At 59.1% G+C, this 54,261-nt stretch overlaps 1 protein-coding gene across 1 annotated transcript; it reads left to right on the top strand.

Annotated features, from left to right (window-relative positions):
* The first annotated feature begins 29,496 nt into the window (after positions 1–29,496).
* SIAH2 (siah E3 ubiquitin protein ligase 2) lies at positions 29,497–45,051 on the top strand. The gene is made up of 2 exons (XM_055128955.1): positions 29,497–30,272; positions 43,901–45,051. Exons 1-2 carry the CDS (start codon positions 29,874–29,876, stop codon positions 44,456–44,458), a joined length of 957 nt encoding a protein of 318 aa, XP_054984930.1. The 5' UTR covers positions 29,497–29,873; the 3' UTR covers positions 44,459–45,051.
* The last annotated feature ends 9,210 nt before the right edge of the window (positions 45,052–54,261 follow it).

Genomic DNA, 54,261 nt, shown 5'->3' with positions numbered 1-54,261 from the left:
ACTCTATGTGTGTCTGAGTGTGTGTCACTGTGTTAGAGTGTGTATGTATGTGTGTGAGAAGGTGAGAATGTGAGTGTGCTGTGTGTATATGTGTGTTAGTGTGTTGTGAGTGTTTATGTGTGTGTTGTGTGACTGTGTATGTGTGAGTGTGTTGTGTGGGTGTGTGTATGTGAGTGTGTTGTGAGTGCATATGTGTGTGTTGTGTGAGTGTGTATATGTGTTGTGTGTATGTGTGTGAGTGTGTATGTGTTGTATGAATGTGTGTATGCATGTGCGTATGTTGTGTTGTATGTGTGAGTGTATATGTGTTGTGTGTTGTGTGCACGTGTGTGAGTGTGTGTACGTGTGTGGTGTGTGCATATGTGTGTGAGTGTGTTGTGTGTGTATGTGTGTGAGTGTGAGTGTGTGGATGTATTTGACTATGTTGTGCGTGTGAGTGTGTGTGTGTTGTGTGAGTGTGTTGTGTGTGTATGAGTGTATAGTGTGACTGTGTATGTGTGTGAGTGTGAGTATGTGGATGTATTTGACTGTGTTGTGTGAGTCTGTGAGTGTGTTGTGTGTGTGTGAGTGGCTGATGTCTCGGAGGGGCAGGCTAGGACTGCAGGGGCCGAAGAGCCTGCAAGTGAGCTGGGGGAAGCCCAGCCACCCACTGCGCCCCCAGGAAGGCAACCGGCCCTCCCGGCCGCCTGCTCCCCTGCAGCCCCCGGAGTGTGTCCCGGCTGCGCCCGGGTCTCCTCCGTGTCTGCGGGACTGTGCGGGCTGCAGGAAGGCAGGGGTGGGCGAGGCGAGGCGAGGTGGAGAGTGGGTGCGCGTCCTGAGGGGGGCAGGCTGTGTGGGAGGCTGCGCGGGAGGCTGCGCGGGAGGCGGCTCCCCGGTCTGGGCCGGGCGCCCTGACGAGCCAGGAGCAGCTCGAGCAGCGAGCGGGCGGGACGGGCGCGGGCGGGACGGGCGCGGGCGGGACGGGCGCAGGCGCGACTGTCTCCTGGGCCTGGCCCCGCGGACGCCCTGCGTGCCCACCGCGCAGCGCCCCTCGGCCGGCCCAGAGAGCCCCGCGGACGCCCTGCGTGCCCACCGCGCAGCGCCCCTCGGCCGTGGCAGCGCTGGGGCAGTTCTGGAAAGTGCCCGCCACAGAAGAAGGGGGGTGGCGGGGATACTGGGGGTGGGGAACGTGCACTGGTGGAGGGGCGGTGTTGAAACATCGTATGGCTGAAACTCAGTCCTGAAAGCTTTGTAACTGGATCTCCTGGTGGCTCAATTAAAAATAAATTAATAAAATTAAGAAAAACAACTCAGGTCAAAGGCCTGGTCAATGGCCTTGGGCGGCTGAAGATCTTGATTCGACCAAGCTTTCTTTTTCCCTCTCAAGAGGTATTAATAGGCATCTCTGTTTCGGTTTTGGTTTCGGTGTCTGGGCCGCACCTGGCTAGGCCAAGGGCTTCCTGCTGGCCCTGTGCTCTGAGGGCTCCCTGGGGCGCTGGGGCCTGAGCTAGGGAGGTGAGCACCAGAGCCCAGGGCCGTCTCTCTGGCCCCTACAGCCCATTCTCTAGTGCAGTAAGAAAAGGACCCGGGGCTGGAGCGAAAGCACAACGGGGAGGGCGTTTTCCTTGCACGCGGCTGACCAGGGTTCGATTCCCAGCATCCCATATGGTCCCCTGAGCACCGCCAGGAGTAATTCCCGAGTGCAGAGCCAGGAGTAACCTTTATGCATCTCCAGGTGTGGCCCAAAAAGCAAAAAATAAATAAATAAAAATAAGAAAAGGACCCACTTCCTGGAAGGGCCCAGCCATTTCCTCGGAAACCTACCTCTGTGTTAGGACACTGCAAATCATGCCTCACATTTAAAAATTTTCCTCTTTTCACTTGTGGTTGTGGGGGACACGCCAGGGGTGCTGAGAGCAGCACATGCAATGCCAGGGGTTCAACCCGGGGCCTCACGCGTGCTTGGCGTGTGCCAGCCACATCCCTGTACTTCCCAGACCCCCGGGACCAGGGCGACGAGACCAGAAGGGTTGCTCTGCAGAAAGAGGCCTGCATTCGACGCCCCCCGCAGCACTGCCAAGAGTGCTCCCTGAGCACTGAGCCAGCAATTACCCCCATGCACTGCTGGGGGTAGCCCCCAAATCACACCCCCTCCTTTAAAAAAAAAATCAAAAATAAAGAATCTCACAAACCTTCCAGAGTCAAGGACTCTGCAAATAGTGTCACGCACCACAGGGGCGGGGTGGTCTCTGGCACCAGAGAACCTGGAGCACTGGGTGAGGAGCACCCTGGGGGTGAGGCCGATCAGGGCTTCCCAGGCAAGAGAGAGTGTGGAGGGGTGCTTGGCCACAGAAGTCAGAGGCCACGTCCCAGGTGGAAAACTCAGACACTGGCCTCGAGTGGAGACGGATGAACTAGACCAAGGGAAGGATCCAGTGGCCACGGTGGGGGGGGGGGTGCAGGGCACCCAGCTCAGTGCCCTGATTCGCCTGTTTCCCCCAACCCCGTCCCCACTCTGCCCCCCGGTGGCAGGAATCAGCAGGACACCCTGGACACCCGTCTCTGACGCTTTTCCATGCTCTTGGGGAAAGCAAGACTGTACCAAATGCCCCCAAGTGGGCAGACTGGGCCCGCACCAGCGACATCCTATGGCCTTTGGAAACCTGCCGAGAAGCTGAAGCCGGGAGACAAGGTGACATCTAGGCTTGTCCTGCAAGAACCAACACTGAGCCGGGGAAAACAAGAACCAACTTCTCCCGGGCCTGTTCCCGGATCTCTTGCTAGGAAAGCTTGGGAGCCTGCTGCGGGACCCACCGGCCACCGGGCCGACGTGAAACGGCCCGAGCGCGAAGGCCATTGGGCGAGCATCTCCACCCCCCCCCCCCCCCCGCCCCAGAACAGCGGCTCCGTTACCCGGACATCGGCTGACCCCTAGTGGACACCGGACGAGTTTCCGCTCTTTCTCTCCTCCTTCGACGGAGGCCTGGCGATCTCCAAAGCTGCCTGAGAACAGCGCCTCAGGGATACCTGTCCCTGCTCCCATCCCAGGCCCTGTCAGCGTCCCGCCACCCGCGCCCCCACCCCGACCCCTCCCCTGCCTCCTGAACAGGCACATTTGTAAGGCGAATGATTGCTTCATGACCAGGGGTCCTCATGGAACTTTCCGGGTGAACATTTCTGTGTCTTGCGGTATCAAGAAGTAGAATCATGGGGTCCAGATTAAGGCGTCTGCACCATCCTCTCACCCCCCTGAGAACAGTCTCTGTCGGGGAGCCTGGGAACAGCCAGTGCGACAGGGGATACGGTGGAGAAGGAACCTTCACTCACTGCCGGGTCAGCCTCGTTGGAAACTCTTCCGTAGGGGACGAATGGAGCTTCTCTAGACCCCGGTGGGGCTGGAGCAATAGCACAGCGGGTAGGGCATTTGCCTTGCATGCGGCCATCCCAGGTTCAATTCCCCCGCCCCTCTCGGAGAGCCCGGCAAGCTACCGAGAGTATCCCACCCGCACGGCAGAGCCTGGCAAGCTACCCACGGTGTATTCCAGATGCCAAAAACAGTAACAACAAATCTCACAATGGAGACGTTACTGGTGCCCGCTCGAGCAAATCGACGAGCAACAGACCCCAGTGAAGACTTGTCAAGATTCTCCTTGCTGCTCGATTCGTTTTCCTTTCCTTGGGAAGACACATTTGTGAAAGACGGCAACAAGGGGCCACCGAGTGTCAGAAGGACCCTGGAAGCAAGTCAGCCCCAGAAAAAAATTGCCAAAGGGAAAGAAATGATGGAGCTGGAGCCAGAACACCTCGGCGAGGGTGTCCGCCTTGCACGTGGCTGGCCCGGGTTTGACTCCTGGCCCCCCACCTGGTCCCTCGAGCTGGGACTGACTTCTGAGTGCAAAGCCAGGGGCCAACCCTGAGCACCGCCACCGGGTGTGGTCCAAACTTTTAAAAATAAATTTTTTTTAAATCATAATTATTTTTTAAATCAGAGAGACGTGCCAGGGGTGAGAAACCACGGACTGGTCTCGGGAGAGAGGTGCCCTGGGCCTTCCTCCCTCAAAACCTCCACACTTTTGCCGAGCCTCAGTTTACCCACTTTCTGTGCACAGGACAGAGGTGAGTTTGGGGTTCCTTTCCTGTGAGTGGGCACCACGTGACGGGAGGGAGCAGCTTCTACTTTCATGATCACAAGACGTAACTAGGTCCGGTGAAAACCCACAGCAGAAGATGCTGGCCGAGCCCACTGCCCCTCTGCCCATGTCTAGCCCTCCAGGAGAGACGCAGCCGCCTCCAGGACCCACTCGGTCATTGGACTGTGGCCCCCGCACAGGGACCCGCAAGCACGGCCACTGGCCCCCAGCTGGGGACCGGCCCCCAGCCCTGGCCCCTGGCCCCGCGGGCTGGCACCGCCTGATCTGCCAGCGGGGCGGGCAAACAGAGTGGCCAGTGTCCAGCAGCTCTCCCCGCACAAAGGACACCCAGCACATGTGCAGAGCGGCCGTGTCCCTGCTCCCCAGACAAAGCCAGGCTGTGACACTCCGGGTCCCAGCACGGCCCCGCTGTGCCTGGCGGCCAGCAGCCCGACCCGTCTCAGCAGGAACCAGCAGGCCGGGCGGCGAGGGGGGCCCCGGGGGAAAGAGGACAGCAGGGCGGGCGCTCCAGAGGGTGTCCCAAGCAGGAGTGACCCCTGAGCATCACCAGGTGTGGCCCAAAAACTAAGCAAAAGAAAAAGAAAAGAGAGGAAAGGAAAAGGAACAGAAAAAGGGAAGGGAAGGGAGGGGAGGGGAGGGGAGAGAAAGGAAGGGAAGGGAAGGGAAGGGAAGGGAAGGGAAGGGAAGGGAAGGGAAGGGAAGGGAAGGGAGGGAAGGGGACAGGAGGGGAGGGGAGGGGAGGGGAGGGGAGGGAAAGGGAAGGGAAGGAAGAGGGGGGAAGGGAGGGGAGGGGAAGATGGAAAGCAAGGGAGGGGAAGGGAGGGGAGGAGAGGGGAGGGGAGGGGAAGATGGAAAGCAAGGGAGGGGAGGGGAGGAGGGGGAGGAGAGGGGAGGGGAGGAGAGGAGAGGAGAGGAGAGGAGAGGAGAGGAGAGGAGAGGAGAGGAGAGGAGAGGAGAGGAGAGGAGAGGGGAGGGGAGGGGAGGGGAGGGGAGGGGAGGGGAGGAGAGGAGAGGAGAGGAGAGGAGAGGAGAGGAGAGGAGAGGAGAGGAGAGGAGAGGAGAGGGAGGAGAGGGGAGGGGAGGGGAGGGGAGGGGAGGGGAGGGGAGGGGAGGGGAGGGGAGGGGAAGATGGAAAGAAAGGGAGGGGAGGGGAGGGGAGGAAAGGGATTCCACTAGATCAACTGTTTTCTCTTCTGAGGTCTCTTTTTACATACTTTAAACCAAGGCTGGGGAGGCGGCTCCAAGGGCTGGACCCTCAGAGTCCACAGGCTCCCCCGAATACTGCCAGGGGCAGTGCTGGAGGCCCCCAGCACGGCTAGGCCTGAGCACTGAACTGTCAGGACGAACTGACTGAAAATTGCAGAAACTGACCCCTTGGTCCCCTGAGCACTGCTTGGAGAGCCCCCAATAACACTTGTTAGGAATCTCAAGGCGGGGAAGGCAGGAGAGAGAGAGATAGTGGGTAAGGTGGTCGCCCGCATGCAACCACCCGGGGTTTGACGCTGTGTATGGTCCCCGGAGCACCACCAGGAGTGATCCCTGAGCACAGAGCCAGGAGTAAGCCCTGAGCACAGCTGGTTATGACCCCAAACCCAAAATTATAAAATAATAAATATTAATAATCACTGTCCTGTCCTCCCATTGCTCACCGATTTGCTCGAGCGGGCACCAGTAACGTCTCCACTGTGAGACTTGTTGCTACTGTTTCTGGCATATCCAATACACCACGGGGAGCTTGCCAGGCTCTGCCCGGATAATTAATAATAATAATTACCATTATCTTTGTTCCAGGGTCAGGACGGAGCGGGAGCTCCACATGCGTCACTCTCCCGGGCACGGAGGATGCCCACTGGGCACTGGGCTGCACGGAGCCCCTGAGCACCCAGGACAGCCCCATAACGAAGAGAAACGTCCCAAGAACAGTCTCATTCTCAGGGAACCGCAAGAGAAGGCAGCCAGGGGCTACCACCCGGGCCCTTGGGAACAGCCGTTATCCCAGAGACAGGACAGTGAAACTTGGGGGCTCTGGCCACCTCGGGGGGAGTGGACACTGCCGTCCACTGTGAAAAACATGCAAACAGCATGGAGAGGCCTTAAAGAATGAAAAACGGAAACACCACATGGCCCAGTGACCCCATCTTGGGGTATTTGACAAAAAAGTGTGAAAGCACCAATTGAAAGGAATATATTCACCTGTGCACCTGTAAGGGCAATTGGAGGCCGCCGTAAAAGCCTCCGTCCCTCTCGGAGAGCCCGGCAAGCTACCGAGAGTATCCCGCCCACACTGCAGAGCCTGGCAAGCTACCCCGGCGTATTCGATATGCCAAAAACAGTAACGACAACGGGCCTCATTTGCCTGGCACCGAAAGAGTCCCCAATACGGCAGCGTTAAGGATGAGCAAGGAACGATTTGAGGCTCTTCCTGCCCCTGGAGCAAGCAGAGATCATTGGGCTACACTAGCACGCGACAGGGATGAATGGAGACGTTACTGGTGCCCACTCAAGCAAATTTAAGATCAACGGGATGACAAGTGATACAAGTGATATTCACCTGGGCTGGAGCAATAGCACAGTGGGTAGGGCGTTTGCCTTGCACGAGGTCGACCCGGGTTCGATTCCTCCATCCCTCTCGGAGAATCTGGCAAGCTACTGAGAGTATCCCGCCCACACAGCAGAGCCTGGCAAGCTACCCGTGGTGTATTCGATATGCCAAAAACAGTAACAACAAGTCTCACAATGGAGACGTTACTGGTGCTCGCTCGAGCAAATCAATGAGCAACGCGAGAACAGGGCAGTGCTACAATATAAAATAGCCAAGAGATGGGGGGACGGAATCTAAAGTAGATATTGTATATGGAAGATGGAACATTAATTAGCTGAGAGAGAGAGAGAGAGAGAGAGAGAGAGAGAGAGAGAGAGAGGAGGGGCTGAAGCTATAGTACAGCAGGGAGGGCACATGCCTTGCACACAGCCAACCCGGGTTCGATCTTTAGCATCCTATATAGTCCCCTGAGCAACTCCAGGAGTGATTCTGGAGAGCAGAGCCAGAAGTAAACCCTGAGCATCACCGGTGTGGCCCCAAAACAAAACAATGGGGCTGGAGAGATAGTACCATGGGTAGGAACTTGTCTTGCCTCAATCCCGAGCACCCCAGATGGCCCCCCAAGCACCAACAGGAGTGATTCCTGAGCTCAGGGCCACGAGTCACCCCTGAGTGTCACCGTGTGTGGCCCCGAAACAAAAACAGGAAAACGATGAGGACTGGAGTATTGGTCCTAATTACTGACCCCCAGGCCTGCATGTGGGCTCCCGGGGTCCTGCCCCCCCACCCCATGCCACAGGGCCCCTGCTGGGAATGACCTGCCCAGGGACCACTGGGTGTGGCCTCAAAACTTCAAGATCAAGAATGAAAAAAACCTGCTATGTGCGACCACAAGGAGGGTGTAGAAGCGAGATAAGGAGAAAAGCATGTTCGCTTTTCACTCATGTGGAAGATGACAAGCAAAGCTAGCGAGAAGCCAAAACAGACAGATTATGGAAACCAAATCATCATTCCCAACGGGAAGCAGTCAGGGGACTGCCCGGAGACAGATGGAAACTGGATTTGGGGGGATGCCACAGATGCTGATTTACAATGTTGCATCCAGAGCCAGTGACCTATTGCAAACCACTGCTACTTCAATTTTAAAATAATCTTTTGGAATTCTTGAGGGTTTTTTTTGGTTTTTGTTTTTAACCATGAATTTTTTTTTAATTTATTGAATTCTTGAGGGTTTTGCGTTATATTGATGGCTATTTGCCACATTCAAGATGAAAAGTGATTGACTTTTAAATATTTATGCATGCATTTGTTTTCAAATAACAAAAACAAACCCATTACATATTGACAGCTTTATCAAAAAATTATTGTATTGGCCAAAAACTAAAATAGAGTGAAAGTCCAAAATAGGGTTTATATTCTTACCACCGTAACATCTGGCTTAGGAGAGGGCCGAATGCTCAGGACTGTCTACACTTGGATGTGGTTTTTTGATGATATTCTGATCCGGACAGATCGAGAAAATCCAGCCTCACACCAGAGCTGGCTGGAAGGGAGGAATATTCTAAGACTGTCAGATAATTGCCGAGCTTTTGCTCTGCAATAACCCCCAAACTCAACCAGTGGAAGTTCCTTAAAGGTTAATTGCAGTGCTGAATACAGGACCATCGTCTCAACGAACTCCTCAGTCTCTGCTTCATGAAAGCCCCCCGACCTTCTTGCAGTGGGGGTGGGTCTCTGGAACACCTTTCACACCGCGGTATTCAGAGTCTTACAGGCACGAGTCCGGCTCATCTTCCTTGCCTCTGACAAGAGGATCGGCAAACCACACTCTCCAGGCCAGGCCCACCGCAAGGCCCACCTCACGGCCAGCCGTGGAAGCCGAGAAGCCATCCAGCTTGAGAAGGCGGGTCCAGGTCTTCTGTTTTTTGTTTCTTTATGTTTTTGTTTTTGCAGCAAGCTTTATTGTTTGCTTTTTTTTTTAATTGAATCACCATGAGATGCAGTTACAAGCTTTCATGTTCAAGTTTCAGTCATACAATGATCAAACACCCATCCCTCCACCAGTGCACATTCCCCACCACCAATGTCCCCAGTATAACCCCCCCTTTCCCACCCTCCCCCTGCCTCCCTGGCAGGCAATTTCCCCCATGCTCTCTCTCCACTTTGGGGCATTATGGTTTGCAACACAAATACTGAGAGGCCGTCACGTTTGGTCCTTCCTCTACTTTCAGCACACATCTCCCATCCCGACCGATCCCTCCAACCATCATTTCCTTAGGAATCCCTTCTCCATGCCGGCTGCCTTCTCCCCCCCCTCCCCACTCATGAGGCAGGCTTCCACCCATGGGTCCAGTTCTTTTGACAGTCCGAGTTCTGCTTATCATCACAACTAGCATTGTTAGTGACAGCCCCTATAGCTGCTGACCTTGGCGTGACCGTCACTTCATGAGCCAACCTGCTCACCCAATGCCCGTGTCATAATAATCAGTTCGTCCACCAAGTGGTCTCTCCAGGCAAAGAAAGTTCTGGAAGGAAATCTGGTTCTGCTCACAACTCAGACGATGGCACAAACTCTGGCCCCCGGAAACGGGAGAAGGATGCCCGAGGTTGGTGTCATAGTCTACATGCTCCTCCTCGGGAATGTTCGTGGATGAGACTGGGGTGAGTTTGGTTCTGTCTCTCCCTGACCCGTCACACACAGGGCTGCGTTGGCCCTGAGGCAGGCAATATCAACCACATTGTCAACAAAACGCATTGTTTGTGTTGGCACCGCCCATGCAAACACCAAAGCAGTGGACACGGCCAGAGCGATAGTATAGTGGGGAGGGCATTTGCCTTGCACTCGGCCAACCTGAGTTCGATCCCTGGCATCCCATAGGGTCCCCCGAGCACTGCCAGGAGTGATTCCTGAGTTCAGAGCCAGGAGTAACCCCTAAGCATCATTGGGTGTGACCCCCCCCAAAAAAAAAACAGCAAAGCAGTGGACACAGCAAAGAGCTCCCAAGCATTGTTGGAAGAGGGCCTTAGGGTCCCCCATTATTCCTGGGGCTGCACTTGGGAACCCCTGATTAGCATTCACAGCCAGGTTCATGTTTACCGACTTCCGGAAGGGAAGGGGTGGGCAACAACATGCCCGGACCCTTGATCTCAAAACTCAGTTCTCCTTCCTCCCAAGGGGGAACATCAGAGTTTCTGTCAAGTTCTGGCCACGGCCACGGCCAGAGCTGGCAGTGCTCAGGGCTTCCTTCCGGCTCTGTGCTTCGCGGTCACTCCCGGTGGGGCCCCAGGGAGCACGTGTGGTGCCAAGATTGAACTGGGATGGGCCACGTGCAGGCAGGAGCCCTCCCCCTGCCCTACCTCTCTGTCCAGTTCTCCCATTTCTATACCTGCTCTCTGAGCCACGCTGTATGTTCCCTATTGCTTAAAAAAAAAAAAAATAGCTAAAGTCTGTTTCTAGTGCTTGTACCCAATGGCTAACCGCCCCGAAGACAAATTGGAAGCTTTACTCTCGGAGGCATAAACTCACAACTCCCCAGATAACGATTTCTCTGGCTTGGAAAACATTCAGCTGCGCCTGGTGTCCCCTGCTTCCCTTTGAGGCCCAGCGGCTGAGACTGGGCCTCCTGTCCTCAGGCTGAGGGTCACCGCATGTCCAGGCCTCCTGCCGTCAGCCACAGTGGGAAGTCATGGGGTCCCTGAGCCTCTGTGACTTGCCCCTGTACTTAGCCACTGGCCGAGGCAGCACTGAGTACTGGGTTATTTTATCTCACACAAATGACACAAGCTAGGCTGCGCAGAAACGAACAACTTACAGAATGAACAACTTACAGAAATGAACACTCAGAGGTGCCCGGGCTGAAGGATATCAGTTAGAGCAGGGAAGCAGCACCGAGGTTAGGACACGTGCCCAGCTGAGTGCAGCCTTGGAGCCTCCAAGCACCACTGGGCGTGGCCCTGGGTACTCCCAGGTGCCTTCCCGGTGCCTCATCTCCCAAACAGCACCAAATCCTCAGGCCCTTTCCACAGAACTGCCAGCCTGGTTGGCCAAGAATCACAGGTGGGACCCCAGATTCCTGGGTACCACTTGGGAGTACCCCCCTCCAAAGAATTTTTTTTAATTTTTTAAATTTTCTTAATGAACAATAGTTCATTACAGATAATACCCAAACACCAATCTCACCACCGTGCACCTTCCCACCAAGGGGAAAGTGTGTGAAGATTGTCGTGTTTCATCCTGGAGCCATTTAAGCCCTTGTATAAGAGATTCCAAGCATTTATGTCAAACCCAAACAAGTGTGTGCTACTTTGGGTACATCAGTGGGCTAGAGTATGAGAGGTCACAGCTGGCACTCCAGGACGTTGTTCTATGTCGCTCTCTTCCAGGAGCTTTATTTCATAGTCTCTGGATCTTGGCCATCGATGAGATTATATGGCACTGGGGGTTAGGTTGTGTGTGTGACTGCCAAGCTACTGGAAAACTGGGGAGTCGGGGGGGAGGAGGCCCAGTTGCGTTCAGAGCAGGCTTGAAGATCTCAGCCACAGGTCCCACATACCTGGGTTTTTCTGCAGGTTTCCTCATGGGTGAGGCTCGTCTGAGCCTATGGAGAGGGGCCTTGAGCGTGGCTGCATGGTTAGGTTCTGGAGGTTCTCGGCTGCCGGGGTTCTGCTGGGGCGGGGAGGGAAGCTCAACCCGTCCCCCTCTGAGTTGCCCTGGTGAAGACAGCCCGGTGCCGGGTCAGGACATCCTACCCCCCTCCAAAGAATTCTATAAATACATGTACAAGGGATACGGAAGCCCCCAGGGTGCCTGATTGAGCAGCCTCGGCCCCGCATGTGTGCTGGCCCACCTTCACAGAGGTAGGGACGCCCCTGCTGGTGACCCCACACGCCTATGAACCGTTACATGGAAACAGGCACTGTCGAACTGTGAGTGGACGGGGTGCCGGGCATGCTGGACAGCGGTCAGCAAGGCCTCTGTGACGAATCACAGAGCAGGGGGCACATGGAACCCTGCTCTTTAATTCAGTGGGGTGGAGGTGGGCTGAAGCCGAGTGCTCAGGGTTTACTGTCAGCTCTGCACTCAGGGATCACTCCTGGCAGTGCTCAGAGACCCTCTGCAGTGCCGGGACAGAACCAGCATCAGGAGCATGCAAGGCAAGTGCCTGACCCCCGGGCCATTGCTCCAGCCCTGGAGACCTGCTCCTTAAACAGAAGGGCCCTGTGACCTCGGTGTATGGCAGGGAATTAAGGGCGTCCCATGGCCCAGGGCCCAGTCTTCCGAGTGCTGACATCAAGGTTGAAATATCGGCCCGTGAGGCGCTGCCGTCTGCCCCGTCAGCAGTCACTCAAGCTTTCATAGCAGATGATGCTCCTTGTTCTTATTTTCTGCAAATGTCACGAGGCTAGTCCTACAACAAAGGGGCTTTCCTCAAACAGCCCAGGGTGAAGAAAGAAAGAACGTTTTCCTGAGCAAACCCCCCTGAGCACGCTCAGAATTTGGGGATCGGGGGGTAAGCAGAAAGGGAGAGGGCAGGCCACAGCTCAGGAGCAAAATCACCACCAAGATGAGAGGAAGGATTAGCAGTGGGGATGAAATGGATGCGGTCAGACTGGGAAATGCTGTGGCGCTTCCTTCGGAAGCCAGAGAGAGGTGGACCGCGGGATCCAGAAGCCCGTTTCGGGAAGCCTGTCCAGAAAACACAAGGCATGCTCACAGAATTGGGCCCAGCTCAGTGCCTACTGCACTGTCACTTACGACAGCTCAAACACGAGAGCTGGGGGCTTGGAGAGATATTGCAGCAGGGAGGGTGCTGACCTTGAATGCAGCAGAGCCGGGTTCGAGCCCCAACACCTCAGATGGTCCCCTGAGCTCACCAGCAGTGATCCCAGAGCACAGAGCCAGGGGTAAGCCCTGAGCACTGCCGAGTGTAGGCCAAACACAACAACAACAGAAAACTGAAAAATAACTGAAGTGCCCATTGGCCAGCGACTGGGGAAAGAGGCTGCATACATGTATACGCCGGAAAACTATTCGGCGCTGAGAAAGGTGACATGTGTGCAACAAAATGGGAGGAACTTGGGGGAACTCTGCCAAACAAAATCAGTTAAAGGAAAAGACAAGAGTTGGGTAATTTCACGTATGGACACCATCTGTCAATACGACAGTCACGAACAAAGCAAATTAACAAGATAAACCAGTGGCTACTGCTAACAGGTGACCCCCGGGAGAGACTTGCTGTGTCCTCTCCTCCGTGGCCGGCCTTTCCTGTGACCATCCTTGACCGTTGGGTGTTTGTCATGCAGTTGACCTGTTTGAAGCTTCCGAGCCGCAATGGACATTACCCCAGGCCCCAGGGACACGTGGGACGTTGAGTCTCCAGAACCTGGGGACAAGGTCCAGCCAAGCCCGGCGCCAGAGCGTGGGGTGTGGCTGACCCGAGACGCCTGCCCGCCTTTCCTTAGGAGGGAAGGGGGGGGTTCTCTCACCCTTCCCACGGGCCTGCCAGGAGCACGAAGGGGTGGTGGTCTGCGACAAAGGCAGGTGCCGAGGGCAGTGAGGCCACGGAGTGGACACCTGGGCTGGTTCTTTCCAGGGCTCTGACAGGCTCAGGCCACGCCTCTTTCCAGTGACCTTGATGTGCTCAGCCACCAACTCTGATACTGCGGGGGTGAAGGGCGGGGTGCCAGTTGGACTGTCACTGTCACTGTCATCCCGTTGCTCATCGATTTGCTCGAGCGGGCACCAGTAACGTCTCTCATTGAGAGACTTATTGTTACTGTTTTTGGCATATCCAATACGCCACGGGGCGCTTGCCAGGCTCTGCTGTGCGGGCTCGATACTCTCGGTAGCTTGCCGGGCTCTCCGAGAGGGGCAGAGGAATCAAACTCGGGTCGGCCGCATGAAAGGCGAACGCCCAACCGCTGTGCTATGGCTCCAGCCCCGCCAGGTGGACTATGGCATCTAATGCATCACTGTAAATCCCACCTGCGAAAAGGTATCGAGGCAAAGCGGGTACCGGGAAGGCCGGGGTGGAGAGAGCAGCAGAGGGAAGGAGCCGCAAGTGGGCACAGCTCCTGGACCTCCACACCTCTGCCCTGGCAGGAGCAGCTCCGCAGGAGCTCACCCACACCCCGTAACCACAGCCAAAGACGAGGGAAGGACAAGGAGACAGGGGCCGCTGGGAGGCCCAGCAAGGCCCAGCAAGGGGGACAGAGCTGCAGACTCCAGACCAGGAACATGTCCACTGGACAGAGAACATCATGGGATGAGACCAGGCCATTGTACAACGACGGCGACGAACAGGGTTTAGGGTGTTGGACACGAACCCAGGCACTGAGGGACAAGCGACATCGTTCATGGATAAAAGAAGCAGCCTGGGGGGCTGGAGCGATAGCACAGCAGGGAGAGCGTTTGCCTTGCACGCGGCCGACCCAGGTTCGATTCCCAGCATCCCATAGGGTCCCCCGAGCACCACCAGGAGTAATTCCTGAGTGCAGAGCCAGGAGTAACCCCTGAGCATCGCCGGATGTGACCCAACAAGAAAAAGAAAGAAAGAAGAAGCCTGGACACTGGGAGGGACCCGGACCCAACTACTTGAACTGTACAAAAAATAATCTTTAACTTCTTAAACTTCTGGGTTTGGGATGCAAATATTTCAGACAATTCTCAAGAAGCCACGAGCTCAGGAAAAATCCACTTTTGCACTAACAACTTGACCTGGGGATGGCAGCTGGAGTTTCTTCCCCGCGCCAGCTGCCTGTGGATGCTGAGAGGTGCGCGCTGCCAGGCCTGGTACCCGGCTGGGTGTGTGGCAGCGGCCATGCCTGGGACAGGAACGCAGCTGTCCTCAGGGCCTGAGGCCCTGGCCCAAGTCCCCTCTGCTCTCCGGCCACTCTGGAAAGTGCCTTTAATCTCTTCAGGCCTGGTGCCTGCAACCCTCCCCCCACCCCCCAGCATTCCTTGCCTCATGAGAGAAGGTCTGGAGTGGACCCGGAGGATGCACGGTACTCCTGAGTTTGGGGCCCCTTCCCCCGCCAGCCGGAGCCCTGTCCCCTCGCCCAGCACAGAGTCTAACGTCAACCGAGGCTGCCCAAAATCAGCTTTTCAAAGTGTGAGTTCTCAAGTGCGTGAACCATGTGGGGCTGGAGAGATACTGCAGAGGATAAAGCTCCAAATGTGGTCCCCTGAGCACTGCCAGGAGTGATCCCTGAGCACAGAGCTCCGAGTAAGCCCTGAGCACCCCTCTGTGTGACCCCCAAACAAAAAGCAAGGGGGGGAGAGAGAGAGAGAGAGAGTGTGTGTAGGAGACACAGGGGTTAAGGTACTTGCCTTGCATGTATCCAACCCCCGTTTGATCCCAGCAGCTCAGAAGTCCGCTAAGTACCACCAGGAGTGACCCCTGAGCACAGAGCCTGGAATACCCCAGAGCCTCACTGGGTGTGGCCCCAGACCCTCTCCTCGAAAAAAGGAAGAAGTATCTTGATCCCAACAGGCCAATGGACTGAAAGGCCAGCGAGCACACACAGACACACAGACACACACACAGACACACAGACACACACACACACACACACACACACACACACACTAGCGCATGACACCACCCAGTGGTGACTGGCTCTGCCTTCCTGCCCCCGACATCTCCCTGACTCATCCTCTCTCACCTTCGCGCCAGCCTCGCTTTCCATCTTGATGATTTTATATTTGTGAATCATGAGCTCTGGGACTCTGATTGTCGAATTTAAGTGCTAAAAGGGAACTTAAGAGATCGCTTCTTCCCAGCCTTTCCTGGTTCAGGTGGGAAAAAGGAAACATCCTCAATGATTTGTTCACCAAGGGGGCTGACCAAGGGCCCCCGGGTCACCGTCTGTGCCCTCCCACACATGCCGTGTCGGGGTGCTGTGTCACGGGACCCTTTCCAGGCTTCTCCCAGGCAGTGCCACACAAACACTTGCGCCGGTGAGAGTTAATGTATACTCTGGGGACATCGGTTGCCCTAATCAGGAATTCAGAGCTAGCATTTAATCAAAATGCCACACACCAGAGCGGAGAGCCACACGTCCCAGCCCCCTTCAATCAAGATCTGAGCCTGTGCTAATTATAATTTATGTCATTAAGAGGCACTCATTGTGAGATTAGTAACTCGTCTACCAGCACAATGGGTCTTATCTCTGCGCTCACCAGCGCGGAGACAGCTATCCCAAAGCAAACTACACCCTTCGCTCTGTCCAGCTGGACACAGTCTAAGGACCCCAGGGCTAGCCTCGGCCTGGGCCCACACACACAGCCCGCCCTCCAAGAGTCTAACTGTCACCGTGACGGGGACCAGCCAGCCCCCCAACCCCCCACCCCACCCCCGCTGAGCCTTACACAGATGAGCAAAGAAACCCCAAAGACAGGAGCCCACATAGCCTGGTCCAGAGCCCCCAAGCTCATACACAAGCCAGTGCGTGCTTGGATGTGTGCGGAACTGGCTGAAGATGCAAATGAACCAGTGGGGGCAAGAGGGTCAGCGCCCGACCTCCTGAACCAAAGGATCCCCTTGAGTGACGAACAGGCACCAGACTGTGTGCTTGGGAAATGCGGATAGTGAAGGCTCAGGACCGGAGTGTGTCCCTGGCGGGTGGGGCCTTCACAGAGACGAGTTAAAATGAAGTCACCATTGCAAGCACTAATCCCGTAAGGCTGGTACAAGGCTGGGGCGGGGGTGGGGGCGGGGAGGCATGCTTGCACTGGAGAGACCCCAGTTCAAACCCGACACCACATAGGTCCCCCAAGAACCTCCGAGAGTGATCCCTGAGCACTGAGCCAGGAATAAACCCTGTCTGGGTGTGGCCCAAACCCGATTCTCATTTAAAAAGAGGGAGAATCCCCGGGAAACCCAGACATGTGGGATTTTGTGACTGAGAACTCTGGGTTCAACAGGACCGGGAACGGACATCCTCTGCCCGTATCCCCTATCTCTGGCGACTCAGTGTTCATGCCCATAAGCCACCCCTGGCTGGCCCCAGATAATCTCATCATCTAGCCACCATCTAGACCATATGTCCTTCTCTCCTGGAAGGGAGTATAACATAACGCTCGCCATAACCATGCCTCGGACCCTGTGCCAGGCTGTTTCACTCAGGGCACCCGGGAAGGGGGGTGGGTGAGACCCCTCCCCACCCCAAGGGACCCAGCCACGGCAACCGAAAACCTCCATTTACTCAATCAACGCCACACTCACGGCCGCTCTCCACAGGCTCAGGTGGAGCCTCACCCACGAGTGAACCTATTCCTGGACCTCGTGGCCTTGACATTCACAGGACACAGCCTACCCAATCTCCAAGAGCACCGCACCCCATTTGACGGCGCTCAAGGTAGGAGGCAACCAATCTCAGAGGGGAATTTTTTTTTATACAGGTATATACTTATAAAAGCACACAAGGCTCAACCTTTAACAACATATCAGTGATCTCTGATAGAAGGGCCTCATGGCCCCTGGGTGAGATACAACAATCTTCACCCTCTTTCCTCTAAGGATCCTTTTCTGGAGCATTTTCAGCGGCTTTTCATAACCAACAATACAAAATATATTATTTCGGTTCTGCTTTGGGACTAGGGTTGGGGTTCGAGACGGAAACATCCGAAATATGGTGGTGGGAAGGTGTCGGGATGGTGGGGTTGGTGTTTGAATATTAAATGTCATCAAATATTGTGAACTACTTTATAATTTTTTTTTTTTTTGCTTTTTCAGTCACACCTGGCGAGGCACAGGGGTTACTCCTGGCTTTGCACTCAGGAATGACTCCTGGCGGTGCTCAGGGAACCATATGGGATGCTGGGAATCGAACCTGGGTCGGCTGTGTGCAAGGTAAACACCCTACCTACTGTGCTATCGCTCCAGCCCCTACTTTATAAAATTTTAAAAAAATTAAAAGGGGGGGAGGGGAGGCTTGGAGTGAGAACCAGACACAGAAAGAACGTGATGTGGTCTGAGGCGCGACGTGGCTGTACGCACAGAGACGATCCAGAGATCGCCAGAGGCGATGACGGGAGCGGCACAGGCTGCATTCGGGCCCAGACGCTGCCGCTGCCGCCAGCCCCGCCGAGACCAGGATTCCAGCCCCTGGGACCGGGAGTCAGCCCCAGGGCTGCCGTCTCAGCCTCTCCAGCGGCGGTCCCTGCGCACTGCAGCCGGTGCAAACCAAGACAAAGGCCAACCACTCGCGGGTTTGCTCGTCCCCAGGCGTCAGTCACTCTGTCACGCGTCAGGGCTGCTAAGGGACAGGTGAACCATGCCATCTGTGGGCCTGTGTGAATCCTGATTTGAAACCTGACGCGTGAGAGAGACATGTTCAGAGGCATTTCCGTAAAACAAACACCAGAGGGATTTTTTTAAAGATCTAGCATAGGGGCTGGAGCGAAAGCACAGGGGGTAGGGCATTTGCCTCGCACGCAGCTGACCCAGGTTCGATTCCTCCGTCCCTCTCGGAGAGCCCGGCAAGCTATTGAGAGTATCCTGCCTGCATGGCAGAGCCTGGCAAGCTACCTGTGGCGTATTCAATATGCCAGAAACAGTAACAAGAAGTTTCACAATGGAGACGTTACTGGTGCCCGCTCGAGCAAATTGATGAACAATGGGACGACAGTGCCACCGTGCTATAGTGCTATTTAAAAATTACTGTGGGTGGGGCTGGAGTGATAGCACAGCGGGGAGGGCGTTTGCCTTGCACACGGCCGACCCGGGTTCAAATCCCAGCATCCCATATGGTCCCCTGAGCACAGCCAGAGGTAATTCCTGAGTGCAGAGCCAGGAGTAATCCCTGTGCATCACCAGGTGTGACCCAAAAAGCAAAAAAATAATAATAAAATAAAAAAATAAAAATTACTGTGGGGCAGGAGAGATAGCTCAATGGGATGAGAGTGTATTTGGCCTGCAGGAGGCCAAAGTTTAATCCCCTGACAAGCATGACCCTCCCCACCCAAAAATAAAATTACTCTTTTGTTAGAAGCAAAAACGACCTTTGTGTCCTGTTAAGGAAAACAGTTCTTGTCTGTTGAGAAACGCAGAAGGATTTATGCACGAAATAGTAAAATGTAAAGTTTTAATATCTCCGTAATAAAATATTTAAATAAGTGTGATAAAAAGAAGCTATCAAACCTGAGGTTCATTATCCTGGTTGTGGTGATTCATTTGCGCATCCATATGTCCAAACTTACTAAGTTTGGGTCTGGGGTGGAGGTCTGTGGTAAACAGCACTGACTCACTGGAATGAGACCCCAAGTTCACTTCCCAACACCCCGCCTGCTCGCGAAGTCCTTATCAAACTGTACCCGTTAAATATGTGAGGTTTCAAGGCTAGAGATAGTACAGTCAGGTGCTTGCCTTGCACACAGGGGGAAGGGTTTGTGTGTAAGGCTAAGTAAAGTGCTTGCCCTGCACACATGGGTTCGATCCCCGGCATCCCAGATGGTCCTCCCGCACCACCGGGAGAGATCCCTGAGTGGAGAGCCAGGAGCAAGCCCTGAGCACCAATTGTATGACCTCCAAAGTAAATAAATAAAAGGTCATGTTTCAAAAGTTCAATGACAGATATGAATAAAGAGGTCATGATCGAGCTGGAGTGATTGCACAGCAGGTAGGGCGTTTGCCTTGCACGCAGCCAACCAGGGTTCGATTCCCAGCATCCCATATGGTCCACCGAGCACCGACAGGAGTAATTCCTGAGTGCAGAGCCAGGAGTAACCCCTGTGCATCGCCGGGTGTGACCCAAAAAGAAAAAATGGAAAAGAAAAGAAAAAGAAAAAGAGGTTGTGATCTATACACACAATGGAATTCTAAGCAGTTCTAACAACAATGACGTCTTGCTGTTCACTGCGTGGATGGTTCTGGAGAGCAGCACGTTAGGTGCAAGTCAGAGGGAGAGGACAAGTACGAGGTGGCCTCACGCATCAGCGGTGTAGAGAGAAATGAAATAAATGAGGACAAACTCTGGCTTGGAGAACAAAACCAGGAACACCAAACACTGGGAGAGAAGAGGGCAGGAGGAGGTGGACCAGAAGGGACAGAGGGACAGCGGGGCAGGGTCAGAAGCCCCTTGGTGGGGGGAGGGAGGAAGCTATGGCTACTGCGATGTGGTACCTCACTGTGGTCTTAATTTGCCTTTCCCCGAGGATCAGTGATGGTGAGCATTTTGTCATCTGTCTCCCACTTTGTTCTGTTTGGAGACGTGTCTACTTAAGTCTTCTGTCAAATTTCTTTTTTTCTCTAAAGTTTTTTGGCTTTCTTTGATTTATTTTTGGGGGGTGGGGGGGTCACACCTAGCAATACTCAGGAGTTACTCCCAGCTTTGCACTCAGGAATTATTTCTGGCAGTGCTCGGGGACCATATGGGATGCCGGGGATGGCACCCGGGTTGGCTATGTGCAGGGCAAGCGCCCTCCCCGCTGTATTACGGCTCTGGCCCCCTTCTACTGAATTTCAGGTTGGGTTCCTGGTGTTACCGTTGTTTGCTCAGGGGCTGTTTCCTGCAGTGCTCACGGGACCACGAGGGCTGAGTATCAAACCCAGGCCCATCTCATGCAAAGCCTGCACACTCGTGCTTTCTGCTATCCCCCAGTCCCCGACGTGTTGACGTGAGTTCTTTATATGCTTTGGCTATTCACCCCGTGGGCTGGAGCGATAGCACAGCGGTAGGGCGGTCGCCTTTCATGCGGCCAACCCGAGTTCGATTCCTCTGCCCCTCTCGGAGAGCCAGGCAAGCTACCGAGAGTATCGCGCCCACAGGGCAGAGCCTGGCAAGGTACCCGTGGCGTATTGGATGTGCCAAAAACAGTAACAAATAAGTCTCACAATTGAGAGACGTTACTGGTGCCCGCTCGAGCAAATCTATGAGCAACAGGATGACAGTGACAGTGACTCATCCCATATCACATGTCTTCTGTGCAAACATCTTGTCCCTTCCAGCAGGCCACCTTTTCTTTCTTTTTTTTTTTTTTTTTTTGCTTTTTGGGTCACACCTGGTGATGCTCAGAGGTTACTCCTGGCTCTGCACTCAGGAATTACTCCTGGCGGTGCTCAGGGGACCATATGGGATGCTGGGAATTGAACCCGGGTCAGCCACGTGCAAGGCAAACGCCCTCCCCGCTGTGCTATTGCTCCAGCCCCGAGCAGGGCCACCTTTTCACTCTGTTGATAGGTTCCCTTTGCGGTACCAAAGCTCTTCCAATCGCTGAAGTAGACCCAATTGTTTAACACTTTTGATTACACAAGAAATGCATGAATAAATTCTTGTTGCAAGAAAAGGAAAGAAGGCCAAAAAAAGAAACTACAGAAATACAGAACGCGCAAAGGGAAGGCGCTCCCACACCCGTTCACACCCCTCCCTCCCCAGAGCCCCCATCACTGTCAGCAACTCCCTCTCTGCTTCCAGAATGGTCTATGCCCACAGCCTCGGGCCGTGACCTGCCACACCCCCCTCCGCCCCACCTCGCCCCCCGGGAGTACCCCACGGCTCAGCTGCGTGTCCCTCTCCGTGACACCGTGTCGAGATAAGCAAGCAGAGCTCGGGGTGCCCCTGGCAGCAGTGCCCCTCAGACCTCCAGCCCTGGGTTCCGGGATTGCTCACCCGGGCTTCGAGGCCCGTCTTGTCCATGCTGGGGAGCAGTGGACAGTCCCTGTGCCCTTCTGTCGTCCCCTGAGACCCTTCCTAGTCAGGCGTCGCCGTGTCCTCCTCTGCTGAAAACCCTTCTGTAAACACCATGGCCTTTGTCCAGTCCTGTCATAAATATGACTTCCCGGAATGCACTGTCCATGCACTTCCTGTGTGTGTGTGTGTGTGTGTGTGTGTGTGTGTGTGTGTGTGTGGTGTGTGTGTGTGTGTGTGTGTATGAGACCAAGTGGCACAATAAAATTCCAGGCCGGGCTGGAGTGATAGCACAGCGGGAAGGGCGTTTGCCTTGTGCATGGCTGACCCGGGTTCAAGTCCCAGCATCCCATGTGGTTCACCCAGCACCACCAGGAGTAATTCCTGAGTGCAAAGCCAGGAGTAACCCCTGTACGTCGCTGAATGTGACCCAAAAGCAAATAAAAAAAAAAAAACCTTCAGACCTACAGGGGGAGAAAAATCCCACAATGGTCTATGCCAATAAGAAATCGTTGTTTTGTGGGGGGACGAGGGGGGGGGTGTTACTGGGGACCTTGGTGGTGGAAGATGTGCAACTGGTGGAGGGTTGGGTGATGGATCATTGTATGACTGAAACTCAAACAGGAAAGCTCTGTAGCTGTATCTCATGGTGATTTAAAAATATAGTAATAAATAATAACAAATTAAAATTAACATTATGAATTTTTTAAAAAAGGAATGTGCCGTTTATGCCCAATCCAATTAGCTTAATCAATGTCTGAGTAAATAGCAGTACTCCTACATTAAAACAAAAAAAGAAAGAAATGGTTGTTTTGTTTGACATGGTTCTTTTGGTATTAATTGGGGCCACCTGAGGGTTTCTCAAGTGCAGTCTGATTTTTCTCTCTCCTACAGCAATTAGTCATCACCCCCTTTCCCAGGCCCGGGCCCGCTGGCGCACCTTCCGCGATCACCGTCCAAGTGACAGACCCCACCACCGCTTCCACACTGAGGATTTCATTTAGCCCATTGTCCTTTCGAATTCCTATCTGAAAATCATCATCTTTCAAATACGAACTGAAATCGAGATAGAAAATTGGGGCTGGGAGCTGGAGCAATAGCACAGCGGGTAGGGCGTTTGCCTTGCATGCAGCCCGCCCAGGTTCGATCCCCAGCATCCCATAGGGTCCCCCGAGCACCACCAGGAGTAATTCCTGAGTGCAGAGCCAGGAGTAACTCCTGTGCATCGCCAGGTATGACCTAAAAAGAAAAGAAAAAAAAAAGAAAGAAGGAAATAAAGACACAAACCGACCCCGGTTCTCTCCCCGGCACTCTCTGGCCCCCTGAGCACAGCTCAGGGAGTATCACCTGAGCGCCCACAGGGGAGGGTCCCAACACCACCCCTCCAGAGCTAACACAGGCTCCATGGTGCAGGGACATGGTGAGACACGAGGTGTGGGGGGTCAAACTCGGGGTCCTGCCCCCGCAGGGGCTCGGCCTCCTAAGCTCTCACCTTCCCGGCTTGGCATTCCTTTTTTTTTCTTTTTTCAAGGCAAAAGGACCCGAAATCATGTGATCTCGCTTCTTGCTTCTGTCCAATCAGGTGGTAAGGAAAATAAATTTGGATGGGGAAAAACATGGAGGGTCCCTACTCTGCACTTCCTTTGCAAGCAAGTAGGTGGACCCTGGGCAAGTGTGTGAGTTGTCAACGACCTTGTAACAAGTGGCCAGAGCAGACAGGGAGGACCCACAAGCTTTATCCGCTCAGCAGAGGGCTCGTGCTGGAGGGTCCCACGCGCACAGCCCAGCTGTCACTGACTCAGGGGGTCTTTGCTGGCCAGCAGACAGCAAAGAGGCAGGGGGTCCTCAGGACCCTGCTCTTGGGGCTGTTTTCCCTGGCACATCCCGGCTTCTCCCGCAAGGGGAGGGCCGCACGGAAGTCCTGGTTCCGATCTGTAGTAACCTCTGAGGTGACGGTGCATACCAGGCTGGGCCCAGGCCTGCACAGAGAAGCCACAGAGATAAGCAGGGTTCAAAACTCCTGTTTGGGGCCCCTGTGAGAAGACAGAGGGGAGGAGTACAACGGGTAGGGCACTTGCCTTGCACGTGCCCAGTCTGGGTTCAATCCCCAGCATCCCACCCTTCCAGAGTGATCTCTGAGCACAGAGCTAAGAGTAAGTCCTGAGCACTGCCAGATGTGACACCACTACCACCACCACCGCCACCCCTCTCCCAAAAAGAAAAAAAAAGAAACTTTCAATTTTAACATCTACAAACATCTCTCAGATAAGAGACAAGGCGAGGAGGGAAAAAATTCAAATAAAGGGCAACTTGGGGCTGGAGCAATAGCACAGCGGGTAAGGCATTTGCCTTGCACGCAGCCGGGTTCGAATCCCAGCATCCCATATGGTCCCCTGAACACCGCCAGGGGTAATTCCTGAGTGTAGAGCCAGGAGGAACTCCTGTGCATTGCCAGGTGTGACCCAAAAAGCAAAAAAATAAATAAATAAAATAAAATAAAGGGCAATAGCTCAATGGGCCAGGACACTTCCTTGGCATACAGAAGGCTCAGGTTCCTTCCCCAACACTGTCCCAAACCTGGAGTAGCCCCTGAACACCTCTGGGTATGACCCCCCTCCCAAAGCCAAACCCCCAAAGAGAATTAAAATACATAAAGTGCCTTAGGTGAGCTGTAGCAATAGGAGCCCTGCAGAGATAACGCAAAAATGCAGCCATATCATCACACACCCTTCCGGCACTCACCTTCAGGTGACCCGGGATTAGTCAAAAGGAGACTGAGCCCGTGGAAATTACCCCAGAAGCAAAAGCACTTGGTAAAGGTTAAAGTTCCAGCCCTGAGTACAAGGGCCCCGAGAGTCTCCAGCAAACTTCCCACGAGCCTTTCCCCATCAGAAGTTTCCACACAGCAAACCCCAGTGCACTCCTGACTCACCCGGGGGCCCAGAGCAAACCGCCCTTCACGCTCTGCTTGCTCCGAAAGGCCCAACCGGCTGAGGCAGAAGTGACGGTGGGTGAAATCATCCGATTTGTAAATTGGAGGAGGCTGGGTCAGGGCTGGTCTGCCCTAGGGGGCATTTGCAGCCACCGTGCTCAGCACTTTGTAAGAATGGCTGCTTCCTGCTTGGTGCTTAGTGCTTAGTGCTTCTGGTGTGTGTGTGTGTGTGTGTGTGTGTGTGTGTGTGTGTGTGTGTGTGTGTGAGGGGGGGGCGTGGAGAGGCAGGTTGCTGGGGGCATTACTCCTAGTTGTATGATGAGGAATAAATGGAGCTGCTTCTGTCAGTGCTTGGGGACACATACAAAAGCCTCCTTTGTAAGTGCTCATCCCACTGAGCTATCTCTTTGGCCCCTGAAGAAGTGTGTGTGTATGTGTTTGTGTGTGTGTTTGTGTGTGTGTCTGTGTGTGTGTGTGTAAAATAAGACTGATATTTAAGGGGCTGGAGTGGTAGCACAGTGGGTAAGGCGTTTGCCTTGCAAGCGGCCGACCCAGGTTCGATTCCCAGCATCCCATATGGTCCCCTGAGCACCAACAGGGGTGATTCCTGAGTGCAGAGCCAGGAGTAACCCCTGTGCATTGCCGGGTGTGACCCAAAAAGCAAAAAAAAAAAAAAGACTGATGTTTAAGGGGGGGAAAGGCACTGGGTACCTTACAAACCCAGAAGTCTTTAAACATGAGTTCCTAGAGGAAGATGGGCTGAGGTGGGTGCAGCAGGAGACCACGGAAGGCCTGCCTCCCCACCAGGCCACCCGTCACCTGACCACGCTGGCCCTGCCACATCCGTGACACCCGAGGGCGCGCAGACCTCACGGCACAGCGCCGAGACAAGCCCCCCGTGGAGCGCGGCCAGCCCCTGGGCCCCTCAAAGGCTTCTCAAAAGCCCCAGGAGGGAGGAAGGAGGAAGGGGTGGGAGCAAGGCCGGCCCAGCAGCCTGCAGAGGTCAGCCACGTGGGCAGTCCAGCAGGTCCGTCCCCTCCTGTCCACTCCACCTGCAGCAGCTGCCCAGCGGGCGGCTTGTTTGGTTTTCATTCCCCTATGACGGTGCTGTCCAGGAGGAAGCAGGAAGGACCTTCCCCACACCCCAGCAGAGCCCGGGTTGTTATCTTTTGCTTTCCTTTTCTTTCTAGGTGTGTGGGGGGGAGAGGGTCACACCCAGCAATGCTAGGGGTCACTCCGAGCATAGTGGGGGCTACTCCCAGTGGTGCTGGGGGGCCTGCAGGGGTCTAGCCTGAGGCTCCCACAAGTCCTCTGGGCCCCTGCAGCGACTGTTCCTGCTCCTGCTGGCGCGAGGAACCAAGCTGCATTCTGTTGAGCAAACAAGGCCCATCTGGTCCCAGCACAGCCAGCTCATGTCCACGCTGCATGACGCGGGGATCCCATATCTCCAGCGAGAGCCAGCACGGCTGGGGAAGGGAGAGGGGCTTACACAAAGAGGTGGCGGGGTGGAAAGGAACCCTGGCAATGAGGGGTCCACTTGCCTGTGATTTTTTTTTCTTTTGGGGTCACACCCGGCGATGCACAGGGGTTCCTCCTGGCTCTGCACTCAGGAATTACCCCTGGCGGTGCTCAGGGGATCATATGGGATGCTGGGAATTGAACCCGGGTCGGCCACGTGCAAGGCAAACGCCCTACCCGCTGTGCTATCACTCCGACTTAAGAGTGAAAAACGGGCACATTTCCTTAAAACTGCAGGTGATTTTGTTGTTGTTGTTGTGACTATTATGTTCCTTATGCTCTAACAATGAACTAAATAGGATACACTTTAATTTTCTCCTTTCTAAAATCAACTGAGGAAAGACTATTATCGGGCGGACCCCTGGAATTGGGAGAAATCGATGAACAATGGGACCACAGTGGCAGTGACAGTGACCGTGATGAGAGGTTGTCTGACTCCCTTGTGAGGAATGTGCGACTCTCAACGCCTCCGTCGGGGAAGAGGGAGCCAGGCCCGAGGGGCAGGGCACGGGCTGGGAATCGGAAGGAGGCTCCGCTGGGCGCTGCCAACAGGATCAGCTCCGAGGGCGTGAGGAGATGACGGGAGTTTCAGTTTCCTGAAAACGAAGCTGCGTTTCCCTTCCCGTGCCTACAGAACAGAGACGCCTGTTAGCATCTCCCTGCGGTGTACGTCGGCTGCAAAGCGCTCAGAGCCGTCCCTTCCCGCCACGCGGTGGGCGTCCCTGGCGGCTTCCCGCTTCGCAGAGCCCGACCTTGCCCAGGCTCCGCACTCAGTCCCCTGCGAATGCTGGCCCCCACCTCCTGGGGTGACACTCTTGCTGGGCGCCCCCAAAGCCCACTTCACACTCGGGGTGTTCCAGCCGCACTGCCGCCATGCCTTGGAAACCCTCCGGCAGGTCCCCCACGTCTCCCCCCCTGTCCCTCACCCTGCATGGAAGCACCTCGGGGCTCACAGGGAGGCCCCCAGCAAACACCAGGGAACAGTCCTGAACGGCCTCCTGATGAGCGCTGGGCTGTTCTGGTGTCTCTGCGTGGATGATGGCTGGGGGCCACACATGCGGTGCTCATGGGGGGCCCCTGCCTCAGTGCTCAGCGGTCACTCTTGGTGGTGCTCAGAGGCCACGAGGGGCTGGACATTGAGTGTGGGGCCCCTGTATGCACAGCCTGAGCTCCATCCCCTCCACTCTCTCTCTCCCTCTCCCTCCCCCTCTCTCCATCCTTCTCCTCTCTCTCTCTCCCTCTCTCTCTCTCCCTCTCTCTTCCTCCCTCCCCACCCCTCTCTCTCTCTGGCCCCCTTATTGGGTTTGGGGGGGTTTGTTCTTTTTTCCTTGAAGATTTCAATCACATCCCACAATTTGCACACGTGCAGTGTCTCTGGTCTCTGGATGTTCTTCCTTTTTTTTTTTTTCTTTTTTGGGTCACACCCGACGATGCACAGGGGTTACTCCTGGCTCTGCACTCAGGAATTACTCCTGGCGGTGCTCGGGGGACCATATGGGATGCTGGGAATCGAACCCGGGTAAGCGGCAGGCGTGCAAGGCAAACGTCCTACCTGCTCCAGCCCCCTCTGGATGTTCTTCTTTACCAAATTAAAACTTATTTCTTGTGGCCTTGGCTAGATTTCTTATCATTTATTCACTGATCTCCACTAAACACTCACTATACCTGGGACCAGTGGGACAGTACAGGGGATAAGCAGTTGTTTCTCACGAAGACCATCCTAATTTGATCCCTGCCTCCCCCACACATCCCTCGGAGTGATCCCTGAGCACAGAGCCAGGAGTAAGCTCTGAGAAACACCAGGAGTGATCCCTGAGTAGTCAGAGGTGAGCCCTAAGCATTGTGAGGGTCCAACCCCAAATTCACTAATATATGATTGGGGGGCTCCCAAACTATGCTCAGGTCTGGGGGCCCCACCACCCCTAGGTTATTTTTAAAATATGGGTTAAAGGGGACAGAGAGAGGGGGGGAGGGGGGGGAAGAGAGGGAGAGGGAGAGAGAGAGGGAGAGAGAGAGAGAGGGAGAGGGAGAGGGAGAGAGAGAGGGAGGGAGAGAGGGAGGGAGAGAGAGAGGGAGGGAGAGAGAGGGAGGGAGAGAGAGAGAGAGGGAGGGAGGGAGAGAGGGAGGGAGAGAGGGAGGGAGGAAGGGAGAGAGAGAGGGAGGGAGAGAGAGAGAGACAGAGAGAGAGAGAGTGCAGGGGAGGTTGCCTTGCACACAGCCGACCCTGCTTAGATCCTCAGCTTAGGGCATGGCCCTGCACTTCTCCCGAGTACCACAGGGGGAACCCCCAGAGGTCTCAGCGGAGCACCTGGGAGTGGCCTGGGGAGTCCCCCGCCCCCACAGCACCCCAGCAGCACCCACCCTAGGTCCTGATCTCCCAGGGAGCCACTGGCAGGGCTGGCCCAGAATCCCCGAGCACCCCCTCCCTTCCAGAGCACCTGGGAGCCTGTCCCCGCCAGCCCCAAGAGGGACAAAGAGGTGGCCTGGCCGGGAAGCTACAGCTTAAGCAGATGGGCCAAGTTCCCAGCATCCAGTTGGTTGCCAGCACCCCTCCTGTGAGGGGGTCCCTGTTTTGATCCTCCTTCCACAGATGAGGAAACTGGGGGGGCGGGCGATGTAGCTAAAGCTCTCGCTAGAGTAGAGGCTGCGGTGGTCAGTGGGGTGTGTGTCCTGGGGTTCTCTGACGCTAAATAACGACCAGGGGTTCAGGGATGCAGGAGTGCTGTTTGATTTTCCCCGGGGCACTCACAGCAGGCGGGGCTGGGGGTCGCTCCCAGCTGCTCTGGGGGCCCCGTGCGGTGCAGGGGGTCCGCGGTGACCTCGGCGGCACACACGGCAAGCCGCCGCAGGCCCCGCGCCCGAAAAAGCTGCGTAACTGGGCACTCCCCTATCCACTAAAATAGCGCCCGATGGACTCCGGCCAGCACCCCCTCTGCTGCCGGGGTGCTCAGCCCCCCGGACTCGGGCGGGCTCGACCCGAGAAGAGCGCATGCGGCGCCCCGGGAGCGTCTCCCACGGCCCCGGGGGGCGGGGGCAGGGGGCGGGCCTCGCGACCCACCCACATTGCCAGCATTCCGGGGCGATCTGGAACTTCCCGCCAGCCCCGGCCCCGAGCTCGCCCCCAGGCCTGCCCCCCACGGCCCAGGATTCCCTGCCCAGGTGCTGGCCGTGGCCCTCCAGCCGGGCCGGGGGCGCGGGGCGCAGGACGCGCCCCCAGCCCCGCGCGCCCGCCGGCCCCCGCGCGGAGAGGCAGAGCCGGCTGGTGGCGGCCCACGCCCCGCGCCCCTCCCCGGCGGGCGGTGACTCAACCCGCGGAAAGACAAACCTCCGCATTTTTCCGCCGGGTCCCGGGGCGCCCGCCTCGCGCCCCGCCCCCGCCCCGAGTCGTCCTTCTGGTTTGAACTGGGGCGCGTGGGCGTGGCCGCGGTGGGCGTGGCCACGGTCGGGCCCCGCCTCTCGGTGGGCGTGTCCCAGCTAGCCCCGCCCCGCGCGGCTCCGGAAAAGCCCACCCGGCGCGGCGCCCGGGGCCCGCTCAGTGTTGGGGGCGGGCGGGTGTGTGGGGGTGCGGCCCCTCGCGCGGGGCGGCGGCGGCGGCGGCGCGCGGGGGGCGGGCCCGGGGCTGCCAGCCTGAGCCGGGCGGAGCCCGCAGCCCCGCGCACCCGGGGCTCGGCCCGGCCCCGCGCGCCTGGGCGGCCCGCACACGTGTCCAGGCGTCACGTCCGCGCGCGCCCCCGGGGCTTGCGTCAGCTGCCGCCGCGCCGAGGCCGGGGACCGCGGCTGTGCGCAGCGCGCGGGTGCCGGGCGGGGCGGGAGGGGGTGTCCGACCGGCCGCGCGGCCCCTGGCGCCCGCCGCGCCCGCCTGCCCGCCTTGCCCACCGTGCGCGCTTGCTGCCCTGCCCTGCCCGCCCCGCCCGCCTTGCCCACCGTGCCCGCTTGCCTGCCCTGCCCGCCTGCTGCCCGCCCTGCCTGCCCTGCCCGCCTGCCCGCCGTGCCCGCCGCCTGCCCCGCGCCGGCCGCCGTGGCGTGGCCGTGGAGCCCGCCGCCCGCGGGGCGCGCACCGCCTTGACCCCGGCGGCCCCGCGGCAGGCAGGCGCCCGCAGGTCCATGGTGGGCTCGGAGCGCGATGAGCCGCCCGTCCTCCACCGGCCCCAGCGCTAGCAAGCCCTGCAGCAAACCGCCGCCGCCGCAGCCCCCGCACGCCCCGTGCCCGGCGGCGCCCCCGGCCGCCGCCACCATCTCGGCCGCGGTGCCCGCCGCGGCGGCGGTGATCCCGGGCCCCGGCGGCGGGGGCGGGGCCGGCCCCGGGTCCCCGCAGCACCACGAGCTGACCTCGCTCTTCGAGTGCCCCGTGTGCTTCGACTATGTGCTGCCCCCGATCCTGCAGTGCCAGGCCGGGCACCTGGTGTGTAACCAATGCCGCCAGAAGTTGAGCTGCTGTCCGACGTGCCGGGGCGCCCTGACGCCCAGCATCAGGAACCTGGCGATGGAGAAGGTGGCCTCGGCGGTCCTGTTCCCCTGCAAGGTGGGTCCGCGCGCGCCGCTCCGGGGGACCCCCCCCCCCCCCGAGCCCCGGCACTGAAGGGCCACAGGCACGCGCTGCAGGTCCCGGCCGCCCCGCTGCGCACCCCCTTCCCGCACCCACCTGCCCCGCTCGCCGGGGCACCAGCTCCGGGCCGCCGGCCCTCTGCGCCCCCCCGCGGGCGGGCCCTGGACTCTGGACGCTGGACGCGAGTGCCCGAGCGGGAGGGCAGGGCCGGGCCGCACAAGTAAACTTGGACAAGTCCGGCGGGCGGAACTCGAAGGGGCCGCGCGCGCCCCCCTGCTCGGCAGGCAGCCGGCCTGGGAGGGACCCGACCCGGACCGCTGACACGTGGGGGAGCCCCCGGGAGTGCAGCTAAAAAAGAAAAAGAAAAAAAAAGGCGCCTACAGTCTGTTTTCCCTCGGCAGCCGGAGAAACCCCGCAAGCCACGCCTCTCCCGCGCCGGCCTGCGCCCCCTCCCGCACCCGCGCGCGGTGCGCCGGCCCGAGGGGCGGGGAGACGGGCTGGGTGTCGCGAGTGTAACAGGAACCGGCCACCCGTCCTCGCTCCCCACTGCATTCTGCGTGGCTCAGAGTACTCAGTGGTGGTGGGGGGCTGGGAGGTGGCCCGACCAGTTTGGCACAGGCTGGCACCAGCGCGCGGTGGGGGTGGGCATCAGACGGTCTCCCCAGCCTGGCTTGGAAGCCTCTTCTCCCCCCCCCACCAAATAATAACAATTTTTAAAAAGTGATTGAGGCCGGAAAAATAGTAGGGTGGGTACTCCTGTCAAAAGTGCTCTCTGCCCTGGTTTTGCCACACCCCTTAGGGTCCCCTGAGCCCCGGAAGGCAGAGCCAGCAGGAAGCCCACACTGTCCCCAGGTGTGGCCCAGCCCCAGAAATAAAGAAGGGTTCCAATGCTGCTGCCCGGAGTGCAGGTCTCTAAGCCAGAAGATCACATGGAAGCCCCCTACCCACCCCCCAGCAAGGGCCCCTCTGGCCCCTGTTCCCCCTCTCCCCCCCTCCCAGGCTGAGCAGAAGCTTCTGATCAATTTTCCCAGCTCTCTATAAATATACTGGCAGCTGTATCTAGATTGGGAGACAGGGTGTCAGAGGTGTGTGTGTGTGTGTGTGTGTGTGTGTGTATACACACACTCACACAGACCGCAGTGTTTCTCCAAAAATGGCTTCTGCATCATCTCTCTCCGATGCTTAGCTTCAGAGTATTTTTCTGGTCTGCCCACCTGATCCTTGGTGGCTCAGAGCATCCCCCTGGTGGTCAGTGCCCATCTGCCGACCCAGGGCACTCAGTCTGGGGAGCGGCCTGGACCCAGCGGGGCTCCGGCCAGCCACGTCAGCTCTGTCACTCAGAACCAGCCGCGATGTCAGGGGCACGCTCAGGGAAGACGGCTGTCCCCCTCAGCCACTCGCACAGCCTCACAGTGCTCCTTGGCGCTCCCTGTTTTTTGTAGGGCAAGAGCTTATTTTTAAATTAAAAAAAAAAAAAAGAAAAAGAGAAAGAAAATAAGCCACCAGAGAACTGAAACTTGGGTGAAACGCGTGATCGTTGATTTGGCCCCGGGGCCTGGCCACCTTGGGGTTTAAAATAGTGTATTCAAATATGGGTCTGATTCCACGTTTGGGTGGTGGGTTTTCCGTCCACCTCAAGACACAACTCTGGGGGCCAAAGAGATAGACAGCACAGCGGGGGGGAGGGGGGCGTTTGCCTTGCATGTGTCCAACCCAGGTTCGATCCCCGGCATCCCATATGGTCCCCCAGTACCACCAGGAGTGATTCCTGAGTGCATGAGTCAGGAGTAACCCCTGTGCAAACACTGGGTGTGACCCGAAATGCAAAAAAAAAAAAAAAAAAAAGGGACGACTCTGCCTCCAAATGCCTTACAGCCTGCACAGCTGAATCTCCTGACCCAGTATGGCCTGTCGCCCGTAAAATTCAGGCAAAACGTCTCCCTCTCTTTTATGAGGGCCAGGAAGGCAGTGAAAGGCCAGTGATGGTTTATAGGCCAGTGTCTTATGGACACCTGAGCCTCTTATGGTGCCGGGGATCGAACTCGGGGCCTCGCACTTGCCAGACCTGCGCTCCAGCCTCTGAGTCACTCCCAGCCCCTGGTTTCTTCCCAGAGCCTCCCCGGACGGCAGCAACAGGAGACGGGGAGGAGCTGGCGCAGGTGCCTGCAGGGATGGCCCAGCCCCCTCCGCTCCCCCCAGGGCAGCGGGCAAAGCCGCCCCTCGGCCTGCTGAGGTGAACCCGGCCGGGCCCTTCCCGGGAGCCCAGCTCTGCCAGGGACCTGGGGGGCCCCCCCGGCCCGCACCCAGGTGCACCTGGGTGAGATTCTAAAGCTGGCGCAGGCGTGCCCGACTGGCTGACCCGCGTCCAAGCCACCGAGAGGGCAGCTCGGCCCGTGGGTCTGGATGAACCAACCCTGGAACCCTCCCAGGCGGCCCGGCCGGTTTGGCCGTCGGCGGGACAGGGCGAGGGCGTGCGGGCGTGAGCCCAGCACGTCAGGGCTGGCGCCGAGGCCTGCTCCTCGCAGGGACAGCCTGGCCGGGGTCCCTGTCTCTCGGCAGGGCTGGCTCGGGAGGGGGAAGGCAGGGTGGCCGAAAGGAGCACCATAGCCAAGGGCGAGTGCCCGCCGGGGGTGGCCCGACCTCCTCGTGACCTGGGGGCCCGCCACCAAGGCGTTCCCCGAGAAGAAGGGATCGTGGGGGCCGAGCCCCCAAACTCCAGTGGGGAGGCTTCTCCTGCCCGTGTCCCAGCTGCCCCCCACCAGGCCGGTGTAGCCACACGGCTTCCTGCCGGAGGCTTGGGGTCGCTCCGTGAGGGTGGGTGGTTACCCTTTGTCAGAGGGCCGGGGCATCCCCTTTCCAGAAGGTTCCAAGCCAGAGCAGCTGCCTTCCACTCGGGGGGTATTTTTAGTCCAGTGCTCCGGCCGCCCTGCGCCTGGGAAGCCTTGACATCCTGTCCCCATCTCACACCCACACCTCCGCACACGTGGGTGTCGGCGGGGGGCGGGGGGAGGGAGGGCTCACAGCCCCGGCCCCCCACTTTCCCGCCCCCGCACTTCCCTCTCAGCTGGGCACCCCCCAGCCTGGCCCTCGCACTCTTCTTCCACTTCTCCTTCTCGTCGGGCAGCGTGTGGCGGAGGGTCACCCCCAGAGGCCCTCGGTGCTGACTCCCGGTTCTGTGCTCAGGGAGCACTCTGGGAGAGCCGCGGGGAGTTGGAGCCGGGGCTGACTGCCGGAACCAGGGTGCAAGGCCAGTGCCTTCCCCGCTGTCTTAGCCCTCTGCGCCCCCATTTCTTTTTTTTTTTTTGCTTTTTGGGTCACACCCGGCGATGCTCAGGGGTTACTCCTGGCTCTGCACTCAGGAATTACTCCTGGCGGTGCTTGGGGGACCATATGGGATGCCGGGGATCGAACCCGGCTCAGCCGCGTGCAAGGCAAACGCCCTACCCACTGTGCTATCGCTCCGGCCCCAGCCCCCCATTTCTTCCCCATCTCGCTGAAACTTCCTATAGCTCCGCCAGGGCCGTGGCTGTGGTTGGGGATGGGGACCCTCAGGACGGCACGTGGCAGGTGGCGGCAAGGGCCGGGAGGACCTGAGTCAAGGGGGCGGGAGGGAGGGGAGGACCTGGGAGCTGCCGCAGCTGCGTGAGGCCTCGGGTGTCAGAGAAGAGCCTGGACTCGGGTTTCAGGTCACGGGCCTGGGATTCAGTGTGTGAACTTTGGCCCGTCTCCAGCGTTTTCAGCCCGACAGGGCGACTCTCGACTCCCCAGCCCCCGCCCCGGTGCTCGGGGGAGGCTTGCACTGAGCCCCCCGGGCCTGGCACCCCAAGAAGTCCTGGTGAAGGGGGTGCCGAGCCCCTTTCCACACCTGTGCCAAGGGGACACGCCGTCCGAGCCCCCTCGTCCTGCGCCTCTCGGTGAGAGAAGGTGGCACCAAAGGGCTCTGCCAGCGCCCGCCCTGCCCCCCAAATTTCGGGACCTGATAAACTGCCCCTGAGAAGGTCGCCAAGTTCCCCTGCCTGCCGGCTTGTCCTGGGCCAGCAGTGACTGCCCTGAGCCGGGGGGTTGCCCCTTAAGCAGAAAGGCCAGCAGGCTGTGGGGGTCCCGAAACCCTGTCAGAAGGACGGACGGCCCAGCGGTCCCGGCCGTCTGCATGCAGGCACCCCAGGTTCCATACTCACTGCCGCAAGGCTCCCCCAAGCCCCACGGCAAGAGTCGCCCTGAGCACCTTGGGGTGTGGCCCCAGACAACAGCAGGAATGCAGGACGGGCTGCAGCCAGGGGTAGGAGGCAGGAGGGCGGTCAGACCCGAGGCTGGCCCGGGCACCGTCCACAGCGCTGCCTCCTCGGGCCCCTGCTGAAGGGGCAGGACTCTGCTCTTCCTTCTGGTCGTGCAGAGGCTCTACGTGGCCGTGTCTCCAAAGGCCACCCCCCGTGCCGGGCCTGCCCCGCCCCACCTCCCCGCATGCACTGCTGGGCTGCCCGGAGGCTCCCCCCCCCCCCCCCCCCCGCCAGGGTCATGCACCCGGGGAGATTCCTGCGGTAGCTGAGCTGCTTGTCTCCTCAAAGGGGGTCAGCAGGCCAGATGGGTCTGGGGACCTCTGGACGCCCGGGGGCTCGGACCAGATGGGGAATGAGATGAGCGGTGACCCCCCCACCCCCCAGGGGTTGGCTGCAGACACTGGGGGGGCACCCAGGGGTCTGGGCCCCCTCTGAGACCGGTTGGGGGCAGGTTCTGGCAGTGCCCCTGGGCTGAACTCCCGCCCATCCCCCCACCAGGAGTCCCAGGTGCTGGCGCCTGGCCTTGTGGGGGTGCGGCTGGAGGGTGGGGTCACGGTGGCATCAGGCCGAGAGGTCGGGCGGGCGTCCCCCACAGCCCAGACCGGAGGAGCCCCTATGAATGTGCCCTGTGGGAGGTGGACAGGGAGTGCCAGGCCAGGCTCTGGGCCTGCCCGGCTCCCAGAGGAGATTTCGGATTCTTGCATTTCTGTGAGGGAGGTCGAGGGGCTCAGGCCCTGCCCTGGAGCCGCTCCCGAGTCTCCCACCACCCCTCTCGGGCCTGGCTCTCTGCTCCCTCCGGCCTCTGAGGGGCGACCTCAGCTCTCCAGGCAGCACGTTTCCCGCACAGACTTTCTCTCCCCTGGTATGGAAGATGCTTTGTAAGCGAGAGGCCGGGGGTGTGGCCTGCTGGCACACTGCTGGCCTCGTCCCAGCCCCGGCACCGTCGGTGGTCCCCAGATCACCACCAGGAGTGACCACTAAGCAGCACCACCAGGTGTAGCCCGAACCAACAACCCCCTCTAAGAAAACAGCATGACTTTAGCATGTAAAGACTATTGGACTAGCATGACTCTAGCATGTAAAGACTATTGGAATAGCATGACTTTAGCATGTAAAGACTATTGGAGTAGCGTGACTTTAGCATGTAAAGACTATTGGAATAGCATGACTTTAGCATGTAAAGACTATTGGAGTAGCGTGACTTTAGCACGTAAAGAATGTTGGAATAGCATGACTTTAGCACGTAAAGAATGTTGGAATAGCATGACTTTAGCATGTAAAGATTATTGGAATAGCATGACTTTAGCATGTAAAGACTATTGGAATAGCATGACTTTAGCATATAAAGACTACTGGAATAGCATGACTTTTGCATGTAAAGACTACTGGAATAGCATGACTTTCGCATGTAAAGACTATTGGAATAGCATGACTTTAGCATGTAAAGACTATTGGACTAGCATGACTTTCGCATGTAAAGACTATTGGAATAGCATGAGTTTAGCATGTAAAGACTATTAAAATCCCGCCCTCCCCGCATTTAGAAGCATCCGAGAATGCTCTTTTCTATGAATTTCTTGTAAGTTCATCTCTTAGGTCCTTAAGGTTTTTTGTTCCAAAATCGGACAGTCGAGGCCAGAGCGACAGGACAGTGGGCAGGGCACTGGCCGTGCATGTGGCAGGCCTGGTGCCAACCCGGTGCCTCGATGGTCCCCTGAGCCTGCCCCGCGCACAGCCGGGTGCAGCCTCTGGCAGTTGTGTGTTTGGAGAAGCTCGTTTTCCCAGTGGGGACTTTCCCCACCCACCCGCCGTGTCACTGCCTGGGGGGACGGGAGCCGGTGGATTCCCCTCCTGCCTGGGGCCACTCACGTCATACCGTGATGGAAAGCAGAAGTCAGTCATGCTCTGGCCAAATCCTGGGGCAGGACGCCCCGAGTGTTTCCCAAGCTGAGTCCCCCGGGCTGGAGTGGGGGCAGGTCTTGCCGGCGAAGTCGAGCAGCCGAGTCATGCCAAGGTCCGTCCTCTCTCGAGCATCACCCGTGAGGGGAATCCTTTGCCGCCTCTTCCCCTGACGTGGCCTCGGGCTGCTCCGTCCTGCCCCCTGCATCTCCGACAAGCCAGCCCCCCGAAACCAGGGCAGAACCGAACCAGAGCCCAGATGTGGCCGCCCTGGTCTGAACAAGGCGGCCTGACTCACGCCGGCCGAACAGCTGGCCACAGGAGGGTCCGTCTCGCCCAGAGACCCACCCCAGGGATCCTCTGGGCGTGTGGCAGGAACTGCAGTGGGGGCTGGAACTTTCACCCGGCAGCTGCCCCACTGCCCCGCACCCCCTCGCCTCGATCAGGGGCCTTCACAGTCCCCGACCCCCGGGGCTGCCCCGAGAGGCCAGGCCTGGTTAGGTTTGCAGCCCTGCACTTCGCCAGCCGCGGGGAAAAGCCGCTGTCGTTCACCGAGTTGTTCATTCACTTGGACGTCCCGGGAACAAGTTCTCCGGGAAGGGCCCACTGACCACCCGGGGCCGGCGGTGTGCTGGGCTCTTGTGCTGTCACCTGCCGAGTCCGGCCAACCCCACCACTGACGTCTCGGGGAGCAGACAGCGAGGGCTGTGCTGTTAGGGGCCGCCCAGGGCCAGCTGGCGGAAGCTGGGCAGAGGCTAAGGGGACCCTGAAGCGAGTGAAGGGGCCAGGGGGCTCGTATAGGACATACGCCTCCCAGCAGCAGTGCTCCCCGGACGGGGCTGTGTGCGTGCAGGAGTCGCCAGAGGAACCGGGGCCTATGTCCACGCGTGTTTCAAAGGGAACGTGTTTCATCTCGGGGGTGAGCCGGGAGCCCCCTGCCTGTCCACGGTTCTCTGCGGGGACACGTGTACCCCCGCTGGACCGGGGACACGCGGATGACTGAGGGTCACACGAGCCCTCTGTCTCCCCCGAGACAAGCTCCTGCCCAGCCCTCCGCCCTCCAGCAGCCCTGACCGCCCCCCCGGACGCCCCGGCTGCCCTCTCGGGGGACACAGCCCTCTGGGGGACATCATGGGCACAGGACCAGCTCTCAGACGGGCTCTGGCCGCACAGGCAGGGGCTGGGCACCAAACTGGGAGAGAGGCGAGGGAGGGGTCCCGGAATGTGTCTGTTGGGGGGCCTGGGGCAGACCCAGGCGATGGCCAGCCCCCCTGGTGCCCAGCACAGTGGCAAAACCACACAGAGCTCCCCGCCCCCCCCCCCCCCCCCCGCCCAGCAAAGAGAGTCAACACGCTGAACGCCTTCACCGGAGCCTGCAGGCAGGTCTAACCCCGCCCACAGGCCCGGGTCCGAGATGAACCTACTCTCCTGGCGCGATCTCAAGAGCAACCGAAACACCTTCGGTTTTTCCGTGAGGACCCAACCCAAGGCCTCCCTCGCGCTGTGAATTATTTTTCATTCTGGGTCCCACAGTGAGACCCGCCCCTCCCCCTTTTCCTTTCCCTCAAATGCTGTCGCGGTACCGGGGGTGGGGTCAGGAGGCACGTGCTCCCCATTCGTGCACCCGTGCTCCCCACTGCGTGCCTGGCTGGGCGCAGTTGGAGACTACAGTGCAGGCTCTCTGGGCCAGCTCCCGCCACCCCCTCCCCAGGAAGACTTTTGGGGTCCGGGAGGAACCTGCCAAGTGTGTCTGGTGGCCACACACGGCCAGGCCCACCCCACCCTGCACGCCCTGGCCAGGCTCGTCAGAGAAGCCGGTTCACTCACGAACTCCAGCTGGGCAGGAAGTGGGCGATCAATCAGCGCCCAAAACAGAGCTCGTGAGGCCACCGGGAAACCACGCGGGGTCGCCCGGTGACCCCAGCACAGGAAAGGTGTGCTGCAATGGAGGCAGGGGCTAGCCAAGGGCCCGTGTGGCGCTTAAGGCTTGGTTTCTGCCCTGTGCTGGGTCTCTGCGAGGTTCAGCACCAGCTCACCAGACAGTCTAGGGCGATCTGAAGGGATAGATGCACGACCGTCCCGGACCTTCGGGTCACACAGCATGTCGGGGGAGGGGAGGGGCTGGGGCCACACCGTCGCCAGGGGGCCATCCACGCCTCTGCGGGAGGCTGTTGCCTGGCGTTGGCACATTTGGGGCCCCAGCTGCATAAAACGGGGGAAAGGGCTTGTCCTGAGCCAGCCCTGACCCGCCCCAGTTCCTGGTGGTGGCGAGTTCTCCTTTGGAAACAGGTGTAACGTGACCGCGGGCAGGTAAACAGCAGGTGCCCGTGCAAGCGAGCCCCACCCCCAACCCCACCATCCTGCTGTCCTATTGCTCTGGCCTCACACAGAATCAAATCTGCTGCGGGGAGGGGTCTCACACTAAGCACCGGGTGGGGTGCCGGCTTCCTCTCGGGGGTCTGGAGGGAGCCCGGCCACACACTTGGCGGCTCGGGGGGCCGCAGAAGTGGCTTTGTCTCCTCAGGCTGGAGCCGCGTGGCTCAGGAGTCCGGGTGTCTGCACAGCGACTCCTTACTCTCCCCGTAACATGAGTCCCGGGGGCCCCAAAGGAGTCTGCAGGCCACGTCTACCTGTGAATACGTAAAGGTACATTTTCTTGAAAGAAATAAATACAGGGGCGGGGGGGAAACTAAGGAAAGACGGGCCCTTGCAGTAGACCTTCACCCTCACGATGCCCGCATCAAGAGTCTGCTCAGTCCCTGGATTCTCTCATGTGTTTCTGATCTTTTTTAATTTTATGGGATTTATTTTCTCTCCTGGAGATTTTATTGCTGGAGATGGGGGGTGGGCGCATAACCACACCCAGCCCTGCTCAGGGACCACAGACGGCCCCCAAGGATCGAACCACCGGGGTCAGCCACAGGCAAGGCGAGTAATTGTGACCTTGGTGTTATCTCTCCCCCCACCATACCTTTATTTAATTTTTTTTTAAAACATAGTTTCAAAAATATCCAGGAGTGGGGCTGGAGCAATAGCACAGTGGGGAGGGTGTTTGCCTTGCACCGGCCGACCCAGGTTCGATTCCCAGCATCCCATAGGGTCCCCCGAGCACTGCCAGGAGTAATTCCTGAGTGCAGAGCCAGGAGTAACCCCTGTGCATCGCCGGGTGTGACCCCCCCCCCAAAAAAAATACCCAGGTATTAGTGAAGTTCCTATTTCCTTCCCTTCATCACTGCCGTAGCTGGGGCTGGGGAGAGGGTCGTGCTCATGCATGGCTGTGCCCCTGAGCCATGGTGCTCGAGCACATGTGCCCGGGGCCCCGAGGGGCAGCCCCCAGCCACACGCCGCAGCGGGGAGCACTGGGCACCCAACTGTGGGCCTCACGCTTGCAAAGCGGCCCCTGCTGTAGCCCCTGGGCCCCACCCGCCTCGCCACCTGCCCACCCAAAGGACTTCCGTGGCCTGAGCCGCAGTGAGCGTCGCCGAGTGCCTGTTTTGCCCGTAAACAAGGCCGCTCTCTGACCTGCTGATGGCTCGGGGGTCGGGCTCGGGAAACGGGCCATGCGCTGACGCTAGCCCCCAGCCGCCACCCCTGCCCGTGTTCCCTGCCCCCCAACACCAGCCCCAGTGGCAGCCCTGGTGCGCAGGAAAGGCCAGCGCAGACCTGGCCCTCGACCCTCCTGCAGGAAAAGCCCTTGGCGCTTTGACTCCCCAAACAGGGTCCTATCTCAGCTAACGGGTGTTTCAGCGCCAACAGCAAAGGCTCCGTCCCACGTTTGGGGGTGTTGTTTATTCTCCTCGTCTCCAACTGGGGTGCTGGCTGGTACTTGGCGAACAGTGTTTCCCGGGAGGTAAAGGCGGGGGCTGGGTGGTTCCCGAACGGTCCCCCCCGGGGGACCATCCGCTCCTCTGCGGGTGGCTGTTGCCTGGCGTTGGCACATTTTGGGATCCAGCTGCGTGAAACGGGGGGGGGGGGGGGGGGGGGGGAGGGGGGAGAAAGGGCTTGTGCTGAACCAGCCCGGGACACCTCTGACCTGCACCAGTTCCTGGTTCCTGGAAACAGGCGTAACGTGACCGTGGGTGGCAGGTAAACAGCGGGTGCCGGGGCTGGAGTTTGCCTTGCACGCAGCCGACCTGGGTTCGATCCCCAGCATCCCATAGGGTCCCCCGAGCACTGCCAGGGGTGATTCCTGAGTGCAGAGCCAGGAGTAACCCCTGAGCATCGATGGGTGTGGCCTGAAAGGCAAAAAAAAGTAAAATAAATAAAAATTAAAAATAAACAGTGGGTGCCAGCGCTGAATGGTGCCAAGGACAGACGGACAGACCTGGGGGAGCGTCTGGGACATTTCTGCGCTCGCCGTGGGGGACCCCTTCCCGCTCCATGCCCAGGAAGAGAATCGGCAGCTTCCTACGTGGGCTGGAGAGAGCAAGGCGGGGCTGGTCACAGCAGAGGGCCGGCCCACGCCGCCCTACCGGCCCCTCTTCGAAAGCCAGAGCAGAAGCGCGGTTTGGCGCCTCTCTTTGTTTTCGCGTCTGCGTCCCCTGTGTCCCCGCCACTCCCCACCCCCCGGGAAGGCTGAGGCAGGCCCGTCTCCCACGGGGAAAGCTGCTTTCTAGCGTCCCTGTCCCCGGCACGACGGCCACGGCGGCACCTCGACCCAGCGCGGTGGTGAGGCCAGGCCCCGGTGGAGTGAAAAGTGAGACCCCCGCAGCACTGCCCCGGGTCGGGGAGGCGGGGCGGGTTCGGGAGGGGCTCTGCTGGTGTCGCCCTCTGCCCTGGAACCTGAGTCCAGTCTGTCTGGGGGCCTGGGGAGGGGGGTGTCGGGCAGGTGGAGATGCAGCCGCTGGCTCGGTCGTGTGTGCAGTGTGAAGCAGGCCCAGGGCACCCGCCGGTGACCGTGCGTCCCCTCCGCCCCGGGGAGCAGGGGCGGGCGCCCCCACCCCAATCACCTGCTTCCTGTGGCCACAGCCCACCAGGCAGTCTCTCTGTCCTCCCCTCCCCAGGAGACTCGGCCTGGGGACATGTGACCGTCCTCGTGACCAGGGCCAGTCCCCAGTGGGTGGAGAAGGATGACACCGCCACAAAGAGCCCCCGAGTCGCCTGCTCTTGGGGGTCAACCGTGGGGCGGGGCATAGAGCTCCGAGAGGGGGGCCGAGGGGGCTGCACGCCCCACACTTCAGGTCAGACACCCGTCAGGCCCACACTGCTGGCCCAGAGGACCCCCCCAATGAAACTGGGCCCCCCCAAATGTCAACGGCCGCCACAGACACCTCCCCGGCAGTGGGTGAGACCCACCCCCAGGGGAGCAGCACCCCTCCCTGACCTCGTGCCCTGCCCTCTCATCTGGCGTTCTGGCATCCGGGGGCACTGGGCACAGGCGGGGCGCAGAACAGGTGCCCACCTCAGTCTTGGAGCTTTCCGGGGGGCGGGGGGTGCCTACCGGTGGGCTTTACTCAGCCCCTCACACTGATCCCAGGTGAGAGCTTGCTTTCGCTCACACTCACACTCACACCTTCAGATGTTAAAAAAGAAAATGTTTGAAAAGCCGGCGCCCACCTGGGCCACCCGGCGCGGAGGTGCCCTGGGAGGCTCACACGTGGCCGGGGCTGGACAAGGGGCGGGGCGGGGCGGGAGGGACAGGCCCTGCACAGGCCCGTGCGGCCAGCGGCTGGGCGCCGGTTGCCCTTCTCGGCCCTGCCAGTTCGCCTGGGCCCTGGGTGCTCCGTGGGCTGGCGGTGGGCGCGGGCGGGGAGATGCGTGGTGCCCGCCCTGCTCTTTCTGCCGCGGGTGCCAACTCTGGGCACCGGGCACGGAGCGTCGGGCCTGAAGCGCCGTGGGTGAGCGCTGTCCGGAGCAGAGTCCAGCGGAGGGGCCGGGCGGGCAGGTCGCGAGGACGATGTAGGGGCTCGCGCTCTGCGTCGCTCCCAGGCACACATCTCGGCTGACTGACTCCCCCGGGGGTGCCTCCGGGGAGCCCCCCGAGGCCCGCATCCCGGAGACTGGGTCCCGGGAGAGGAGCGTTTCTAGGCTGTTCCTCGGGCCCCCCCGCGCTGGGCCTCTGCTGGCCTTTGTTTGGTCCTCGGCCCCGCTGCCGGCCACTTGGGCCCCTGTGCCCTGGAGGGGTCAGGCGGTGCACGTGACCCCCAGAGCCCCCCCCCCAGTTCCCTTTCCCGGGGTCTGGGTTTGGGTCTCCCTGTCTGGGTGGACTCTGGCGTGGCGCCCCCTCCCCTGGGGTCCCTGCTCCCACCGAAAGTGTGTGCGAAGGGCGGCAGGGAGGAGGCGGGGAGGGCCAGGGATGGTCCCAATCAGCTGCGCGCTCTGCCCCTGCACCCCCGCCGTGCCTGGTGGGCAGGGGCGGCCAAGCCAGCTGCCCTTACTGGTCTTTGGCCGGCCCATGTGACGGCCACAGGCCTGCGTGGGGGGAACCGCGTCTTCCAGCCCGCCCCCAGCCCCAGCACATGACCCCGCAGCCAGACCCCCCGCCCCCCGCCAGGCTGGGCAGGGCTAGAGTCGGGCAGGGCGTCCTGCGGCCCCAGTGTCCGCGAGGCACGGAAAACTGCAGGACCTGACCGCGTGGGCCTTGGGAGCAGCCCCCACACAGGGGCACAGATGGGCTGGGGGGGGATCGGAGGAGGGGCTACTCTGGAGGACAGCGGGAGGGGACTGGGCGGGCTGGAGGCTCCTTTGGGGGACAGGAGGCGGGGCTGCGTGGACGGGGCTGGAGGCTACTCTGGGGGGCGGGGCTAGGGGGCGGGGCTGGAGGCTCGTGTGGGGGAGGGGTGTTCGTGGGTGGGGCTGGAGGCTCCTGGGCGGGGCCAGGAGGAGGGGGCTTCGTGGGCGGGGCTGGAGGCTCCTGGGGGCGGGTGGAGGGGAGGGGCTGCATGGGCAGGGCTGGAGGCTCATGCGGAAGAAAGGTCTACGTGGGCGGGGCTGTGGTTCCTGGGCGGGGACAGGAGGAGGGGGCTGCGTGGGCGGGGCTGGAGGCTCCTGGGTGGGGATGGGAGGGGCTTCGTGGGCGAGGCTGGAGGTTCCTGGGCAGGGACGGGGGAGGGGGCTGCGTGGACGGGGCTGGAGGCTCCTGGGGGGCAGGAGACCCCTGCGGGGACAGGAGGAGGGGCTTCATGGGCGGGGCTGGAGGTTCCTGGGCGGGGACAGGGGAGGGGGCTGCGTGGGCGGGGTTGTGGCTCCTGGGCGGGGACAGGAGGAGGGGGCTGCGTGGGCGGGGCTGGAGGCTCCTGGGGGGCAGGGGGAGGGGAGGGGCTGCGCGGGCGGGGCTGGAGGCTCCAGGGGCGGGGGGAGGGGCGGGGCTGGAGGCTCCAGGGGCGGGGGGAGGGGCGGGGCTGGAGGCTGGGAGGAGAGGGTGCTGCGTGGGCAGGCAGGGGTGGGCGTGGTGGGGTCTCACGGCTTCCCCCCCCCACGACCCCGCAGTACGCCACGACGGGCTGCTCGCTGACGCTGCACCACACGGAGAAGCCGGAGCACGAGGACGTGTGCGAGTTCCGGCCCTACGCGTGCCCGTGCCCCGGCGCGTCGTGCAAGTGGCAGGGCGCGCTGGAGGCGGTGATGGCGCACCTCATGCACGCGCACAAGAGCATCACCACGCTTCAGGGCGAGGACATCGTCTTCCTGGCCACGGACATCAACCTGCCGGGCGCCGTGGACTGGGTGATGATGCAGTCGTGCTTCGGCCACCACTTCATGCTGGTGCTGGAGAAGCAGGAGAAGTACGAGGGCCACCAGCAGTTCTTCGCCATCGTGCTGCTCATCGGCACGCGCAAGCAGGCCGAGAGCTTCGCCTACCGCCTGGAGCTCAACGGCAACCGGCGCCGGCTCACGTGGGAGGCCACGCCGCGCTCCATCCACGACGGCGTGGCCGCCGCCATCCTCAACAGCGACTGCCTGGTCTTCGACACGGCCATCGCGCACCTCTTCGCCGACAACGGCAACCTGGGCATCAACGTCACCATCTCCACGTGCTGCCCGTGACGCGCGGCCCGCCCGGGAGGGCCCCGCCGGGCTAGGGCGCGGGCCGGGGGCGCCTGTGAGCGGCGAGCTCGGGCTGGGAGGCGCCCCCCGCTGCCCGCCTCCCCGCCCACCCCGGGCCCTGTGTGGGGCACGTGGCACAGCCGGGCCCGCGGCACCCTGGTACTTCCCGGGGCCGAGAAGGGCGCGGGAGCCCTTTCCCGGAGGGGGGTCTTCGCAAACTGCATGGCTCCGCCCCGGGGCCAGCCTTCGGGGCCGGGCACGAGCAGAGAGGGCACCCCGCGGACACTGGCTTGCTGCTGGTTCGCCCCCTCCCCAGCCCCGCAGGAGGAAAGCTCGGCCTTCCCTGGTGGGCCCCGGGCGCCTGGGGGCGGTGCGGAGGGCCCCGGGGTGTTGGCCGGCCCCCCCCAGGGCGCTCCCCACCCCTGGCGTCTGCTCCTTAGCTGGAGCCCCCCCCCCCACCGGCCTGTCCTCGGGGCCAGCGGGCGGGCAGCGGGAGGGGGCCCAGCTCGCTACTTACCGGTACTCGCGGGGGGAGGGGGTTCGATTTTGCCACATTCACTTTAGTTTTTTAATAAATATTTTCCAAAAATGCACCAACGCTTTTCTCTCTGAGAACGAGATCACACACACACACGCACGCACGCACACACCCCGGCTGGGTGCTGCGCCCCAAGCTCACCTCTACGATCCCCGTGACCTCGGGGGCGGCGGGGGAGCCGGGCCAACCGTGCCACCCCTTCCCAGACTCAGGCCCAGGGACCCCAGAAGACTGGCTCGCGCGTGACCAGAGAAAGGAAGGAGTCCCGGGGCGGGGGCATCGGGGTCACGGACATACGCATGCACGGGGGTAAGGCTGGGACAGCCTGGCTTCGGTTCGAAGCCCGCGCACACACACACACACACACACACACAGAGTTTCCGGCGTGCGAGGGGCACGCTCACACACAGCGGGAGCAACGGCCGCGGGTTCTGCCAGATGCACTGCGAGGGCCAACGGCCATGGCCCATAGCTGACCAGTGAGAGGACTCCAGCTGCTGTGGCCAAGGCACGGCTGAGGCCATGTGTGGGGGGTGGCGTGGCGGCAGGGGCAGCGCTGGGCCGGGTGAGTGTGCACAAACACAGGCATGCACACACAGGCGCACACATGCACACATGCACACACACACACAAAGGCATACACAGGCGCGCACACAGGCATACACACACTGGCACACACACATACAGGAATGCACATACAGGCACATGCACACACACACACAAGCATACACACAGGCACACATACAAATGCACACACAAACTCAACACAAGCATGCACACACATGCACACACAAACGCACACAGGCATGCACACACAGGAATATACATGTACATGCACACACCATACAAATGCATAGACAAACTCAACACAAGCATGCACACACATGCAAACACCCACAGGCATGCACACACAGGGGTACACATGTACGTGCACACACACAGGCATGCACACACAGGGACACACATGTACATGAACACACTCTGCGTTTCCTCAAATGGAAATCTATGAATTTCACTTTCACACTTGAATTTTGTTTTTGTTTCTGTTTGGGGGTCACCCCCGGCGCTGCTCAGGTGTTCCTCCGGCTCTGCACTCAGGGCTCACTCCCGAGGTGCTCAGGCCCCGTATGGGATGCCGGGGTCCGGCTGGGTTGGCCCCATTCAAGGCAGGCGCCTCCGGCTGTGCTGCCTCAGCAGTCACAACTCCTCAGCTTGTGAAACCATGCATCGTCCAGGGAACCGGGGGAAACAATCCCCAATGTCAGTCCCTACGTCCCTGTCTGAAGAGGAAGCGGCAATGGCAGAAAAGATTCTGCCCGTTTAAACGTCTTCCTACAAAGCTGGGGTTTCAAACGCAACTGCGAGCACATGTGTCAAAACTCATTACACGGTGCCCCCTGGGCCAGGGGAAAAGCTGGATTTTTCTTTTCTTGTCTTAATTCAATTTTCTAATTTGACAGGAATCTGGCCGCTGAGACAAGAGGTGGCCTGGGCCTGTCTCAGGGGTCCCCGGGCCACGCTGACAGCAGCCCCCGAGTGCCCGGGGAGAGGGGGAGTGACAGCTGGGCGAGGGCACAGGGAGTGTCTCCACACTTTCTGTCTTTAAACACTCCACCATCAAAAAGGAAAAGAGAACAGGAAAAATGTTTTAAGAGGAAGGAAAATAAATAAATGTAAAAGAAGTAAACTAGGGGCTGGAGCGATAGCACAGCGGACAGAGCGTTTGCCTTGCACGCCGTTGACCCAGGTTCGATCCCCAGCATCCCATTTGGTCCCCCGAGCACCGCCAGGGGTAATTCCTGAGTGCAGAGCCAGGAGTAACCCCTGAGCATCACTGGGGGTGACCCAAAAGGCAAAAAAAAAAAAAAGGAAGTAAATTTTAAAAAGATAAAAGAAATCTAAGAAAAGGCTTGGGCTGGAGCGATAGCGCAGCAGGTAGGATGTTCACCTTCCACACGGCTGACCCGGGTTTGATTCCTCCGCCCCTCTTGGAGAGCCCGGCAAGCTACCAAGAGTATCTCGCCTGTAGGGCAGAGCCCGGCAAGCTACCCATGGTGTATTCGATATGCCAAAAACAGTAACAACTAGTCTCACAATGGAGACGTTATTGGTGCCCGCTCCAGCAAATAGATGAGCAACGGGATGACAGTGACAGTGACAGTGAAAAAAAGGCGTCTGGGCCCCCCCAAGTGAAGGCAGTGCCACGCAGGACAGAGACCCCTGGGGGACACTGGCTGGGCACCGGCGGCCCGGACGCTGCTGTCAGGCTCTCCCACCTGGCCCTGCAAACGCAGAGCCTGAGTGTCACGGTGCTCAGGCGGGGACCCCAGGGCCGGGCCACCCCCACAGGGCTGCTGGGAGACCGCCGGACTCGCACCCACTGTCCAGAGCACCCCCAGGCCAGGTCAGGCCCTGCCCAGAGGGCACCACACCCAGCGCCCCGCAGATAAGCTCTACCGCAGCAGCGACTCCAGACTTCTGCTCCCTCATCTGGGCCCTGTCCAGAGGGGGCCATCGGGGCCAGGCAGCTTTGGGCTGCGGCAAACAGCCCGGTGGGGGGGTGGCCAGGGTGGGCAGTGACCCCCCAAGGTCAGTGAGAGCCTTCCCCGGGCCTGGCCCACTGCTCTCGGGGGAGCCCGGCAGGAGGAACAGGGCCGGGGCTGCCCCAGCCTCGCCGCGGGAGGGGGAGGCGGGGGTCGTCTGGTCCCCGTCCCTTCCTCACCTCACTCTCCCCGGTGCCCCCGCCACTGTCCCCACGGGAGGCCCCTACGCCGCCCTTCCAGAACGTTCTCCAGAGAGCACTCAAAGGCTCAGTTCTCCATTTGTCTGTACATTCTAAGAAAGAAGGGGTACAGGAGACAGCACAGAGGGATGGCCTGGGGTTGCCCCTGCCACCCCATGTGTCCCCCAAAGCCATCAGGAGTCACTACTGAGCACAAAGCCAGGAGTCAGCCCTGAGCACAGTGCCAGGAGTCAGCCCTGACTGAGCACAGAGCCAGGAGTCAGCCCTGAGCACAGTGCCAGGAGTCAGCCCTGACTGAGCACAGAGCCAGGAGTCAGCCCTGAGCACAGAGCCAGGAGTCAGTCCTGAGCACAGTGCCAGGAGTCAGCCCTGAGCGCAGTGCCAGGAGTCAGCCCTGAGCACTAACCGCCACCCCCCCGCCCCAATGTCCCGGAGGGGCTCAGGTGCATGCAGGGGCCCCTCTTGCCCGGCTCCTGCTCTCCGAGAAGGTTCCCCGGATTTGGAGCCTGCCCCTCCCATCCACACACCCCGGGTATAACCTGTGAGCACAAGAAGGGCTGGGGGTGCTGGAGCAATAGCACAGCGGGTAGGGCATTTGCCTTGCACGCGGCTGACCCAGGTTCGATTCCCAGCATCCCATATGGTCCTCTGAGCACCGCCAGGGGTGATTCCTGAGTGCAGAGCCAGGAGTAACCCCTGTGCATTGCCAGGTGTGACCCAAAAAGCAAAAAACAAAAACAAAAACAAACAAAAAAAAGAAGGGCTGGGCCACGGGATCCCACAGGGGCTCTAGCCAAGCTGCGGATCCCCCGTTCCAGAAGCATCGTCTCTCGTGAAGAAGACCCCCACCGGACACCAAACTCAAGGGAGACCCGTCCTTTCCGCTGACCCCTACAGCCACCGTCTTCCACTGAAGGGGCTCATTTGGTTCTGGTATTGCAATTGCATGCTGCCCCCTGGTGTTCAGGTCTGGCACTGCGTCCTGTTGGACTTGGGTGGGGAAGGGGGCGTGGGGGAGGGGAGCCTCAATTCCCAGGGGAAGGGGTGCAGCTATGCTGGAGAAGTGTTTTCAGTGTCCCAACACAGGCAAATGACAGTCACTTATGTTTTTCACTGTCATTTCATTTCCTTTTGTTTGCTTGGGAGCCACACCCTGGCCATGCTCAGGGGTCACTCCTGGCTCTGCACTCAGGAATCACTCCTGGCGGTGCTCAGGGGACTGTATGGGATGCCGGAGATCAAACCCGGGTCAGCCATGTGCAAGGCAAACGCCCTCCCCGCCGTACTCTCTCCCCTGTTGTCATTTTATTTTGTCGTGACGAATGTCAGTGTACAACAGTGGGTGTTTCTGGGCTGACGCCCTCGAAAGAAATATCCCAACACAAACGTCACCACCAAAGAGCAACAGCCCCTCCCCTGCCCCCAATCCCTGTCCTCTCAGCCTCCAGTCCTGTCCATGTCATCAGGACAAAGGCCTAGTCGTTTCTGACCCCCGAGGCCACCGCCCAGGTGTCCATGACACGTCTTTAACCCCCACAGAGGGACCCCTGGATTCTTACCGCACCTTGCTCGGCTAAGGCGCAGAGAAAGGTCCCAGTAACACCAAAGCCGGCGCCGTCTGTCCAAGAGCCAGGCTCCTACCATGGTATGGTTTGGAGGTCCCGGCCGCAGCGAGCAAGCGAGAAAAGGAAACCGGGGGACTCTGCTTTGGAGACGGAACAAACACCATCTGCAAAGGTCGTGAGGACAGACGCAGAAATGAAAGGCACTGCCTGAAAACCGAGGTGTCCTCGGAGAGAGGCCGGGACTGGTGTCCAGGACGGCGGCACGGCGGTTCCTCTGGAAGCCAGGGACAGTTTCCAGCTGATCCGATACCCTAACTCGGGGTGTCTCCTCGATGGATATGAAAACACGGCCACTCAGGGCTCTGTCCACCTCCACTCTCCTTGCAGCATTATTTATAACAGCTCAAGTACGGAGAGACAGACGTCTCCGTGGAGAGAGACCGGATGCAGAAGACGCGTAAGTTAGGGGGCTGGAGCAACAGCACAGCGGGTAGGGCGTTTGCCTTGCACGCGGCCGACCCGGGTTCAATTCCCAGCATCCCATATGGTCCCCCAAGCACTGCCAGGAGCAATTCCTGAGTGCAAAGCCAGGAGTAACCCCTGTGCATTGCCGGGTGTGACCCAAAAGCAAAAAAAAAAAAAAAAAAAGATGCGATACGTTAATGCCGCAGAATACTGGTTAGCTCTTCAGAAGGAAACAGGCCGAATTGCTGTCTCCATAACAAGCAAAACAGACGAGCCAGCATGCAGCACAGCGGTAGGGCGTTCCTGCCTTGCGGAAGGCCGACCTGGGTTTGATCCCGGAGACCCCCCGGATGGTCTCTGAAGCCTGACAGGAGTGAGCCAGGCACTCTGAGCTAGGAGTAAGCCCGGAGCACCACCAGGTGTGGCCCCCAAGCAAAATTAATTCATTAATGCAATTACACAACATGTCGGGATTGTGTAGCACAAACCAGAAGGGAAAAGATTAAGTGCTGGACAGCGCCTTGCAACGGGCCCGACTTCACAATGAATCTTGGGAGAGATGCAGGCCAAGCGGAGAAACCCCAGGGGGGCACCAGTCCTCTGGCTACAATCTCCGGGACATCCTGGGGAGGAGGGGGGCCAGGTGTCCCCCTGGGGAAGCCGCTGCACGCCAACAGCCCGACTAACCTCTGCAGAGACGCCGAGTCGACGAAACTCCCAGGTACACTGCTCTTCAGGCTGAGAACTCTGGGGGCTTCTTACAGTGGGGACGGGGCGACCTCCCCCCACTCCCCATGACTGCCGGAAGCCCCGGCAGACACAGCCACCACCAACTTCCCAGCTTGGGTGCAAATCTCGGAAGAGATGCCACGCAGCGTCACGGGGACACTGGGCCTGGGGCTGAGAGCTCTGGGGCCCCCTGGGAGGGAGTCGGGCCGAGAATCGCCCCAGCCCTATCCTGGGGCTCCGAGGTCCAGCAGCCAAATTCCACAATACGGACAGCCCGGGAGAAGCACAGCCAACTGAAGAAACGGAAACAGTAACACGGAAGGCTCAGCAGCAGACAGCGCTGCAAACCCCACGTGCGATCTAACAAGTTCCACAAACCAGCTTTTACTGAACTATTCTCTGAGAATTCCATCTACCATTTTACTGTGACGAGCAATAGGAAGTGCCTGCCAAGGGGGCAGGCTTGGCGTGGGAGGGTGGGAAACGGGGGCAACGCTGGCCGGGACGCCACTCTGGCTGGTGTTGGGGTTGGGGTTGGAACACTGGACGCCCCAAAACAACTCTGTTAGGAACGATTCTGTACCCCATGGTGTTCACTCAAGGTCTGTTTTTGGAAAGACCAGTCCTGGCTGATTTGACCTGTGTCTGCAACATCAGAAAACAGGATTAATGGACAGAATGAAGTGAAAAAAAAAAATAGACCAGTGGAAATTGAGAACTGAACTAAGGATATCTGAGTGGGGGCTGGAGTGATTGTACATCGGGGAGGGCATTTGCCTTGCACGAGGCTGGACCAGGTTCGATTCCCAGCATCCCATTTGGTCCCCTGAGCACCGCCAGGAATAATTCCTGAGTGCAGAGCCAGAAGGAACCCCTGAGCATCGCCGGGTGTGACCTAAAAAGAAAAAAAGAAAAAGAAATGCACAACCCACAGCGACACACACACACACACACACACACACACACACACACACACACACAAGGCCACAGGGGGCAGTTGCCAGGAGCGCGCCTCTGTGAGGCTGCTTGGACAAAGGCCAGAAACAGGCCAGACCCACAGGAGCTAGTAGCCCAGCCACTCAGGGCTCTGTCCACCTCCACTCTCCTTGCAGCATTATTTATAACAGCTCAAGTACGGAGTGACAGACGTCTCCGTGGAGAGAGACCGGATGCAGAAGACGCAATAAGTTAGGGGGCTGGAGCAATAGCATAGCGGGTAGGGCGTTTGCCTTGCACGCGGCCGACCCGGGTTCAATTCCCAGCATTGAACTGTATGACATTGTCCCCAGGGACCCCGGGGCCGGGAGCCGCCTCAGACAGGCCGGGGGGCGGGGTGGAGGGAGGGTGGACTCTGCAGACCCCGGGCTAGGTGAGGAGGGGGCGTCTTTGCGAGCTGCCCGTCCACGGAGGGTGTGCTTCTGACGGGATCGCGGGGCTGTGGGTGACCCTGCCCCCTGTGGCCGCAGGCCGGGAGAGGCCTGATGACCTTCCGTTGTCCCGTCAGGCCCAGACACCCGTTTGCTCCCCGCCTGTGCCAGGAACCAGGTCACCCCTCACGGCGGCCAGGCCGGGCCCAGACTGGGCCAGGCTAAGACACGGGCCCCGTGGGCACCTTGAACGTCAGTTGGCAAAAGTGGGCTCCGAGCCTCAGTGCCATCAGGCCCTGGGCACCGTCCCCCCTCCCCAGGGGTGAACGGCGCCCCCAGGTCTCTCCCCCCCCCAGTGGCTGCTACGTGCCGCCCGCAGGGAGAGCAAACAGGCCCTGGGCACCTGCTGTCAATAAGCTGCACACGAGCCTCTAAATAGCTTCCGTCCGCGAGGGCTCATTTCCTCGGGAAACGTGATTATTTTCAAGTCGATCCATCCCTGTTTTCAGTTCCATTCTATAAATTGGCGTGTGGAATTCAATTAGCTCACTCGGTAGGCTCGGGCTCTTTCCGAAAATGTTTTTTTTAACAGGGGAGGAAGCAACTAAACGGCGTTCTGTGTTCCCGGGGCCTAAATTCAGATGATTCTCATTAAAACAAAGTGGAAAAGCTCTGAGACCTTGCCAAGAACACACAGGGAAACCTGTGTAGGGAGGAGCTGGAAGCTGGAAACGGCGTTCCGGGATGTTCCGTGAGAGTTAGCAGAGAGGCAGAAACGAGGCTTTGGAAATCAAAAGTAGGTAACCTCACCTATATTAAAATTCCCGTGGTCCAGCCTTACTATCACTATCACTATCATCCCGTTGATCCTTGATTTGCTCGATGGGGCCAGTAACGTCTCCATTCGTCCTAGCCCTGAGGTTTTAGCAGCTTCTCTTTACTCGTCCTTCCCAACAGTACCGCATTAGAGGCCTTTCAGGGTCAGGGGAATGAGACCCAGCATTGTTACTGTATTTGGCATATGAATACGCCCCGGGGAGCTTGCCAGGCTCTCCCTTACTATTCCATGTAAACTCCAAAATATGTTAATGCAGAATTGCTTTCAAAGTATTAATGACAGGTGAGATATGATTACTGCCATAACTAGATCCAAGTATAAAATAAAATGTAATGTAATATACTTTATATTCCAGAGTTGAAAAATGTACATATGTAAATGAGAATGGGCATTTTTTAATACTGTATTCAATGGTTTTCTCTTATTTGCATAGGGCAGAATCATATGGTAATCACTAATTGGTCCTTAATGATTTATCTTCTTTCTCTCTCTCTCTCTCTCTCTCTCTTTTTTTTTTTTTTGTTTTGTTTTCCAGGCCACACCCAGCCATGCTCAGGGGTTACTCCTGGCTCTGCACTCAGGAATTACTCCTGGTGGTGCTCAGGGGACTGTATGGGATGCTGGGACTCGAACCCGGGTTGGCCACGTGCAAGGAAAACGCCCTGCCCGCTGTGCTATCGCTCTGGCTCTGATTTATTTTCTGATCCTTCTATTTGCCATTTCTTACAGTTTTGTCGGAATAAGCAACATAAAGTAAGCTGGTTATGTGCCTAAGGAAGCAGGGTGGGGTTGGGTGGGAAACTGGAGACACGGGTGGAGGGAGGGTCACACGCTGCTGGTGTCGGAACACGACATGCTTGAAACAGCTATATGACAAACAACTCTGTACATCACAGTGTTTCCGATAAAAATCGATGTCAATAAATTCCCGTGGTCCACACTGCCCAGAATCCCCTCAGTAACCCAATGGGGACAGATTCCTGAACTCCACAAAGAAAAGAAAATGCAGGGCTCAGGCGTGTGCGGTCACTGCCACCCAGACCCCAGCCCGCCACAGGAAGCCCGCTGGGCACAGGACACGGGGCTCGAACACTCCCACCCTCCCACCCTTCCAACCAACCTGCACCCGGAGTCCAGGAGTGGATGTGATGCACTCAGCTTCCCATCATACCTTTTATTTTTATCTTCGGTTTGGGGGGCCTGGCTCTGTGCTCAGGAGTGACCAACAGCCGTGTCCGAGGACCACGTGACTCCGGCCAGGGTCACCGCTGATGCAGCCACGTGCAAACCACGTGCCTTCACTCCCGTACTACCTCTGGGGCCCAATCGTACCGAGAAAGGGCGCCCCCAGCTGCCCACCGGCCTGAATGGCATGACCATGCCCTAGAGCACTGCAGAACGGGGCCGACCCAACGGGGCTCCCGTCTCCGAGTTGCTTCAAGACCCTAAACCACAGGGGCTGTGCTGTTCTTCTGTGTCCCCCTGGCGGGGGCACAGCACAGGAACTTGGTGGCAGTGGAACTCGTTTATTTTTCGACATGACTCAGGACCTTGTGCC

Source organism: Sorex araneus, chromosome 2, assembly GCF_027595985.1.
Source record: "Sorex araneus isolate mSorAra2 chromosome 2, mSorAra2.pri, whole genome shotgun sequence".
Taxonomy (NCBI): domain Eukaryota; kingdom Metazoa; phylum Chordata; class Mammalia; order Eulipotyphla; family Soricidae; genus Sorex; species Sorex araneus.
The sequence above is the reverse complement of the archived record's forward strand: the minus strand, read 5'-3'. Positions and strand labels throughout refer to the sequence as shown.

Coding starts and splice junctions, on each gene's coding strand:
- SIAH2 (XM_055128955.1), top strand. CDS start 29,874: ATGAGCCGCCCGTCCTCCACCGGCCCCAGCGCTAGCAAGCCCTGCAGC. Junction 30,273..43,900: donor CGGTCCTGTTCCCCTGCAAG/GTGGGTCCGCGC, acceptor ACGACCCCGCAG/TACGCCACGACGGGCTGCTC.